The 72089-nt window shown below is 34.2% G+C and overlaps 2 protein-coding genes and 2 pseudogenes across 4 annotated transcripts; 3 read left to right on the forward strand and 1 right to left on the reverse strand.

Moving 5' to 3' along the window:
- Positions 1 to 24408: 24408 nt before the first annotated feature.
- Positions 24409 to 29118, forward strand: LOC112037282 (serine/threonine-protein kinase ZRK1). 2 transcript variants are annotated; one of them, XM_065773798.1, is made up of 3 exons: positions 24409 to 25755; positions 26065 to 26305; positions 28906 to 29118. In XM_065773798.1, the coding sequence occupies exon 1, from the start codon at positions 24638 to 24640 to the stop codon at positions 25556 to 25558; it is 921 nt and encodes a 306-aa protein (XP_065629870.1). In that variant the 5' UTR covers positions 24409 to 24637; the 3' UTR covers positions 25559 to 25755; positions 26065 to 26305; positions 28906 to 29118. The 2 variants fall into 2 exon arrangements, with proteins under 2 accessions (XP_065629870.1, XP_065629869.1); XM_065773797.1 differs by lacking the exon at positions 28906 to 29118 and having other exon boundaries at positions 26065 to 26576.
- Positions 29119 to 30549: 1431 nt separating this feature from the next.
- LOC136067652 (serine/threonine-protein kinase ZRK1-like) lies at positions 30550 to 33401 on the reverse strand (annotated as a pseudogene).
- A 6471-nt stretch (positions 33402 to 39872) lies between these two features.
- Positions 39873 to 46638, forward strand: LOC112031640 (glutathione gamma-glutamylcysteinyltransferase 3). Of its 2 annotated transcripts, none has more exons than XM_024064345.2 (7): positions 39873 to 40353; positions 40449 to 40605; positions 41470 to 41708; positions 43983 to 44146; positions 44980 to 45031; positions 45597 to 45824; positions 46003 to 46638. In XM_024064345.2, exons 1-7 carry the CDS (start codon positions 40273 to 40275, stop codon positions 46549 to 46551), a joined length of 1470 nt encoding a protein of 489 aa, XP_023920113.1. In that variant the 5' UTR covers positions 39873 to 40272; the 3' UTR covers positions 46552 to 46638. The 2 variants fall into 2 exon arrangements, with proteins under 2 accessions (XP_023920113.1, XP_065629871.1); XM_065773799.1 differs by having other exon boundaries at positions 39873 to 40348.
- Positions 46639 to 54975: 8337 nt separating this feature from the next.
- Positions 54976 to 60679, forward strand: LOC112027034 (putative laccase-9; annotated as a pseudogene).
- The last annotated feature ends 11410 nt before the right edge of the window (positions 60680 to 72089 follow it).

The raw sequence follows: 72089 nt of genomic DNA on the forward strand, positions 1-72089 counted from the left end.
TCTCTTTTCTACCTTCTCTCATTCTTTCTAAAAAACTACCAACCCAACCAGCCGATCTTAGAACCACGCTGGCCGGACTTCTTCACCACTCAAAAACTACCAACCCAACCGGCCGATCCACGAACCTCTCATTCTTTCTCAAAAACTACGTCGGCCAGACTTCTTCACCCATCGACCCAGATCACTCGCCATCAATCCAGATCGCTCGCCACGCCGGCTAGACTTTTTCTCGACCCATCTGCCCAGATTGCTCACCATCAACAACAGCAACCACAACAACCACATACAATAATCAGAAAAAGAACTCTCCGACTACCAAGCCCACCAATTTCAGAACTACCAAGCCCACCAGTTCCAATCAAGCACCGATCTATCTCTCTGTTGGTTTGTTTGTGTGTGGGTGTGTTTCTGTGTTGATTTGTCTATGTGGGTGTGTTTCTATGTTGATTTGTCTTTGTGGATGTGTTTGTGTGTGGGTGAGTTTGTGTGCATCTAAGCAAAAAGAAGATGAGCAAGCTGAGTTCGTTGTGCACGGAAAAGAGAGAGAGAAAAATGTGCGAACTAAAATTAATAAAATAATAAATACACATGCTACAGTACACAATTATACACAAACTAGTGTGGGTGTTTTTTTATTTAAATTGTGTAAAATTAATCACTTTTTTTATTTTGCACAATTATGCTTCAACCGATGTAATTGCTCTTATTATAGCGGATGTAATTGCTCTTATTATAGATATTACTGTATTGATCGTAGACCGCACTCTTGTTTAGTCCATGGAGAGCCCCACCGCTGACAAATGCATTGAATTCACGCGTATCGTGTGGTATGCTGTATACTTTTGACTAACTCAAAGTCATATGGGGCCAACGCTTTGACCAAGATTCATTCCAACATCAAGACTTTGTCATCCATGCATGTCCTATTCTCCAATCTCTATGTCGTGAATTAGAGCACTCACATATAATAGGAAAATATCACATTTTCTCCGATTATAAGCCCAAAATTTAACAACTTTAGACTATACAAAATTATGTAAAAATACATGGTTAGTATAGTAATTATATAAATTTTTATTGACATTATTCATTTTATATTTAATTTTTTTATTATTTTTTTACATATCTTGAAAAGAGTGAATGACTGCAGTTGTATGTACAGAAAGAGAAATTATTTAAAAAATTAATATTTTAATAAAAAATAGTGTAAAATAGATAATTTGCCATAAAGTGGTTAAAAAAGTGAGTATCTAAAATATTAAAAAAAAAAGTTATTATACTAAAATAAATATGAGTTTTTGCACAGGCATAAAAAGTGAGGTTTTTATACTTTTTTTTTTTTATAAAAAGTTTTTAAAAATATTTCTTAAATCAATACCCAGAACATTAATTAACTTTTTTTTTTCATATATCAAACTCATAAAATAATTATTGTATATGAGAGTCACTTTCTCTTTAAAAAAAAAAAAAAAATAGTGTTGTGGATACGTACGTGTGTATGTCTCAAAGTTAACACGTATGTCTCAAAGTTAACATTACTAACCGTTTCTTATTTTTCTTCTTAAAAAAAAAAAAAAAAAAATCCACTTCTTATTTTTAGTGGGACAATGGAAAACTAGAAGAATGGTGAGATATATAATATGTACCTGAACCCGAGTGTGACATAGAAGGAAAATGAGAATAAAAAAAATATACAAAATCCTTTTAGGTCAAATTAAAAGGTTATTTCAGCTTTTTGTTATTGTTAGAATCCGCATTAGTTTGAATGGATATTTGCTGTAATCTAAGAATGGTTAATTCTTGATATTTTGATAGCATCTAGGGTTTATCATAGAGATGATTGATGTAAACTCGTTATTTGATTGTGGAAGTTTTTAACGGATTAAAATGATTTTCCCTTGTCGTAGAAGGTTTTTCCATACACAAAATTGATGTCCTAATTGTGGAATTTTATTGGTTTTTATTTTCTTTTGTTTATATTGTTTATTATGCTTGGCTAATTTACTTGGAGTGTCCGTTCAATTTGCTTGCAGAAAGAGGGATGATGAAAATATTTTGTGGCCTTTTGTTTATATTAATTGATTCCTTTTTTTTCTCAACAAGTGATATTGTTGAGAAAAAAAGAATCAATTTACAGTTTGGTGTGAATATTTTTGTATAAATTATATGTAGAAATATTCTAGTACAATGATAAATTTTCAGTTTCGAATTATTCGGTGTCAAAGACTTGAAGAGAGATTTTTTTTTTTTTTTTATATAAAAAAATATATAAAGAATTGTTTGAGCCTATTAAGTTAAATGGAATGAAAGTGAAACCATCAACTAAAACCGGTGATTAATGTGTTTTCCACCATGTGGCCAAAGAAGTTGATACCTATATAATCTTTGGATGAAAAGAGAAATAGTCTTTATGAGAGCAAGATCGAATAATAAAGCCTTGATGGTAAGGACTCTGAATATGGAGTATAATCTTTGGATGAAAAAAGAAATAGTCTTTATGAGAGCAAGATCGAATAATAAAGCCTTGATGGTAAGGACTCTGAATATGGAGTATATGAATAGGCAAAGGGTTGCCAAGCACTTTAGTGATTTCAAAGAGGTGTTACATGAGTAGTCTATTATATTTTTTTTCTCAACAAGTGATATTGTTGAGAAAAAAAGAATCAATTTACAGTTTGGTGTGAATATTTTTGTATAAATTATATGTAGAAATATTCTAGTACAATGATAAATTTTCAGTTTCGAATTATTCGGTGTCAAAGACTTGAAGAGAGATTTTTTTTTTTTTTTTATATAAAAAAATATATAAAGAATTGTTTGAGCCTATTAAGTTAAATGGAATGAAAGTGAAACCATCAACTAAAACCGGTGATTAATGTGTTTTCCACCATGTGGCCAAAGAAGTTGATACCTATATAATCTTTGGATGAAAAGAGAAATAGTCTTTATGAGAGCAAGATCGAATAATAAAGCCTTGATGGTAAGGACTCTGAATATGGAGTATAATCTTTGGATGAAAAAAGAAATAGTCTTTATGAGAGCAAGATCGAATAATAAAGCCTTGATGGTAAGGACTCTGAATATGGAGTATATGAATAGGCAAAGGGTTGCCAAGCACTTTAGTGATTTCAAAGAGGTGTTACATGAGTAGTCTATTATTAAACTTGTGTTGATGATGAGGTAAAAGCATTACTTTTGTTGAGCTTATTGCTAGATAGTTGGAAAAACTTAATTAGTTGTGTATATTACAATTCAGCTCCTAATGGTGTGATAACCATGAGTATAAAAAAAGACTACATGTTCAATGAAGAGGTAAGAAGGAAAGAATTAGGTAATTAGTTGGAATTGCCACGATGTATATAGTGTAATTGATTCACTCATATGGCAGCTTTGAAACAGCTCAAAAAAGAAAAGGGAAGGTTGTTGCCAACCTTATACGTGATTGGGAATCAATTACACTATTTATTTCACCAGTGCAATTCCTACTAGGAGACCAGGATTAGATCACTTTCATCTAGCAAGTAAAGAACACAGATAATGAAAATGTGTGACTAGTGAAAGTAGATTATAAATGTTACACAGTTGCAAGCTTCTTTCAAATGATTCAAGGACCAATTCTGTTTCCAAAGTGTCACTTGCTGGGTAACATGACAAACATACCAACCTCATTTGTTTCAAGCACTCATGGTTAATTTCTTCGACTATGTGGCTCACACCATTACATTCTTAATGATAAGCAACTGCATCCAAGAACATAGCCTGGGTCCTTGGTGCCTATGCACATAATGGGAAAGAATATGAAAAAAGTGAAACTGAAAGAACAAAAGAAATTGATACCATTCAAAAGCAAATGCAAGTGGGGCTCCTTGCCTAGCAAAAGTCTCCACAGACAAGATTATTTTACTTTGTTTATGTCTAGTGTCCGTTTGAAAACAGAGTTTTCTTCTAACATTTTAGCTTAATTATTTATATACAACTTTTTATTTTTAAGCTTCACATGTTTATGTACAATTATACTTTAATCAGCTACTTTTAGTTAATAAGCTTTCAACAAAATGATCTCTAATATATACAAGTACATAATGAAGTGGAATTTTGATAATATAAACTTCAAAGGGGTTACAAAAAGGCTGTGGTAGGCATGCTTTACTGATCAGAATTGAAGCCTTCTGAGAAAGCCAAGTTAATGAAAACGCAATATTTTCATAAGGTTCAGCATTAAATAAATAAATAAAAATTATTTAAAAAAAAAAAGAGCAACCCTATCCATTAATCTAAACATCATTCATGGAGATCAAAATTTAGAACATGTTGACCTCTTGAGTCTTGATAATGACAACTCATTCTTCAATCTCTAACCTTGAACACTTGATTGATGGAGCCCATTGAAAGGTCAATCTCTATCAAATTTTCTTCCTCATTCATCTCATTAATCTCTGCTAGGAGTTCCATTAAGCCTTGCTGCTGGAAAATAGACTCTGGCAAGAGATCTGGCAAATTTGACTGTGCCTTTTGCTTTGGCTCTTCATCTAGGCCACCAGACTTGCTGCCTGGAAGGGAGATTTCAATGAGGCTATCATCATCTTCATCAGAAACTGAACCATCTGAGATTGCTAGATCTTGATCCATATGGTTGGAACACATCAAATTGACCTCAAAATTTTCACCAATTAAGGAATCATTGCTGCTTTCACTGTCTGAAGGAAAAAGAGTATCTGGGGGTGACTCAACTTTGTACTCATGCATCACACCAACTTCATTTTGTTGTGTAACCTCAGGTTGGATAGCTGTTTCTAAAAGTGGCAGTGGTGTCTGAGTCTGACCAACTTCCTTTCCAAGTAGGTGTTTCTGATCACAGATGTGACCCTCATGTTGGACTGGATTCTCATCCAAAATCACATTTTTCTTTCTGAATGTGACAACAAACAAAGTTGATAGAACCAAAATTGGAATAGTAACAAGGGAGGGATAGAACCCAAAACTGAGAAAGTAAGCAAAGGCTGGAACAAGGACTGCAACACATAGCAATGAGGTTCTGGAAAACCACGTTGAGGAACGGATTTGATTCTCAGCTGGTTTTTCCATTTTCATATACCCATCAAAGAAGATGAAAGAGAAGGACCTAACCAAGTAGAAACTTTTAGGGGTGCCAAAAGAGACTTTCCAGAGCTAAAAGACTTTCTGGAGCAAAAAAGTAACAAACTCTAATTTTCTTATAAACTAATATTGTTGCTCATATATCAAGGAATGAGCAACAGAAATGGGAGTGAGTTGAACAATCAATCCCAAGTAGAAAGATGATATGAATATAGAACAAGACCAGCTTACATTTACCTGACTGAGCTTCCAAGGAAAAATGCAAGGTAATGAGCTCTAGTAAGACTTTGGCACTGAAATTACTAGCCCCTTTAGTTTCCCTCCTTGCACAGCCTTTACTTTAAAGACCTAGCAAATATGGTATTTTTTTGTTTTCTCTTACACCAAACAGTCTGGTCTTATCTGCAACTGATTCTCTTGAAAGAAGCAAAACCCTTGTTTTCCATTATCATTTTACAACCTCAAAGTCTAGGAATTCCCAAATCATGTGCAACACATCTTTGCTCCCCACATGGCACGATGAGACCCTTCAAAACAAAACCCATTAGCAGAAACGAGATATCCATATACAGTACTTCAAGGTAAATAAATAAAATAAAATAAAAGGAAAATCCTTACTAGTCACTTTAATCTTTTTCACAACCAAACAAAAAAAGTCAATATACTCAAAAGGGTCACTTCAAAGTCAATTTTCCTTAAAGATTACCTTTTGTGTACAACAAATTTTCCCAGTAAACAAACATCAATTAATCAGTTTTTATTTTTTGATTTTTTTGGGGTTTCACAACACTATTCTAAAGCCGGCCAAATCTCTGTAGAAATGAAAAATTAGTGCTTGACTCGAAATAATAGCACCCTGAAGTTTTGTCAGAACTCAGAAATCCAATTATAAAAGAGAACTGTACTCACTGAACATGACCCATTTTCTACTGTCTGCATTAAAAACCATCAATTGGAGGTACATTTCTATTTCTACTTATCCTCCAAGTTTTTAGTGGAAGCCCATTTCCTTGAAGAGACCTCTCGGCTAGTTTGGTCAGGTTCCATTACTCCTTTGTTCTCACAAGTAAACAGAGCTGATAAAAGGGTCAGATGCAAAGTATCCGCTGCATTAATTTGAAAATTTCATGCATTCGATAATCTATTAACGAGGTGTCATCCAGTTAGTGTGATACAAATATTCCACTAAATTTCATCCCAAAAAGAAAAGAAAAGAAAAGGTTCAAAACATAAAAAACAAAGCAATTCTATGTCGTTTACCGTTTTTTTTTTTTTTTTTTTTTTGCAATTCTATGTCATGTTAAGGATAATGTATATATTTCATGCACTTGATGTATGCATTTTTCTTTTTAAAGTGGCCGAGTTTTGCACAATTATGAAATTCACACACTATATGAGGTAGAATCCATACATCAAATACATAAAATAAATATTGCATGTCAAGGTTCCATCTAAGGTCCAAAATATTTTGGAAAGTGACAAAAGAAAAAGGGGAAGTACATGGGAAAAATGCATAGGAGAAACATATTTTGACAGCAAAAAAGTTCCACTATAAATGTCATCACATAAAATGTCAAATTTACTACTAAAAAATTCTTCATAAAAATATATTTTTTATATAAAGAAAAAGGTGTTTTCCAAAATGTGACCATAACAAAGCACTCATAAGCTTATGTTATGTTATGTTAAGGATCGCATCTGAAATTGAAAAAATTCTTTAGAAGTTTGAATTGTTTGAAGTGAGTAGGCAAAATTATGGAAAAAGACGAAGGGAAAAGGTAAAAACAAAAAAGTAGATGGGCAAAAACGCATAGCAAAAAGAAAAATTGACAGCAAAAAAGAAGTGTCCCGATTAGATTTTTCCACTTTATTTTGTTGAAACATTTCCTCAGCCTAATCATTTTCCCGTGCAAGAAAAGCAATTATGATTATAAAAAAAAGATTTCAAAATATATGCTGTCAAAGTCTTGTTAATCCATGTCAAGGCAACAAGGCATCACTAACAACATGGGTGCTTTTTTTTTGTAAAGACTTGGGTGCATTTTAACTGTGACTCTCTTAACTCAATGACAAAAGCTAGTGGAATGTAACATTACCCTAGTTTAAAGATAAATTAAAAAGGTATGCACTCTAATATTTATGTTCCAATTAATTAAGTTTCCTCTTCATTTATGATAAATTGAGAAGAATATATTTTTGATATTATAAAATAGGCTAAATTACAAATTATAAACCTTAACTTTGAGTGGTTTTAGTCTTTTAGATTCAATTTTTTAAGTTTCATATTTTTTATTCTAGTCTTTTAATTTCTATTCTTTTTTCTTTTTTCTTTTTAGTTACGCAACTTCTATTCATTTTCAATATAGTCTTTTCATCCAATCCGCCCTATTACATCCACTAAAATGACGTTTTTTAAAGTAAAAATCACTAAAACTACCAGCAAATAGAACTTGATAGAATAATTAAATTAAAAAAGATTAAAATCAAAGAACTAAAATGAAAATAAAATAAACTTAAAAAAATGAATTAAAAATATTTCATAATTAGAGAATGTAATTTATAATTTAGTCTATAAAATATTGTCCTAATTTTGGGGGGATAGTGTAAAATACTATTGAATTACCAAAAAATTGTTCATGATGATAACTTAAACGCCTCACATCACTAAGGACAATATAAAGTTAGATGAGGCAGCAGCATTTGTGGACATTTTAATATGTCATTCATAATGTAATAATAGTATTTTTCCTTAAAGTTTTACTCTTGTCATTTCAAGCAAAAAACAGCAGTAATGATCCATTAGATGAATTTTTACCACTCAGAACAATTTGCTTGACTCATGCTGCATTCTCAAGTTTATGATTATAGAATATACAAAAGAGAAATCCTAATAGGGACAAGATAATGGCTTTAATTATTACCATGCATAACAAGTAATAATACTATAGAAATCTAACACACTTTTTTATATATAAGATTAGCTTCTTCTTCTTTTTTCTTTTAATATTTTTTATACTACATATATAAGATTAGCTTGATTCCTGCTCAAGTCAGGTTAAGATATCTTTAAAAAAACAATTGAATCTTTAATGTGTCGGTGGCCACACAATTAAATTACTCGAAACTCACAATCCTTATTTTCCACCGAAGGAATTAAAGTAGTGAGAATCACTAACAGGTCCCACTTTGATATTGACCTCCACTGAGGTATCATTATCAACTTCATCTTTTTTTTCTTTTTTCTTTTTTTGGATACGCAACGTCATCTTCTTAATCTACTCTATTATAATTAGAGTAACATTAATTAGTGCTTACTTCTTAAATATCTTATACTAAAACAGCTCCTGACGATTTAGGGTTTGGCAATTCTATGTGCTCTTTGATTTTGTCACTTGGGACTGATCGTCTTTATTTCTGCGTTATATTCAAAGGGTTGGGAATTTAGGATGTTTACTTGTTTAGAGTTTACCCATTAAAAATTTAAAACTGTACTAAATTGGGTTTAAACGTCATGACATAGATTTGAGGTGAGTTTAGATTGTTAAAAGTCTTGTACATCAACAATTGGTTGTAAATAAAAAAAACATTTGTTTATGTTCTACCAATTATTTTGCCGATAACAAATGTTGGGTAGTCAAGTCCTTTTTTTTTTTTTTTTTCTTTTTTTTGAGGAAGATCAAGTCCAATTAAAATGAGTACTCTTTCTTTTTCTTTTTCTTTTTTGATAAGTAAATGAGTACTCAATACCACAGTTAAAAAGATAAAATATAAACTTTAATTTAATAAATAATAGTGTGTACGCATCAAGGGAAAATGAAGTATCCAAATAGATTATTCAACTAAGGTAATTAAATGGGAATGTTTATCCCACATTGGTTGTGTGTGTCTAATGTCTGTTGTTTATAACTTCAATCTAAAACAACAAAGGTTAGGCCCTTTTGTAGTTGTACTCTGGTTATGTAATTGTGGGGCCCGTGGGCCTGATAGCCTCGGCCCATCGGGTAGCAGGCCCAAGGCCCATGCCGAGGAACACAGACTATTCAAAGCTAAATTGGGGAAAGCCTCTTCTCCCAATCCACGCCAAGGACCTAGAGGCGGACAGCCAGAAGAAAGGCAAATGGATGATCAACAGATGGAAGAAGGAGATAGGAAGATGAAGATTATATAAGAAAAGCAAGCAAAGTAAAAAAGGTGGGGGGGAAAAAAAAGAGAGAAGAAAAGGGTCTCCTCGGCCACGGGCCGAGGAACATCCCCCCATTTGTAAAGAAACTCTTAGTATTTTTTATGAAAGAAAGTTCATGCATGGTGATCGACGGCCAGCGCCTAAACCTTTGACCCACTCTCTACAAATTTATTGTTTGGGCTTGATTGGGCTGAAAACCCATACTTACTCTACTCAGGGTCAATCCAAATTGAGTCCCTACAGTAATGTATTATAAACTCTATTTAAAATATTATTATTACTATTTTCGTGTATTTTAATAAGTATTACTATTTACTAAAAAAAACTAAGGTAATTAAATATTGAAATATAAAATCAACATAAATATTATTTTAAAATTTGATTTTAGTATGCATTGAGATTAGTTTTTGTTGATCTGATGAAAGTGATAGTTGTAACTAAAAATAATGAGAATTTAAAAGGTTATACTTAAACAAATAAGTTAAAAATTGAAAAAAAAAAAAAAATATATATATATATATATATATACATTAAAATCTAATTCAAATGACCATTCATTTTGTTCAAAAAACCTTGAATTGTATCGCATAGACGATATACCGTGTTCAATATGTCTACTCATAGTTAAATTTAGAATTTTGATAAAGAATAATGTCAAGAGTTAAAAAAATTTACAAGATTTTTTTTGTAACTTGTTAAGGATACAAGTTTTCATTGGTTCACCACTTTTACATGATTCCACAATTGAAATTAATTATATTATGCACCAATCACAACAAAGGCACATCATCAACTTTATAAAAAAAATTATAGAAATTTGGCTAAAATTCAATTTAGCACATTGACTTGTACTTCAATTGTCAAAATAGTTCTTAAGGTTTAATTTTTGTCAATTTAGTTACTTACTTTGTTAAAAATAATTAATCTAGTTATTTTGCCCAAATCTATTAGCAAATAAAATCATTTAATATTTTTTCTTATAAATTTAAAATAAAGATATTTATGAAATTCAACATTTAATAAATATTTTTTTTTATGAGTACTTAAAAAAAAAATTAACCTTATCATATAGACCATAAACTACACTTAACATGTCTACTCGTACATAAATCTAAAATTTACTTGTTAAGAACTTTATAAGTTAACTAGTTAGCATCTTCAGATGTTTCTAATAGGGACATTTAATATTCAAAATTTCCTTCTCCAACTATCGAATTAAAAAAAAAAATCTAAATTATGATAAAGATAAACAATTTTTTTTTTTAATTTAGAAAACAATACTATATAATTAAAAAAAGAATGCTATGGATACAATATTTTGCACAACTTGTTAGTTTTGATTGATGCAACATCATTCTCATAGGTCATTTTATTTTAGAATTTTTTACTATACATCAATCACAATAAATTACCTAAACAATTAAAAAAAAAAAATCTAAACATCTTGTGTCGCTGATTTACTTTATGGTTTATATTAACTGGTATCCTTAAGGTAATAATTAATAAATCATTTTAGGAAAAATTTGACATTATTTTTATTAAAAATATAAAACCACATTTTTTCTTTTTTCATAAAAAGTTTTTAAAAATATTTATTAAACTAATGTACTTAAAACATCCGTTAACACTTCCCTTGCTGTATTAAATTAATCACCATGCAGATGTATCAATGCTAGGTGCTCCACATNACAGTTATGAACTTAGTAAAATATTGATGGTCAAATATTATCATTTTCACCAATATCTTATTTTTCAGTCCACAAAAGCAGTCATTCAAAACTGTTATTTTTCAACAAACTAAATCTATCAAAGAGCAACAAGAATGTACTAGCTCAACTCTCAAAAGAACAAAAAGGAAGGGGGATTGCAAAGTGGGTTAACCTCAATCTGGTTCGTTGTCCTATTGAAAATGGAGTGTATATTAATGAATTTTTACTAAAGTCACTGTTTTATCTTCTTTCTATCTTCTTCTTCTTCATTTTTTTTTTTTTTTAATTTTATATAAGTAAATGCTTAAAATCATAATTTTATTAAAGAGATCTTACTCTATGGAAGTTAGCCTTGAACACTATTGGTCTCTAAAGCTTACATAATGAGCATTTTTAGCTCATGACGTTTCAATATATCAAATCAGTTTATCAGTCCCTATAATTTAAAAAATGAGCATCGTTAATCCTCCTCTGTTTATTCTATCAGTCTTCTTATTTATATATATAACAGAACAATAAGGTGATATTTATTTAATGATATAAAAACGTAGTGTTTTTAAAAGATTACAAAGTATCATTTACAAAAGATTACAAACTATCATATAGAAACTCTTATATGTTGGGTTCTTTTATGCAATTTAAACCCATACCTCTATCTCTCTCTTACTATACCTTCATAGGTATTGGAAAGAGTAATATCCACCACCTACAAATTGATGCACCACCAATCTAAAAATAAATAAAAATAAAAATTTATTTATTATGCAATAAATCGAGTACTAAATTTACAATTATTAGCTAACAAAATTAAAGTAGTCTTAACATTTTTAAATTATAGGGACTGATAACACTTATTTGATATATTGAAAAGTCATGAACTAAAAATGCTCATTATGTAAGCTTTAGAGATCAATAGTGTTCAAGGCCAACTTCCATAGAGTAATCATCTCTTTAATAAAATTATGATTTTAAGCATTTACTTATATAAAATTTAAAAAAAAAAAACAAAACAAAAACAAAAACAAAAACACAGATAGAGAGAAGATAATGCAGTGAGTTTAGTAAAAATTCATTAATATACACTCCATTTTCTCTAATTCCTCTTAATTAAAAATGGGTTTACACTAACATGCCACAACCAAAACTGCATGCAACAGTTAGTTTCACTATGAGTGGTTTTTGGTGATGGCATTGTAATTGGATGTGTTAGTGTATAGTTGTTGATGCACAGGGCTTGTGATTTGGGTTTGGATTTGTGGGTTTTGTTGATTTTTATTGGTGGAGTTATGACTTATGAGTTTGGTGTTGCATGAATATTTTGAATTGGGCATGTCTTGTATTGTGTGATTTCTTAGTTTTAGACTGCATTGTGTTAAAATTTTTCTTTTTAACCCATCAGTGTTAAATTGGGTATGTGTGGGCATAAGAGGTTAAAAAAAAAAATGTATTTAATATTTGACTGTCTCAGGAGCTGTCAGCATATTTCAAATTGCAGAAAAGTTTTGTTCTGAAAAGAAATGTAGAGAAGCTGATATACTTTAAGGGGTTTTCTTTAGACATTAGAGTTGAAGAGATTAAATTGTTGTATTAGAAAGATGACCATCTCTAATGTTTCAAAAATGTCTTTTACTTAGCCAATAAAAGAATTTCTTATCTATTGATATAGCTAAATTATGGAACGTGGAAAAAAAAAAATAGGGACCTGAAATCAGAAGTTATATTTTACGTAAAATTTATGAAGGGAATGAGTATTTGCCTAAAGAGTTGTTTTAGTTGTTGTCACGAAAAAGAAATTGAGAATATGTGGCCTACTGATTTGATATCTTCATTCCTGATGTTATTATGTTTATTTGATGGGAATTACTATAAAACTGTTAAATGAGTTTCCATTCTAATGCACATGGGTGAATATAGTTAGCTGAGGATTAAATTGTCAGTGTGAGGGAAACATCATAAAAGCAATGTTTCTTGCTTACATGCATGCGCTGAGCTATAGTTGGCACTATATTACACATAAATGTCAAATCATCTGTTAATATATGGTTTTTTCCAATGCAATTATGCTTGAGTTTCCTATCAAAGTGGAGACTGTTATGTCCCCAGAAGAGTTTATTATTGTTTCAATGGGCCATTTCCACATATTTTTACTAACTCATGTCCTGTAGTTCATTTAGTGGGTTTAGTAGATTGACCATAAATTAGACTTAGTGATCTTTAAGCTTTGTTTGCACATACATCTTACACTAGGATGATTGGAACTCCATGTGTATGAGCTTGGTCCTTTGATGTTTATAACTACCTAATGTTCATAACTCTAATGTATGTTTCTAAATTTGTTTGTTGTGTCTTGGGGTCACACACGATGATTATTATGTGATTAATCATTGACTGGCTAATATTTTCACAAGGACAATTTGTTTCATCCATTCCTGTGCTTTTTCACTTTCACTTTTTCCTAAGCAATTAATGGCATGTTTGGATGGAGGGGGGAAGGAGGGGGAGTGGAGGGAGTAGAGTAGGGTAGTATTGGCTAAAAATAAGCTAATTTTGTGCTAAATCTACTCTACTCTACTCTACTCCCCCTCCTTCCCCCTCAATTCAAACAGACCATAAATGAATTATACATCATTTACAATATACGTATATGTTGTTTCCCTTTTTTTATTTTATTTTTTATTTTTTTATTATTATTTTTTTTAATGTTGATATGGCTATGCAGTCTCTGACTTTCCATCTTTTAGAAGACATAGTAAGAATATGAGTAATTATTCAGTAGAGAATGCTATGAGTAGAGGATTCAACATAGAACATAATGCCTTTCATGTGGCACTTGATAAATTTGGAGTCTTTGTAATCTTTGAATTTCTCTAATTTGAAGTTGAGTTTGATATTTCTTAATTGTTAGAATCTCATTTATCCTGTTTACCAATTGAAGTATTGTTCATTTAGATGGGAGTAATATGCAGCCTTCTCACAGGCCATACCTGAAGAATTGACATGTAACTAATTAGGTGGACCGTTTGTGGTCTGCAAGAGTGGAAGGTGTAACATCTATCACTGTCTCAAGGAAAAATGTCTTTAGTAGTGTCATTACTTGTTACATCATTAGTAATATTATCATATTGGAGAGAGAGAGTGTTTTCATCTTGTTATAATATCCCTTGTAGTTTGTATTCAAAGATTGATTTGGTAGTTTAACCTTATATGTTAGCGTAAAGTGAGTAGATGATGATGAATATGTTCTTTCACTTTTTAGTGACCTGTTTTTTTGACTGATCAATTTTTTTTTTTTTTAAATGGGTTTGTGTGGGTGTCATCAGCTTTAACATCTCTAAATTTTTTAAGGTGTCTCTTATTGTGCTGACATTAATCTATGGCCTTTATATGCATCAGACACTGATGGATTCGTGATTCCAAGCTTGGAAATAGGAGACTTAGATCGGAGTAAAACTGATATTGAAAAGTAGAAGCCTCAAAACCTCCTTCTCCAAAGGTCATCCTACACTATTCATTACCAAAAAAAAGGAAAAAAAAAAAATTTTAAATAGATTATGTATTTAAGTCTGTATTTTAAAATCTATGTTTTGTTCACTTTTGCAGGCCAAAAAAGAAGAGAATATCTACCTAGGTCCAGAAGCACCTCCTTCACAGTCAAAGCAGCAAGAGCCAAATTCTGGTGGTCGTAAGCAGCGGTTCAAGCAAAAATTGAAGGAAGCAGTTGAGAGGACCAGTGGGACAGGTCGGGAGAATAAGTTAGAGAGTCTCAGAGAACTTGCGGGTGGTGGCAAAGCCATCGGCAACATGGCAAAGGGCTCTACGAGGGATTGGCTGGACCCACATTGTCATGAGTCTCAGTTTGAGAAGTGAAATCCCCAGTGAGTGGAATATTTGAGAGCTTTTTAAACTTGGCACACAGATATCTTTGGAGACTGAATTTATAAAAGGTTATATGTATTTTGACAATAAATTTTCAACTAGGCCTTTGAGATTTGTTTTTGCTACGAAAGATTCTTTCAGTAGCATTTCCGATGTTTGGGTTGTATTTGCTGCAGTCGGTGTTTGGCCCTTCTCTTATTTTGGGCTCCTTCCACTTTGAGTTTGGATCACTGTTGGATCTTGAAAAATAAAATGATGATAATAACCTCAAGCGGAATTTTGCTTGTTCTTTAAAACCCCAGGATTATGGCTTGAAAACCTTGAATGAGGTGGCCCATGTGTGGTAATGTCCAAATGTAGTCAGTTAGCAAAGCTGAAGCCAACTATGCTTTGAATTAAATCTTGAGTAAAAACTTAATTGATTGGCACCCTCTTGCCTCTAACTATCAAATTATAAAAAATATAAAAAAAAATATAAAAATAAAATAAAACTTTTACCTAAAGCTTATGCTGACCTTGGAATATTAGAGCAGCTCCAATAGGCTCATTAAAGCTAATTTTTGAGAGCAAACACACAAAAAGACCTCCAACAGCATCTCCAACTCCAAATTTATTTTTAGAGTTGCTACAATAGCTCCCTTGACCTGGAGAGCACTATACCAACTCCAAACGATTTTTTCCTATTAAAAAAAATATCCCATTGAATAAAAGAATGATTCTTTCTCTCTCATCCCTTTCCCTTTCTCTTTTCTCTTCTCTTTATTTCTTCACTCTCTTACTTCTCGTCAGAGAACAAGGTAGCTCTCTCTTAGAGCCTTGAAAAAAGAAAAACCAAAGATAATTTTACTCACAAATTGAGAAAACGAGAAAAAAATATATCAAAATCTTTCTAATTTTTGTAATGCATGCATTCTCTTATTGAGATTAGAATCAAAGGATTTTTTATCCTAGAAAATATTTTGAAGGCAAAGATCTCTCTCCTCCTCTTCTCAATCAAAACACACCACAATCTTATTCTCATAAAACCAATTAAATTAGAACAACAAGGCTAAAAATCTGAACAAAGAAAAAAAATTACAAAGAAGAAGATCTGGCCAAATCCGATCACATGCACAGAGACTAGCAAGTCGAACCATCAGCACACACCTCCACATCTATGAAAACCTTCTCAATCTACCATTGGAACTAGGACAACTTGACGAAACCAGAGCTCCAAGACTTCTAGATTGATGTGAAAGGCTTTGGGAAAATGGTCCTAGATGCTTTGAAATTTTTTTACAATCAATACAATGGTACAGAGGCTGAAGAGGAAGGATCGGCTGGAAACAAAAAAGGAAGGGGGTGGAGAAAAAGAAAGGAAAACATGTGGTGTGTGCCTATGTGGTGGTAGGGATGGCAATTTAGATCCGATCCGCGGATACCCGGCCCAATCCGACCCTAATGGGCCGAATTTTACCCGGCCCGATAAAGAATAGGGTCGGGTATGGGTTTTTTAAAAAAAAAAACCGAAGCGGGTCCGGGTCGGGTCCGGGTTTTATCATAAAAACCCAAAACCCGACCCGGTTATATTACATACAAAATTACTAAATTACCCTCCTATATATATTTAGTTAAAACCCTAAACTTATCATTACTCTCCTCATTTCAGCCTCTCACGCCTCTCAATCTCTCATCTCTTCAGCTCTCTCACTCACTGCCTCTCATCTCTTCATCTCTCAACGATCTCACACCGTCACATGCACGGCCACAACTGTATGTATAACATTATGAGCATCATGAACTCATCAGACGAGCTAGTGGGACTCCCATTTCCGACAGATTTAAGAAGGGAAAGATGTAGTTTTGTCCTCGCCGTTCCTGTTTCTCTCAAGTCTCAATTTCGTTTCGTCCTCGCCGTCACCGATGTCGCACTGTCTCCATTTTTTTTCTTTTTTCTTCTTTTTTTCTTTTTTTTTTTTTCTGGGTTCATTTTGCCTCAATCATGTGAATTTGTGTTTGTGTTTGTGTTTGTGTTTATGATTTCTGAAAGGGAAAAATGAAAATCATAGATCTGAAATTTTTGTTTGGATTGTGATTTTGAAAGGGAAAATGTAGATCTGAAATTTGTGGTTGTGATTTCTATGATTGTGATTGTGATTGCGATTGTGATTGTGTTTGGATTGTGATTTTGAAAGGGAAAGATCTCTGTTATTGTGATTGTGGTTGTGTTTGGATCTGAATTTTTTTTTTTCCTTTTGGTTGGGCCACGAATTGGGCCCAATACTTTAACGGGGCCCGGCTGGGGTGGGTTCAGGGCCTAGGAAAAAAACCCGTTTAGTTAACAGGCTGGGTTTTTCTTTAATAATAACCCGTAAGTTGCATGTGTGATATACGAATAATTTTATGATATTTTATGTAAAACAATTTTGAATAATGTTGTACATAAATTTAAAAAAAAAAAAAAAAAAACTAAATTAGAGTAAAATTCTTAGGCTCACCATCTGTCACTACTACAGCGTATACCTGTTTCAACTCCTTACAATCCCTGTCAAACTCATCTTCATTGTTCACTATAAGGAGTGCTGGCTTCCCCTCCACTTTAGAAGTTTTGGGTCTACTACCTTCCTTAATAGGACCAAGGACAATTTTTCTGCCATTCTTAAAAAACACATACACATTATCCTTACACTTATGAGTAGCATCTACATCATACTGCCAAGGTCTACCCAATATTAAATGACATGCATCCATTTCAACAACATCACAAACTACTTCATTTACATAATATTTACCTATAGAAAAAGTAACACGACATTGTTGAGTAACAAGAGTTTCCGTACCTTTCTTGATCCAACCTATCTTGTACGGGGAGGGATGCTTTTCTGTTTTCAGTCCCAGCTTGGTAACTAAACTCTTCGACGCAATGTTTTCTACACTGCCACTGTCTATGATCAAATCACAGACCCTTTTATTGACGGTGCATCGTGCTCGGAAGATCTCATTCTGCTGGTCACCAAATTCCACCCTTGGTGTGAGTAATAACCTCTGAATCACCAAAGATTGTCCTAATGGCACGCCTTCCTCATCCTCTTGGACCTCATTGGGATCATAGGCATACAGATCTGCATCATTATACACCTCTTCGCCCTCCTGTTCACCTTCTACCTCAACCTCTTCTGCCGCTACCAGATTCACTGCGGCTCGCTTAGGGCAAGTACTAGATCGATGTCCTGGTTCTCCGCACCTGTAGCACTTATTCCCAGTTGGTTTAGCATAGAGGTTGGCATTCGCTACTGGCTGGGCTGCGGAACCTACTACTGCCACTGTGGATTGGTTGACACCACTATTCTCCCTAACCACGGGTTGTGACCGTGGTGTAAACATGGGCTGTTTACCTTTGTTGGCAATGGAACTAGAGGACTCTGAACTGCGGTTGGAAAACTTCGAACCTGTCCTGAGATGCTGAAATTCTATTTTCTTGGATAAGGTTACAGCCTCATTCAAAGTATATAGGGTTTGTAAGGATACCTGATCTAGAATGGAAACTCGTAACCCATGTACAAATCTGGATATCCGTTGATCTTCAGTTTCCTCCAAATCATTGCGATTCGCCAACCTGTCAAACTCCTCCATGTACTCGTTAACTGTCCGAGTACCCTGCCTGCAATCCTGGTACTGTCTGAACAACTCCTGCTGGTAATCGGGTGGTAAGAACCGATCTGCCATTAACCTTTTCATCCTCCTCCATGACCGTATTGGAAGCTTTCGTTCCCAAGTACGGTTTAATTGAACACGATCCCACCAAGCAGATGCTCCTCCCTTCAATTTGTAGGCCACCAAACACACCTGTTTGTCTTCTGCTGTACCCATATAGTCGAAAAACTTTTCAACCTCATTGACCCAATCCAAATACTCTTCAATGGAGACATTACCATTAAAAGATGGTAACTCTATTTTCATCCGATAGTCCCTCTGCTCCTGATAATTTCGACCATTATCCCTTGCGGGACCACGATGATTTCAAAGGACTCTCTCTGCATACTCCTCATCTTCACTGTCTTCTTCGTTGTAGTCTTGCTGCCTGTTCCGGTTTGGACCACGATAGGGAGGGCCACGCACTCGGTTATCACGTCGCTCTTCATCAACGCGATTAGGGTTTCGATTAAGCAAAGTGGCAAGTGCTGCTTGAATCTGGTCCAGAGTTTGTTGGGTAGAATCACGAAATTGTTGATTTTCATCACGAAAATCAAGGAACTCAGCCCTAGTGAGGACTGGGTTATTGACGTCGTCACCGCCGTCATTGTTATGGTGGTCACCGTCTCGCCGGTTAGCCATCAGACCAGGGTAAATCAAGGCTCTGATACCAACTGATGTCGCGGAAGCTGGAAGAGAAGCACACACGATGCTCTCTTGATGAAACAGAAACTAAACTGTTAGTTTCTGATAGTAAACCTCGAATCCACGAGGGATTTTTCCTGAATCCACAAGGAGATAAACTTGGAATCCACCAGAAGAGAAAAATTGACAAAATGTTTGTGTTTATTGATAATAGTCTGATTTGCCTCCGACGGCTACAAAACATATAAATACTGAGTAAAAACGTTTAAAACCCTAATTCGCACTAATTAAGCAATTAGGTGACAAAATTACCGAATTTTACCAAAAATGGCAAAATTGAGTTAAACGCAGAATCATAAACTACTGACCTTAAGGGTCGTCCCAAAACAGACGGGACCTTATTCTGACTTTTAAACTAAAAGTTATTAAGGAAAAACAAATATTACTATAAATAGCAAAAACATTGTTTTCGGGGCCTTAACGAAGGAATTTGCCTAAAATTTGGCGACATTCATGGTAGCATGAATCTGGATCAGAACGCCGTTTCCCTTCAACCTGCCAAATTTCATGCAATTCCGACACTGTTACCTCTGATGGCCCCTACTGGCACCCCCTTTGATTTTGCGTTGTGACTTCCTGCGCCCTTGCTGCTCCAAGAAGGCATGTGCTGTCTGTTCTACATCAGTTATTACTATTAGTCCTTACTTTTTTTTTTAATAAAAAAAATATATTAAAACATTGGGTATGCTAAAAGACATGAAGAATAGTGAAAGGTGTGGTGTAAGCTTAGAAAATTAATGAGATATTAATGAGATGATGACAGTGAAATAAGATAATGTGAACTTTTGGGTTAAAAAAAAAAAAAAAAAAGCTTAATGAAAGAGGTAAAAAAAAGGCTAAATGTAAAATTTGAGTGCCACTTGGCAGGACCTCATGCACTCTCGCATGTGGTCTTTGAGAGAAAGACATTTTGTAACAACTTTTATTCTACAATATTCCTCCAATTTTTTTTTTTTTTTTACTCATTTCTTGAACTGAATAATTATAATGGTTATGTATGTGTGTAATTTATAATTGTTGTTTCACTGCATATTTAAAGCCTTCTCAAGGTAAGATTATTATTTTTTTAAATCATAAAACCAAAAATAATTGCAAAAGAGTAACATGATCATGAAAATCAAATAATTTGTGTTGCGTTCACATATTAAATACTATGAAATAAAAGTATGCCATTTTGGATATACACCACTGTAAGTTTCTTTAAAAAAACTTTCTCTCCTCTCCTTGTGTGTGTGTGTGTGTGTGTTAAAAATACTTAGTATTCTCAAAAGAAAAAATAGTGGGTTAATCCATCATTGGAAAATGAGTGTGAGTAAAAAAGGTATAAAGTCTTTGTTGTGTATCCAAGAGTTAGGCCCTTTTGGATATACACCATTGTAAATTTCTTGAAAAAAAAAAAAAAAAAAACATTCTCCTCTCTCCTCATGTGTGTGTCTGTGTTAAAAATACTTAGTATTTTCAAAAAAAAGAAAAAAAAAAAAAGAAAAGAAAAGAAAAGAAACTCTCATGTCTTCTACTCATTGATAATGCGGCATTAAAACATGGTGTGGGTAAGTGGTGTACACGTGTCTTATAGATAATTTAAAGTCATGGTAGAATATGACTTTACATTACGTACCAAATATTCTTTCTACTTATATACCCAAAACAAAAATTATCTAACCAAATTATCCAAACTTAAATCATATTTAATGCCTTAATTTAAAAAAAAAAATACCCAGTAGGTGTTTCGGCATTTTGATGGTGGTGGAAGGGCAATATGATGGAAGCAACGGCCCCTTAGATTTCTCTTTCTCTCTCTTTCAAATGTTTTGTCAGTCTCAGGTCTTTTATAGTGAAACAATGCATTTTGATTTTGTAGTGAAATAATGCTTTTTATTTAACAATCTCAAACATTTTTGTGTCTCTCTATCTCCTTCAAGGCCTTATCTGGTTAGTTATTACTATTAGTCCTTAATTATTATTTTTTTGTTTTAAAAAAAAATTTAAAATGATGGATATGCTAAAAGGTATGAAAAAGAGAGAAATGTGTGATGTAAGTTTAGGCAATTAATGAGAGACTAATAAGAAAAATTAAAAACATGACCAAAATAGAGGCAAAAAATGTATTTTCAACCCAAAAAAGGGGGGGGGGGGGGGGGAATCTGAAATCTCATAGAAACCGGTGGCACTCTCCCAAGTCAACAATCAGTATGTATTGGCATTGAACGGTTAATGTGAAAAGCAAAAGCTGCACTGTCCTTTTGAAATTCCAAAAAAAAAGAAAAAGAAAAAAAAAGAAGGCAAATAGAGGAATTCAACTGCACTTGCACTTAGTTTCGATGAAATCTCCTGAAATGAATTTACAATAAAAATGCCCTCATTGTCATGTCATTCAGCTGACCCTCCATCCCTCGCTAGCAGAGTTGTAGTATTAGAGTTAGAGCACAAACAAAAGAGAGCAAAGGAAGGACGTTCCACATTCAAGCTATTATGCGCTGGAGTTGGTTCATGCCATATCATCATTTCTTTATTAAAAGAAGAGAGGAAAGAGAGGAAAGAGAGTGCGTTTTACTTTTATCGGAATGGAAGCCTGTTACTCGAGAAGCTGATTGCCTAGAGGATACATATTTAACAGGAAGAAGAAGTGTTTTTTTTTTTTTTTTTTCAGGTCACTTTTGAACCTGCAGTCACGGGCTTGAGAACATAACTTGACGATAATATTTGATTAGATTCTATAAATTTTGCTGAGAACCTTTGGGGTGCTAATTCTATAATTAGCAGTTTTATGGAAGGACATATAATTGTATAATACTGGATTTATGTAGTGATAAAAATCTTGCATTTGCTGGGTAAGCATTTTGAGATATTTAAGGACCAAAAGTACATGTGGTTGTATCTATGGAGCAATAGATGTAACCTTAATAATTTTTCTGCTCCAGTGGCATTCAAGCTATCAAGAAAAAGGACTGATGACACTTTCAAACTGCCTCATATGATTCTCTTTGGAAGGAGAGGGAAGGTAATACATATTCTAAGGACTTTTGTGTGTATGTTTCTGTTTATATATTTTGGTTCTCTTTCCTCCTTCATAGCAGGTAATGAATTTGCACTTTAAGGCCAATAAATTGGACTCTGGTGTTGTGATTCATCCCAGATGTTACCAGTCAGTGACTCAGTATGCAAATCTGTATTCTATGTAAAATCCACTTTTTTCTTTTTACGGGCATTTCAGGTCAAGAACAATATATCCCGGTTTTCTGGTTTTGTATGGCATGACAATGAGGTAATATTTGTGTGTACAAGTAACCATTTTCTAGACTTGGCATTGAATTTTTCATTTATCTTGTTTGGTATGTGGTAGCATGGCAGACTTGATCTCACTAATATTCCATCATTGCAATGTTTTTCATCTTACAGGAAAAGCAAAAGATCAAAATAAAAGAGAAATTTGACAAGTGTCATTAGGAGAAACTAGTGGAAATCTGCGATGTGCTTGAAATACCAGTTTCCAAGGATTCTACAAGGAAGGTTTGTTGATTTCTACTGATGCATGTTAAGCTGGGAATGTACTTGTGGCTAAATAACAAGAGGGAAGGTTTGTTGAAGTATAGTAAATATTAAGTTTCTTTCTTTGGCGTAAGTGTTGTTCATTTAGATGGGAGTAATATGCAGCCTTCTCACAGGCCATACCTGATGAATTGACATGTAACTAATTAGGTGGACCGTTTGTGGTCTGCAAGAGTGGAAGGTGTAACATCTATCACTGTCTCAAGGAACAACGTCTTTAGTAGTGTCATTACTTGTTACATCATTAGTAATTATCATATTGGAGAGAGAGTGTTTTCATCATGTTATGATATCCCTTGTAGTTTGTATTCACAGATTGATTTGGTAGTTTAACCTTACATGTTAATGTATTAGTGAGTAGATGTGATGGTAATTGTGATCATGATGAGTATGTTCTTTCACTTTTCAGTGACCTGTTTTTGTGACTGATTAATTTTAAAAAAAAATGGGTTTGTGTGGGTGTCATTAGCTCTAACATCTCTAAATATTTTAAGGTGTCTCTTATTGTGCTGACATTAATCTATGGCCTTTATATGCATCAGACACTGATGGATTCGTGCTTCCAAGCTTGGAAATAGGAGACTTAGATCGGAGTAAATCTGATGTTTCAGAAGTAGAAGCCTCAAAACCTTCTTCTCCAAAGGTCAGTTGCAAGAATCCTACACTATTCATTACAAAAGAAGAGGAAAAAGATATATATTGTCTGTGGATTATGTATTTAAGTCTTTATTTAAAAATCTGTGTTTTTCCACTTCTGCAGGCCAAAAAAGAAGAGAATATCTACCTAGGTCCACACGGAGCACCTCCTTCACAATCAAAGCAGCAAGAGCCAAATTCTGTGAGATGAGAGGACCAGTGGGACAGGTCGGGAGAATAAGTTAGAGAGTCTCAGAGGACTTGTGGGTGGTGGCAAAGCCACCGGCAACATGGCAAAGGGCTCTACCAGGGATTGGCTAGACCCACATTGTCATGAGTCACAATTTGAGGAGTGGAATCCCTAGTGAGTGGAATATTTGAGAGCTTTTTAAACTTCGCACATAGGGTTATCTTTGGAGACTGAATTTAAAAAAGGTTATGTATTTTGACAATAAATTTTCAACCAGGCCTTTTGAGATTTGCTTTTGCTGCGAAAGATTCTTTCAGTAGCATTTCCAATGTTTGGGTTGTATTTGCTGCAGTTGGTGTTTGGCCCTTCTCTTATTTTGGGCTCCTTCCACTTTGAGTTTGGATCACTGTTGGATCTTGAAAATAAAATGACGATAATAACCTCAAGCGGAATTTTGCTTGTTCTTTAAAACCCCAGGATTATGGATTGAAAACCTTGAATGAGGCGCAAAACATTAGGTGGCCCATGTGTGGTAATGTCCAAATGTAGTTAATTAGCAAAGCTGAAGCCACCTATGCTTTGAATTAAATCTTGAGTAAAAAGCTTAATTGATTGGCACGTAATACTCTCGCCTCTAACTATCAAATTATCAAAAAATAAAATAAAAATAAAATAAAATAAACTTTTACCAAAAGCTTATGCTGATCTTGGAATATTGTACGTGTGAATATACTATGGAAACCGCTGAGGCCCTCCAAAGTCAACACAAGGTATGGATTGGCTTTGAAGGGCTAATGTGAAAAGCAAAAGCTGCACTTTCCTTTTGAAATTCCAAAAATAAACGGCAATAGAGGAATTCAGCCCCACTTTACTTTACTTTACTTCCTCAAATGAATTTACAGTAAAAATGCCTCATTGACATTCAGCTGAGCCTCCATCCCTCGTTAGCGGAGTAGTAGTAGTGAGTTGTAGAGCACAAACAAAAGAGAGCAAGGAAGGACGTTCCACATTCAAGCTATTATGCGCTGGAGTTGGTTCATGCCATATCATCATTTCTTTATTAAAAGAAGAGAGGAAAGAGAGAGAGCGTTTTACTTTTATGAGAATGGAAGCAAGTTACTTGAGAAGCTGATTGCCTCTTGCAATGCCAAGCCTATTCCCATCCGTACCTTCTCCGCTCAGCAGCTCTTCCAAGCAACCAACAACTTTTCTTTTGAAAAGCTGGTAATAGGGTTCTCTATTTGGTACAAGGGTTCTCCTGAAGGACGAATTGTTTTCATTAAGCGTTCTTTTGTTTGCAATACCAAGCCTATTCCCATCCGTACCTTCTCCCCTCAACAACTCCGCCAAGCAGCCAACAATTATCCTGCTCAACATCTGGGAATTTATTGGTACAAGGGTTCTCTGGAAGGACGAATTCTTCTCATTAAGCGTTTTGATTATGCTTTGCCCGAGTTAGCCATCAATGATTTAGTGATTTCTGCAAAAATGAGTGGTCACAGCAATGTATTAAAGCCCATAGGCTGTTGTCTGCACACTCCATCTCCCTTTTTAGTGTTTGAATTTGCCGCCAATGGTTTCCTTTCTGATCGAATTTATGTCTCCCGTGTTACTGAACTACAACATCAGGCGATGGTGTGGGAGAGAAGGTTAAAGATTGCAAGGCAGATTGCTCATGCAATTTCTTATCTCCATACTGCCTTCCCAAGACCTGTCATCCACATGGGTATACGAATGCACAGTATCTTATTAGGTGAAACTGACGTGGACGCTCCTTTAGTTGCAATATTCACAGCCCCCGAGATTGATTCAACAGGCAAGGTAAATGAGAAAGCTGATGTATATGATTTTGGTCGGTTTCTTCTAGAACTTTTAACTGGAGAGGATTCTTTGCAAATATCCCGATTGACAATTGATAAAGGTTCTACTTTAGTAGCATAAATACGTAACTGTGCCCAAGGTAGTTGCATAAGCGAGATTGTGGATCCTGCAATCTTGGCTGAAGATGGGGAAGGAGTTGCTAGTTTAGAGCATCAATTACAAGCTGTGGTGGACCTTGCCTTGACATGTACAGAGGAAGATCCACAAAGAAGGCCAACTATGGTTGATGTCACCAAACAGCTTAGGCGGATTGAGAGGTTCGTTCCATCACTAATTATTTACTCACTTGATTTCATCCAATCATATGTTATAGATAAACAGATTCACATTATTGCACATCCAAACATTTTAGGCATGACAACAAACAAAATTTACTTGATTTTCAAACAAATGGCCATGGATGGAATTTAGAAAAGTTAAAAAAGCTTATTTGATGAAGAGCCATTTAATGCCATTATGAAATCCCCATTGCTGCTAAGAAGCAGTCTTAATAAACTAGTATGCATCTTAAGTAATAAAGGTGAATTCTCTATGATATCAGCTAATGGTATTTCTCAATCACACAGGTTCACACAAACGGGTGAAGTGCTTTTGGGAAATTTGCAGAATTTAAAGCTTCATGAGAGTTTTGAAGATCATGCTTCTGCATCATTGAAAAGGAATGCTTCTAGTGATGAAATCCAAGCAGTGAACATAGCCTCTGAAAGGCCTCTTGAAGTTTAATTGTGATGCAACTGAATGATGACAGAGCTTGTATGGCAGTTTTAACCTGTCATTGGGAAGTTATCATTATGGAAGACCCTTAAGGTATGTATTGATGCTATAAAAACTGGAGGATAGGTTGTTATTGGCAAAGGAGTTTGATAATTGTTCTTTTGTTTGAATAAAAGGAATGCAAACTAAGTAGTTCATGGTCTTAGTAACTAGCTATGTATAGAGGCTTGTTGAGGGAAAAAAAAAACTTTTGTATTGTTTAGTTGGTTTGCAAATTTTCTTTTTCCAAAATATATATAATTTCTCAATTTAGTTTGACAAACATTTTTCTTTTTGCAAAATAGTCTTAAATTTTAATCATTCATGTGAATTTGGGTCGAAAATTCATTAGATAGCTTATTGCTCCACAATTGATCTTCTAACTGGTATAATTGCAGTTAACACCTTCCCTTTGAATGGGACAAATGTTGTTGTGCTTAATCCTTCTCTACTTTTACTGCTCCAGTTCACTGTTATCCTCTTATATTCAAAAGGCACCTTCTGATGGAACTCTGTTGGAGAAATCTAGTTGCATAGGGCTGCTTGAACTTTGTACAGTAGTGGAGAGAAATATCATAGAAAAAACTCTAGGTCACACACTCACACTAACTCATTTAATGTGCAAAAACTCTAATCCAATTGCCTTGGGTATCGATCTATGCTAAGAGCCAAAGACAGATATTTGGCATTGTAAAACATATCCAGATGCCTTATCCCACAATCACAAAGGATAGTCACAATAGGACCAATACAGTTTGCCAAAAAAGAAGTGTTGTTGGTTCAAACCCTAGGCCCCCTGATGATGGAGGATTGACAAATCAAGTGATGTTCGAGAACAAATAAATAAATTTCTAAGCAATTCCTTTCCAAAAAAAATAAATTTCCAGGAAATTGCTTTCCAATTAAGCTTTAGGAGGCCTCTGGAAGGCCTCCTGGAGCTTAATTGTGATGCAATTGAGTGATTACAGAGCTTCTATGCTGTTTAGTTGGCTTGTAAATTTCAATTACGATGCAAGTAAAATGGAATTTTATTAATGAATTATAACGTGTGGTAACAATAATATTCTCAATGTTGAAGACTTCAACTAGCTTTTGCTAATTGATTGATTACAATTGAAATCTGGACTGGTATGCTCATTTAGACAAGCAAAGCATTGTGTCCTTTTGTCCTTTCAATATAATTTACATTTTATGAATAAGAGGAGAGTGGGACTGGTTAGTCATGCAATAGATTCACATTATTGCATGTCCAAGTGTTTTAGGCATGTCAACCGGCATAACTACTTAGTTTATTTCAGAATATTTCCTGATTCACAACGGCTCAAAGGTTGTCATTCAAGAACTGAGTTGATTTCAAAAGGCTTCAAGCAAGATTAGTATACATTATACAATGTATATATCCTTCTGGTAAGCTAGAACTTAGTCTGGCAGATTTATTTCCACCTGACAGTGGTTTTAATTGTTGATGAGAATTTGGGTAGGAAAAAACATATACACTATTGCCCCACAATTGATCATAATAACGGGTATATCTGCATTAACTCATTCCATTTCTCTTGGAAAAATGATATCAATCATCCCTGTATACAGCTCTGAAAGAAAATACATACTGATGTCACAAAAATAATGAACCAAAAATTGTCAACATGAAGATTATTTTTGGTTTTCTGGATTTATGTCAACATCTCAACATGTCAGCGTGAGGGAAGCATCACAAGAGCAATGTTTCTTGCTTACATGCATGCGCTGGGCTATAGTTGGCAGTATATTAGACAAAAATGTCAGATCTTCTGTTAATATATGGTTGTTTGCAATGCTTATTCTGAATTATGCTTGAACTTCCTGTCAAATTGGAGACTTATGTCCTAGCCAGAGTTTATAATTGTTTCAATAACCCATTTCCACATATTTGTTACTAATTCATGTCCCTGTAGTTCATTTAGTGGGTTTAGTAGATTGACCATAAATCTTTCAGCTTTGTTTGCACATACACCTTACATTGGGATGAATGGAACTCCAGGTGTATGAGCTTGGTCTTTTGAAGTTGATAACTACCTGATGTTCATAACACTAATGTATTTTCTGAATTTGTTTCTTGTGTCTTGGGGTCACACGTGATTCTTATGTGATTAATCATTCAAGGGTTATCTTTTCACAAGGACAATTTGTTTCATCCATTGCTGTGCTTTTTAGCCTGCACTTTTTCCTAAGCAATTAAATGAAGTATACATAATTTACTATACATGTATATGTTGTTGCCCTTTTTTTTTATGTTGATATGGCTATAAAGTCTGTCTTTCCATCTTTTACATATTGTAAGAGTAATTATTCAGTAGAGAATACAACAAGTAGAGAATTCAGCGAGTATAGAATATTATGCCTAATGAATCTTTCATGTGGCACTTGATAAATTTGGAGTCTTTGTATTCTTTGAATTGCTCTAATTTGAAGGTGAGTTGATATTTTCTTAATCGTTAAAATATCATTTATCATGTTTACCAATTGAAGTATAGTAAATATTAAGTTTTATTTATCCAAAAAAGAAAGTATCGTAAATATTAAGTTTATTTATTTGGCGTGAGTGTTGTTCATTGAGATGGGAGTAATATGCAGCCTTCTCACAGGCCATACCTGATGAATTGACATGTAATTAGGTGGACTGTTTGTGATCTGTAAGAGTGGAAGGTGTAACATCTATCACTGTCTCAAGGAACAAGCTCTTTAGTTGTGTCATTACTTGTTACATCATCAGTAATTATCATATTGGAGAGAGAGAGAGAGAGAGTGTTTTGATCTTGTTATAATATCCCTTGTAGTTTGTATTCATAGATTGATTTGGTATTTTAACCTTATATGTTAGTGTAATAGAGAGTAGATGTAATGGTAATTGTGATCAGTATGAATGTGTTCTTTCAATTTTCAGTGACCTATTTTTGTGACGGCTCAATTAAAAAAAAAAAAGGGTTTGTGTGGGTCATCAGCCTTAACTTCTCAAAATTGTTTAAGGTATCTCTGATCGTGCTGACCTTAATCTGTGGCCTTTATATACATCAGACATTGATGGATTTGTGATTCCAAGCTTGGAAATAGGAGACTTAGATCAGAGTAAAACTGATATTTCATTTCAGAAGTAGAAGCCTCAAAACCTCCTTCTCCAAAGGTTAGTCGCAAGAATCCTACACTATTTATTACAAAGGATAAGGGGAAAAACACATTGTCTGTAGATTATGGCAATGCCACTGGCAACATGGTAAAGGGTCCACCAGGGATTGGCTAAACCCATATTGTCATGAATCTGAGTTTAAGAAGTGGAATCCCTAGTGAGTGGAATATCTGAGAGCTTTTAAACTAGGTACACAAGGCTTTATTTTTTGGTTAATAGATTTGCGGCTGCTCATATGGTATTTTACCAAATGCTATAACTCACGACTACTTGCCTAAGTCCTTGAAGAATCCAGAGGAAGTACCTGAGCTCTTGGAGAGGATATCGACAAATGGGAGTAGGATGACTGCTGAGTGCTGACCCTTACAACTTGATCTTGAAGTTGTCTATGGATTGGGATAATTAGGAAAGTGTAAGATATACATAGGAGGTGATGGAGAGAAATGGGTTGGGACAAGACCAACGATCTTATAGCATTATGATACATAGGCTTTATGGCAAGGGAAGAATACAAGGTGCTTTGTGCTTCTTCAATGCGATGACATTAAACGGAATGGTGCCAGAACCAAGGAGAAAAATATTGGTATATGACATGAACATTAAGTTCAAGGAGAGCAGGCAAAAAGAGGAAACAGTGTTAAGAAATAAGGATGGATGATTGTTAATGACTAGCATTTGTGGGTCTCATCCTTTCCTCCGTTTGACAAAAGAGGTAATGCTTCCTCTGACTTTGAACTTCACGTGATTTGGTAAATACTTTCATAAGAAAGGAAAAAAATTAATTCCTTAAACATTTTAGACATGCTAAAGTTAGGCATCTAGTGAAAACTATCTTTGGTGAAGCATTATTAAGTAGTTAATACTTGAGAAATGACATAGGCAAGATTATTATATTTTTTACATAGGCAATTTTATTACATGGAGTTTAATTGTCAATTGATCATGAATTTGCATTTGGTAGTAAATTTTACTCTCCGGACATTTTGATAATTTTTGTCTAATATATATTTTTCGGGATTCTAACTGTAATTGAAAATATAACCGCAGTATGGAGTAGGTATTGAATATAAGCGCTCTATGGAGAAAGGTGCCTGATGATTTCCATGTAGATCTGTATACATGTCATTGTCTCATTAAGCTTTTGAAAATGTAAAAGGGTGTAAATGGTTGAAATTTAGATCAATATCATGGCATGGATTCAACTTGAATATCTCAGTATCAAGCTTTATTGTATTCGGATCTGGGTATTAATTGTACTGATCTGGACCCTTACCAACAACTTGTTTTCCTTATTGCTTCTCCAAAAATTACATCAAAAGTAATAAGATAAAGTTATATAGATAAAGGTATACAGAGCCAAGTATGGCATGCGACTAACAGAAAAATGATGATTAAAAAAAATGATTATAGGACAAGCCTCTCAATCCGCATGAGTTCTTTGGTGACATCTACCATAGTTGGTCTTATTTCTAAGTCTGTTTTTCTACATGTGAAGGCAAGGTCTACCACTGCTTGCAATTGTTGCTCTGTAGTACTAGCTCTCCCTTCCCCTGCCAAGATTGTAGGATTCACAATGCAACGACCTTGAGCACCATTTTGCATATATACCACTAATGCAACACTCTTTTTTTGGTTTGGAGAAGTCCACACATTCACCATTATTCAATTGGGTAAAATCATTTGAATTCTTACCTGTTAGAAGTTCTAAAAGTACTCCAAAGCTATAAACATCAGCTTTCCCTTTTACCTTACCTGTAGCAAAATACTCAGGAGACATGTATCTTACACACCAAGACAAGAAATCAACTTGAACGTGAGTCTCACCTTCGGGGACTAATTTAGAAAACTCGAAGTTGGATAATTTGGCAACATCATGTTGGTCTAAGAAGATATTTCGCATATTTATATCCCTGTGGATGATAGGTCTAGAGAATGCAATATGGAGATATGAAATTGCATGACCAATCTCCCTTGCAATCTTTAACCTGCTTGCCCATGTTAACGGCTGATGTTGTTGACTGCCACGAGTGCCCTGAATTTGATTGGCAAGGCTACCATTCACAGCAAATTCATGTACTAAAATGGTAGGTCGAGTCTCAAGGCAACATCCTATAAGCTTTAGTACATTTTTGTGAGCGCTCATCTTTGCAGAAATCACTAGATCATTGATGATGTAGCTGGACAATTTACAGCCTTCTGTAATGTGTACACCGCCTTCAAATTTCCTAATGGAAACAAGTCAGCCGACAAGAGAACCCTTGTACCATTTCCAGTACAACTCATCTTGGACTATAACAAGACGAGCATCATAGTTGTTGGTTGCCTGCTTGAGCTCTTCATCAGAGAAGCTACGAATGGGAATGGACTTGCCATTACAGAAGCCAATCAGCTTTTCTTGGACCATGCTTCCGTTCTCAAAAAATGCTCTCTCTTTTTCCTTTCTATCCTTACTCCTTCTAAAGAAACAATTTTTTTCACCAATTTTGCATTTATCCTTATAATTTCTCCTACCACGTCCCCATCAAACTGCCTTGAAGATTTCGTCCATGGGTGGAGCTTTTTCTTATTAGCCACTTTGAGACAACTGGACTTTTTAGAAGACTGCTACAGGGATCAATGGCCTATGCATTCAACATTTCAGCATGATATCAACTCCAGTTTTGATGTTGGCCATCTTATAAAGTTAGAATAATACTAGAGATATAAACTATTTTACAAACTGTTAATGCGGTGAGTGATTATTGGTAAATGATAGTTTGGATTTTCTCTATTTTGAGATATTTTACACTTTTAAATTATTCACTCGAGAGAGGTTATGATCTATAATAAATGATAGTTGTGGGGGCCTTTTTTTGCTATGTTGGGCCAGGCTGCCCTTTTGTGAATGTAGGCCCAAGTGTTCTGGGTTGCAGGAGTCGAGACCGGACCAACGGGAACTCAACTTGGCCAGCTTGTGCACGAACTATGCCTCGTCTGCCAGGAGAGTGCTTACCGCAGACTGAGTTGTTCCAGAGAAAAGCTTACGACAGGCAGAGCTATTTCAGAGAAAACAAAACTTGCGGCAGGCAGATACAATTGATAAAACAAACTCACGTATTCTGGAATGACCAGATAGTTCTTTTAATAAGAAATGACCAAATTACAATAACATTAACAATCTTTGACAAATAAATAGTAAGGGAAAATGGTAATAAAGATTTAATCGACAGCTTATGTAAATAAATTCAGTTCGGTCCGCAAGAGTAAGGCCAAAGAGGAAGAACGCCTCTTCTCAACGCAATTAACCTCCGAGGAAAGAAAACAGGATTCCTGCTGCGGAAGTTAATGGGTTTAAGGGAGGCGGACCTGAATGGACACTTCCCAAAATAATTATAGAAGAGAACAGGGATTGAAGAGGGAGAGAAGGGAAGGGGCCTATCGGTGCATGCCACTATCACTTGCTCCCTTTTTTTCTCTCTTTCTTTCTTTCTTTTCTAGTCTTTTCTTAGTAATTTCCACAATGGTTTTTTTTTAGTGTTATGCTCCTCTGTTCTTCTAAGTAAGTTACAGAGTATTTTCTTTAAGTTGTGTTGTATTGCTCTCGTACTTGTTGTGTCTCCCCCTTTTTTGCACACGGCAGAGGCGTCCTTTTATAGTGCCTGCTGTGACCGATTTTTTACTATTCTACCCCCAACTGTTTCTTGTCTAGTCTGGGCACACTCGCAGACCCTTACTGCTCTGTCTGCGAGTCCCTCTGTCACAGACACAGACAACGTTTTGTCTGTTAGTCCGCCGCGACACCTTGTCCTACCGCGGTGATGTTTCTCTCTCTCTATCCCTCATGGCATGCACCTATTGATTCTCACTCAGCCTTGCCTCTTTTAGGTGGTATGTCATCCCAGCAGGACGTATTCCCCAAAAGAGTTTGAGCAGGAACCTCAAAACAGGCCTTCCCCGCTCCCCACCCCCAAACCATGCCCTCTTATCTCTGACCCATGACCCCACCATGTCCTGTATTGGCTGGGTACAGGCTGGTGGTGCCTGGGCCTTGTGCGTGGTTTATGTCTGAAGTCTGCTTACTGTCCATGCATCTGCCGCGTATTGGACATTTTGCTTGCATTGTCAGTCGTCCGTTCTTGGCTTTTCCCAAGCTGTTACTCTGATTTCCCTCCCCATAGGGTCTGGACTTTACCGAGTACGGGGCTTTGTATTCTCTTCAGCCCAATTCTTTAATTGTCTTAGCTTTCCACCATGTTACTCGGCCTTTCCTGCCACGGCGATTTTTGTTCCTGTTGGGCCTCTTTTCAGGCCTGCCGTTCCTTTCTTTCCCCCAGTGACTTAATATGGCCACTGGTGTTCTTGCTCGTCGGCTCCAATGTCCCTCTCTTTTTCACTTGGGCTTATCCGACCCATTTATTTTCTTTGGACTTCCTCGGTCCATTTATTAACTTTGCATCCCATGGGCATTTACTGACTCAATTGGGCTTCCTCAGCCCAATTTTCTCATTCTCATCCTTGGGGTTCATGGGCTTGCCATTATCCCCTACTTTCTTTGTTTTCATTACTTCGGGCCTGCCGCGGCCCATTCTCACTTTTCCATACCACATACTGCCCATAGGTGGTGTTTCCTCTCTTTCCAGGCCTTTTAGGCCCACTTACTCCTTCAAGGCCCGTTTATTTATATTTAAGGGCATGTGATTCATTATTTCTGCTGCTTGAGCCTAATGGTCTTTTTCTTAGCTTGCTGCTCGTCCGTTGCCCATTTTTATGGGTTGGGCTACCTTCTGCCTATTTCAAGAAATGACCCTCAACAATAGTTAATTAATTCAAAGTTTGGTGTTCATATTAAAAATAAAAAAAAGAGCGTGTAATTCAATAAAGAGATTTGCAATGTATTAATTCAACATATTTATATATATATATATATATATAATGGGATTTGAGACAAAACAAAATTTTTGAGGACAATACCTTTTTGATTTCGATATTTTGATCGCATTTAAAATTTAGTCTTTAAGTTTTTATAACTTTATTTTGGTTTATATACTTTTTAAACTTGTTGTCATTTTGGTCTTTATTATCATCTCACTTACAAAAAATACCTAAGTAATAAATGAATTACTACTAGTTTAAAATTACTTTTTTTTTTTTAAGTGAGATGCTGTCAGGATCAAAATATTGGTAAGTTTAAAAATATAAGAATCTTAATAAAATTATTGAAAAAATTGAGATCCAAATTAAAAACATGACCAAAATAGAGGCAAAAAAGGAATTTTCAACCCAAAAAAAAAAAAAAAAAAAAGGCAAATCTGGAATATCATAGAAACCGGCGTCGCTCTCCCAAGTCAACAATCGATATGTATTGGCATTGAACGGCTAATGGGAAAAGCAAAAGCTGCATTTTCCTTTTGAAATTCACAGCCANCTCTATTTTTTTTTTTTTAATAAAAAAATTGTACTACATTTATATAAATAAATTATTTTATTTACTTTACTCTTATGCTATGTATAACTTATTAAACCCAAATGCATTCAAATTTCAAGGTATGTTCCTAAAAATAGTAAGTTTATTAATTATTACATAATTTATAATGTATGTGGTTTGTTTTTGTTAAAATAATTTCTTGAGTATGTTTTTAAACAAAATTCAATAACAAGAGTTGGGAATGTTCTTAGGCATAGTAAAATTATTAAGAATTGATATATTTTTTTTAAGGGAAAAAAAAAATACATGGAGAACCTAGGGGGAATTCTAGACTTTTGCCCTTATTTTTTTTAAAAATCTAGCAATATGTCCCTGTTTTGAAATTATTTAGGTCTGTTTCCCTGTTTTGAAACTCGATTTTCTTAAAATCGAGTTTCAATGTAAAACTTGATTGGTTTAAAATCAAGTTATGCCAAATGAAACTTAAAAAATAAATTAATTAATTAAAAATTAAAAAAAAAATTTGTGGAACTCAAGTTCATGGAGCTCGAGTTCCATTCAAGGGACTCAAGTTCCTTTTAAGAAACTTGATTTCATGTAACTCGAGTTCCATAAATTTTTATTTTTATTTTTATTTTATTATTTTTATTTTATTTTTAAGTTTGATCGCCTATACTCGATTTTCTATAAATCAAGTTTTTCATTAAAACTCGATTTTGAGAAAATCGAGTTTCAAAACGGAGACATAGACCTTAATAGTTTCAAAACAGAGACATATTACTAGATTTTTAAAAAAGATAAAGGCAAAACCCCATTTTCTCTGAGAACCTAGAAAGTTCATAACTTCATATCATAGGAAATTTTTAATAATAATAATAATAATAATTAATGAGTAATATATCATCATTGGGACTTGAATCTACACAAAAGTAAAAACGGTAAGTGACAGAGAAAATAGGCATTAAATGTTCAAAAATTATAATAGAAACTAATATACTTAATGGATTTCTCTCTTTAATCTTTATTGTATTAGATTTTGGGAAATGTTAACAAATTCCCTTAGAGTATTAGTTAATAATTCATTTAAAGAAAAATTTTATGGGAAATGGAAAAAAAAAAAAAAGCAATTAATGTTTTGACAACTTTTTTCATTTCCCACAAAAGTGGTGTTAAAACTTTCCTGAAATGAATCGTTAACCAATTCTCTAAAGGCACTCATTAGCATGACCTTTAGATTTTTCATACTACTAAATAAAAGGATCAATTTCTAATATTGTAGATGGTTATATAAGTCAAGGAAGAGTGGCATTTTGGAGGCATAATTAACTAGGGTGGCCTAGTGAATGGGAGTGAACATTTTATCAAATTTAGATTAGGTCAAAATCGATGAAATTTTCTAGAGGATCAAAATATTTTCAAATATAAAAAAGGGGTTGAAAATACTTTTGAACCTAAATAATACCAAAATATCTCGAAACCATCAAATGTTACTCCTTATAATCTCTAAAAACGATCAAAATACCATTGCAATGTCCAAATTGGCAAAAATATCTTTAAAACCTCCAAAATAACCTTGAACCTTTGGAAAATGTTTAGGAACAAAAAATTAGCAAAGTACCCCATAAAACCTCTAAAATGAGCAAAAATAACCTCATAATATTCAGAATGACCAAATATCCTAAAACCTCCAAAATAACTAAATACCATCCAAATCTCTAAAATGGACAAAATACTTGAAACCTTAAAAATATCTAAAATACTTTTGAAACATCTAAAATGGTCAGAAACAAAAGATTTTAATTGTTTTGTATCAGTCAATGATCAATCCCAATCAAGACTAATGTGAGATACCAAAACCTAACTCGTCTAGGGTGGTTGTGTTCTTTAAACCCCTGCGCAAACATCATCATCTAATATCAAAGGATGAAATTAAATGGATGTGCTCACGCGCACACACACGGAGATATATATGGAAAGAATCCGAATGTAGTTTATTTAATTTAAGATTATGCCACAATTCTTTTCTCATTTTTGGGCATGACACTTTAGTGTTAGTTTGGATTGCAATGAAAAGGAAGAAAACTGGGCGTCTGTGTTTTTTCTGTGGGTGCCGTGCACTATTCATAGGACTCGCAAGTATTGATTTCAGCAAATTTTTCTTTAAAATTGGTTCCATAGCACTATTCATACATTTAAAAATATTTTGCTACAGTATTTTTAATTTTCAATAATAAGTAGTATCCAAACAACCTCTTAGTACTCGTTTGGATACTGATGATAAAGGTAGTGTCTACGTTTTGGCGTTCTTTTTTTTTTTTTAAGAAGCGCGTTTCTATGGCTTTTATGCTTTTCCAGTGGGTCCTGTGCACTATTCACAGGACCCACAAACCTAGCAAAACTTTCATTAAAAATGGGTCTCACAGTACTATTCACATATTTAAATAAAAATTATTTTACTACAGTGTTTTTAGTTTTTAGCAAAATAAGTAGTTATCCAAACACACCTTTAGACATCCCAATCATGGACATTCAATTTTTGGTATAGGCGGAAATTAAACCCCAGATCTCTTATGTAACTATCATAGATTTTACCAGTTGAGCTAACTGGAACATCCGCTTTATTATGTTTCTTTATTTTTAACATAGTGTAAGCTATAGTTTTGGGCTTTTTTGAAAAACTAGGTAAGGCCAGTTAAAAAAAGATGGTCATGGATAGGCTCAAGAATAAAAAATAAGTTCAGCTTAAGCTTGTCTATGGGCTTTATAATAAACTTATATGGGCTTGGAAAAATAGTATATTTCACATAAATTGGTAAAAATACTTTCGGCCCAGTTTGGGACGACTTGACCCATCTCTATGTTTCATTTTGGGCCTCCCTCCTCAGACGTCTGTAAGTCTACAGCTTAGCTGCGCGCTCACCTCGTCAGAATCATTCAAACGTCTCTTTGTTTCTGTCGTGCGGTGTGGCTCTCTGTAATGTATAATAATGTTATCTCTCAATGCACCATTACCAAGCCTGAGGTCAAGAAAATCGATTTTGCCGAATTCCCTTTCTCTGTAATCTCACCTCAGCTGCACCACGCACAGACTAACACGCTGCCAAACCAAACTATAGAAGCTAACTATATCTATTTCTTGAAATTTTTATTTTTTGGAATTTGATTTCTTCATATTTTATATATGGGATTAAGACAAGAAAAATATAGGATGGAGGCATGCATTTCAATATGTGTCTACCTTGGTCATTTCACATCATACCCTCTGAGCTTATGCTTGAGAATTAAGTCATGCTCAAATATTTACAATTTTTTGATTAGTTTGAGTTTGAACATTATTTGTGACTTGGTTCGGTCTAAAGTTGAGTTTGTATATTTTATATGTACTGCAAACCAAGCTTGGCCATTGAATACTTTGCTCGGCTTGATTTGATTACAGCCTTGATTTCAAGCATGGACCTTGAGTCAGGAACAACTCTATGCATTTGGGGCATAAGGTGAATATTACATGATGCATTTTATATATTAAAATATTACTTAAATATTTGTTTATTTAAAATATATTCATCTTGCTTTTTTATGTGTGTGGGGCCTGTTACCTAAAAAAGGTATAGTAGTCCTCAGAATTGGGCTCAGGGCCCAAAGGCCCGATCCGAGAACACGCAGTTGTCCGAGGACAGCCTAAAGAAGTTTTATTCACGTCTAATAGGTGATATGAAAGGTATAAACAGGTGTTATATACAGTGGTATAACACACGTCCGAGGACGCCAAAGTCCGAGGTGAAGGTAACCTTCGTACTGACTGAAAGATTCTACCAGGTTGTAGCTGAATTGGAAGTTGGATATAGCTTAAAGAGGCGTCGGAGAAGGTAGAAAATATCTTCTAAAGTCTATCACCTCCTCATTAAATGCTGTCCACCTAACACTCTGGCCGCATTAATGTGGAGGTGATACCTGAATAGTAACTAAGCAGCTTTATGACCACTAAGCTGAAAGTTCCGGTAGGGACTAGATGGGACAGAAAGGAGCCCCCAGGATAAGAACTACACGTGTACAAAGGAAACAAAAGAAGAAACGAAGTATATAATGTAGAAACGAAGAAAACAGGGGGGACTTCTGACCAAAAAAGAAAAAGGAAAAAGAGAGAGAGAAGAACAGACCAATTTAAAGAGGGCCGAGGAGAGTTTTTCCTCATAGAGCGAATCAATAGTATCCCTTATTACTTGATGAGTAGAACCCTTCCTGAAAAACAGTACTAGTTCTTGAGCCCATACTCTATAAATTTATTGTTTGGGCTTATTGGGCTGAAAACCCAACACTCAATTCAAATTGGGTCCCTACAGTGGTATATTGCTAAATATTTTACCAAAAAGTAGTATATATCCATTTTGGCCAATCTCACATTATATTATCTATTTTACACTACGCATTTCATTAAATTATTAATGTTTTTAATTGTTTATCTTTTTTCCTACATAACAATTATCATCCATTTTCTTCTTGCATTCTCGAAATACAGACAAAAAAATAAAAAATTAAATGCAAAATGTACAGCTTTTTTTAGCTTCTATGTACGACTTTTTTTAAACCACACATTTTATTTTTCCCCTTTTTTCTTACTTTTTCAAAATTTTTGAAGTTACAAGTATCACTTTCAGCAAAAAAAGAAAAAAGAAAAAGAAAAAAAGAAACCTAGAAACAAGCTATTGTTATCGAATCAACAATTAGCCTTGCTCATCATCATTAGAGCATTCCCATTGGCAATTGTAAATGAGAAATGTAGGAAAAATTTAGTATCAAGGTATAAAAAGAGTCCAATAGCCAAACTTGTAAAATTTAAGAATTGCAATTTTTTTTGCAATTGTACTACAATGCTATCCTAAATATAAGATGGCATGGTAGCACAATTGTAAAAATTATAATATATTTTAATTCCAAAAAATTACTGTAGCATTGTAGCAGCACAAAAATTATATATTATATATTATTTTAGTATGTAATATATATTATTTTAATAAATAAAATAGTAAAATTAAAATTAAAATGTTAGATATGTTGTAAAATAATATAATATAATAGATAAAATTACTTTTTTAAGGTGATAAAATAGAGGAAGATGAAAGTTACGGATTCGAATGCTCTTGCTGAAAAGAAAAAAAAAATGAAAAAGAAAGTGAAAAAAGTAATGGAACCAGTCCACTACCAAAAGTAGTGCTGGCAATGCATGGCCTGGCCGCCATGAAAGCGCCTAAACGGGGTCAAACTTTTTGAAATATATCACAAACTCTACTCCACCCGCACCTCCACGTCTATTAATTAAATTTTTACACCAAAAACAAAAAAAGAACTCTAGTCTAGTGCTTTAACTTTTTAGTTTTATATAATAAAAAAAAAGAAGAAAAAAAGCGTCATACTCATGCAAGGGAGAATCTGATTCACCAAAGTCCAGAGAAAGAAATGGCGACGCCATTGCCAGGTCTATACCGGAGATCCCTACCCTCTCCTCCGGCAATCGAATTCGCTTCCTCCGAAGGCAAGGTTTGTACTGTTTCTCTGTCTCTGTGTGTGTGGATCTAATTGAATGAAAGAAAGTTAATGGAATGTTGTTGTTGTTGTTGTTGTTGTTGTTGCAGAAGCTTTTCAGTGAGGCGCTAGGAGATGGAACAATGGAAGGGTTTTTCAAGCTCATATCGTATTACCAAACCCAGTCGGAGCCTGCGTATTGCGGCCTCGCCACCCTCTCTATGGTCCTCAATGCCCTCTCCATCGACCCCGGAAGAAAATGGAAAGGTATAATTGACCTCTCTTTTTCTCTCTCAAATTCATAATCCCTAATTTAATTCACTCCAATTACTGTTTCAGCAATGGGTTTTTTAGTGGAAACATATTTATAGAGCTCCAATATTGCAATTAATGTACCTTATTATAACCTATAATAGTTGATTAAAACCAAAATACTCTATTGGTCTTTGAACTTTTAACTCTTGAGCGAGCCATTTTTGGTCCCTCAAGTTTAAAATGATTGTTTTAGTCCCTTACATTAAAATGATCACTTTTTGTCCGGTGTATAAGAACATTTGTAAATTAACTATTTTAAGAAAATTTTAATACCATTTTTACGGCGGTCAAAAATAAAGTTACTTTTTTTTTTTTCCTATAAAAAATTTTAAAAAATATTTCCTAAACTAGCGTCCTTAGGACATCTGTTAACTTTTTCCAAACTTGAAAGTCACTAATTTTAGACCCTAACAAACTTAAAGTGATTGGTTTTAGTCACCATGGAATGATGAAATGTCTATTTTTAGTTTGGCCACATCATCTAATGGACTAAATGCAATCACCATTCATGTGCTAAACTTAGGGGCCAATATATTTAAAGGCTTTTCTTTAGTGTAATAATATAATAGAGACAAAATTTCATAGGCGATATAGTGAGAGAGAGCAGTAAGCGATTAGATATTAAAGACTCTTTAATTATTAAAGGAATTAGTACTCTGTTACTGTACATATTTCACATTCTTTTTGGAAAATTGTTTTCTAGTTGAAAGAAATTCAAGAGTGTGAAAATTGTTGCCATTATTGATGCCTAGTTCATGGCTTCTGCCTGCGGGTCTAGGGTTCTTCATGTTGTGAACTTGGGGGTTTGAATTGCAGGTCCTTGGAGATGGTTTGACGACTCTATGTTGGATTGCTGTGAACCCTTGGCAAAGATCAAAGCTGACGGCATTACCTTTGGCAAAGTTGCATGTTTGGCACATTGCAATGGAGCTAAGGTTGAAGCTTTTCGGACTAGTGAAAGCACCATTGATGACTTCCGCAAGTATGTAATTTGCTGTACTTCTTCAGAGGATTGTCATGTGATCACGTCATACCACCGAGCAGTTTTTAAGCAGGTCTTGTGAGCTTATCTAAATTGCTGTCTGCTAACTAGCAATGCTTCTTTATTGTTACATTCCTTTTCTTCAGGATACTTTCAGAAAAACTCCTATGCCCATGAAAATGATTTACACCTATAGAATAAATGTTTTCTGTAATGGAAAGAACAGTTAAAAGTTAATGGTATTTATAATGTAATGTATAATGGTACTTCAGATATGATGTGTCCTTACTGTTCACTGATTGATATAGAATGATACTATGAAATTTGGTGAATGCTGATGACTTTGTTAGACACATGATTTATAAGGTATATTACCATTGTGACACATGATTTTTTAGGTACATTACAATTCTGTAGTTGCAGCTAAATTAAAAACATTATATTACCTTTCCTTTCATAGTTATTGAATTCAGCTCAACGAGCCATACATCTGAACTACAAAGTTGGATGCAATCACCTAAATGATGCTTCTGACAACACTATTTTTTAATATTTTATTTGCTTTGTTATTTTTTTTTTTTTTTCCTTCTTTTGAGTTAATAGGCAAGACTGATCATTTGCTTTTTAGAACTATGTTACTATTTACCTGTTAGAAATATCAATTATCAAGGCTTGAGCCCATTGTAACTAGTCTAGATTCAATTTACTAAGACTTACTTATAGTGCAAGTAAAATAGGCTAGGGTTAGTCTAGGATTATTATCTTTATAATTATATATATATATATCCCAAATGGGCTCATTATAGCACAAAATTCAAGACAGTAAATATGTAGCTGCTTGGGTTTTTTGTGTGGACATAAGCTGTCAAGTTGAATCATATTTATTTCTATTCTTGCTCTCTCTCCCTCTTAATCCTAACATAAATACTAATATGATATCAAAGCTATGTCCCAACTTCAATTCTAACATGGGATCATAGCCAAGTCTCCTGTTTGGTTCTCCAAAGGTTGGCAACTTGCTCACATGCCTCACCGTAACATTGTCTTCAGCCAATATCTTTCATCAAGCAGTGCCGCTCTCCTTTGGTCATTGGTGACGATTATCATCTTCCAACCACCATTTGTCACTAACTGTAGCTACCACTGGTGTTTGTGTCGCTTATGTCATCCTCAAGCGACAGTTCCTCTACCGATTTTTCCCTAGGCCACCGCTGCAACTGTATGTCGACCATAGTAGCCTTACTCTTGTCACAAGTATAGCTGTCCTTTAGCCTCCATCTGTCGCCAACAGTCATCATTTGCCACTGCAGCAGTTGTCTTGCATGTTCCACTCTACATCGTGCTCAATCCATTATACACTCAATCTGATCCTTCATAACAACCCTTTCCTTCTCAATTTCATATTCCAAACTCAAAGCATCTTCAAGTTTATACATTGAGTTTGAGTAGGGATGTTAGAGATATCAAGGCTCAAGGCCCAAACCTGATGTACCTAGTCTAGATTTAATGTATTAGGACCTACTTGTAGTGCATGCAAAGTAATTTTAATTCAACTTGTAGTGCAAGTAAAGTAACCCCAAAATTAGTTTATGGTTAGCCTAGGGTTAGTTAGTCTCTCCATATATACAGACATCCAAGGGCTTTCCCTCAAAGGCATAGGTCACCAAGCCAAATCACATTAAATTTCTTTGAGCTGCCACCTTTTCTTTCTCTCTCCTCTGCCTCTCACTCTTAATCCCAACATTAATTCTAATATGGTATCAAAGCTATTTCTAAACATCAATACTAGCATTACGAAAACTATTGTAACAATTCGCTTTATTGCCTATACTAGTTTTTATGTGTTGAAACCTTTTTAGTCCATGGAATTAAAAATAAGAAATGAGAGAAAGAAAGAGAGAGTCTCATTATGAACTGAGTGCTGATAGTGTATGAATTTGTTAGTGGCACCTACTTAGGTTGCATTTGGGAAAAGCTGAAAAATACAGCTTTTTTTACTATTTAGCTTATTTTTGCTATTATTCAGCTTATTTTTATTACTATTCATGGGTCTCATTGCACTTGTTGGTACTATTTATGGGTCTCACTGTACTATTTTAACTATCTTTTAGCTTTATTTATAGTACTTTCAGCAAAAAAATCTTTAGTTTTAGCTAAATAAGCTGTTCTCAAACGAACTCTTAGTATTAAAATTTCCTGTGTGACATTTGGTGACAATATTCTAGTTCATGATAGGATTGCTTATATTCTTTTGTGCTTTGAAAATACAAAATTTCTTACCACTGTTGTACATTTGCTTCTTAGAATTTAAGAGAGCATTGAATTTCATTTTATTGTTTGGGTACAGACTGGGACTGGTCACTTTTCACCAATTGGAGGCTATCATGCTGGAAGAGATATGGTTCTCATGTTGGATGTTGCTCGATTTAAATATCCTCCTCATTGGATTCCTCTCAAGCTTCTTTGGGAGGCCATGGATACTATTGATGAAGCTACGGGACAACGTAGGGGGTATGCTCTCCTAGTTTGAACCTCCATATCAAAGTATAAGGCTGAAAATTTGTCATCAAATAAACTGTATATATATTGTGACTTTTGAAACAAAATAGTATTTCTCTAAGATTCTGTAAATTTCTTTAAACTGTATTACTTTGTGTTTTTCTCTTTGATGGATATCATAAGTTACCTGTTCTAATTGTGTGCATTGTTTATTAAAAATATAAATTTATGTGTGAAATATTCGTGTTATGTGTGATATATTAAATGATTAAATTCATCATTTCCTAACAACTTAAGCTTTTGGGACAATAGATAATTTATCAATGCGATATCTTCACTTTCTAATTTCTATACATACAATTTGGTCTTAGTCCTGATGTTTGCTTTGGATTTTCAAGTAGTATAAAAGCTTTAAAAAGGTAACATAAGTAACACATCGGTTATTTTCATTGTTCTCTCAACCATTCTAAATTTGGTCAGAAATTTGTGCTTGCACAGCCTATTTTTAAGTATTATGATTTATGATCTCGTTAGTAGTATTTCTTCTGAAGTGAAGAGCTCTCAGTCGTGAAGTTTAATTTCTTATTCTTATGCTGTACGTGAATGGGGGACAGGCTAGTGGCAAAACCTTTTCGACTTATTTTCTGTATTTTTTAGATAAGCTAATTTGTAGATATTAATTCCTTTGTATTTTCCTTTTTGTTCTTTTTATTGGCTCATTCTTTGTACACCTCCATGTACTAGGGTTCTACTCAAGTTCTGCCTCAGTGCCATTTTGGTTGTGTGTGTTGCATGTTATCTGTTTTGGTAGTATTCTACTTACATTCTGAAATATGCCTTTCCAGGTTTATGATTATTTCACGGCATCACAGAGCACCGTCAATCCTTTATACGCTGGTACTGTACCTGTTGGCTGGTCTGTTTCATATAACCTTGTTATTGTGTTGCCTTACATTAACTTTTAGTACTGGATTCTCCCCCTATGGCTCAAGGTAGTACCAAAAATTGGATAAATTGCATAACTTTTGAAAACTTTTATAACATTTGTGATGTGCTCCCTAAACTACAAATTTAAGCAAATAAGTTGAGGCCCTGTGATAAATAGCCTCTATGACCCATAATTGGTTTTTAATACTAATGGTTTTCAATACATGTATCACATAGCCATGGGGTCCATATTTGAGCAGGGAAAAGCAGCACAGTGTGACAAATAGTGAAAATGCCCTATATTATCTCCTGTTCCCCTTATTTGATATTTTCCTTAAACATATACTTCAGTTTAAGTGAAGGGATATTTAAAGGTGGTGACTTCTGGCAATTGATAATGGCTTTTGTGATAAGTGATTTTGGCTAGAAACATCCCTCTGATACAGTTTTGTTCATTTCTTTGTTGTTTTCTTTTCTGTTTCTGCTTACTACAGATGTTTTGAACTAGCATTGCTTGTGACTGTATTTTGTGCAGAGTTGTAGACATGATAGTTGGAAAAGTGTGGCAAAGTACTTGGTAGAAGATGTTCCCCACCTCTTGAAGTCAGAAGATCTAAAAGATGTTCAAAATGTACTCTCTATGGTATTCAAATCACACCCTGCGGATTTGAGAGACTTCATTAAGTGGGTTGCTGAAGTTCGAACACAAGAGGATGGGAATGGAATTTTAAGTGAAGAGGAAAAAGGAAGGATTGGAATCAAGGTTTTCTACAGCTTCCTTGAATTCCTTGTTTATTTCATTTAATATGTTCCTGTTTTTCTGCTAATTCTTTGAGCTGTTAAAGGGTGAACTATTTAACAGTTTCCTAGGCTTCTTCTTCCCAAAAAGATGAAAATTAAATCAATTTCTGATTTTGAGTTTTTAAGCTTTTTGATTTCAGGAGGAGATATTGAAACAAGTACAAGAGACTGAACTATTCAGACATGTGACAAGATGGTTGTCTTCTGTGAGTTCATTTTGTAAAGACATCACATCTTTGTGTGACAAAGATGGGTTACCTGAAATTGCTGCACGTGTTTGTTGCGAAGGAGCTGAAGTTTTGACTGGGAATGCAGAGAAAATATGCTGCCGGAAAACAAATGTGAAGCTTATGAAGGCTAATGGTGAAAAGCCTGTGACAGTGGTATCTGGGACTGTAATTTCTGATGGCACAGAACAAGGAGTTGATATGCTGGTTCCTTTATGTCAATTCGATCCCACTACTTTGTGTGTTTCTGATCAAGGATATTGCATCGGAATGTATCCATCTACAGCTGATGTTCTCACAGTGCTTTTATTTTCCCTGCCACAACATTCATGGGCTGGCATTAAAGAAGAGAAGCTACTGACAGAAATTAACAGTCTCGTGTCAACTGACAGTCTTCCTCCTTTGCTTAAAGATGAGGTACTACACATATCCTTCATGATTTTCTATTATTTTTTATATTGATATACTCTTTTTGATGGATCCCAGATTTGGGGTTTCACACATTGTTCTTCAATTTTAGAGTTTCAAGCTTCTCTTAGATTTTCCTTATGATACTACTGTACTTATTTGACACTTTGTGTTCATTATCGTGAACATTAAGTTTATTTGATTATAAATCAAATTACATTTTCTTATATTAAAATTTTTTTTTTTTTTTTTTTTATATTGAAATTCGGACCTCTTCCATTTATTTGTTTTAGTTAAGTTATGGACCTAACTAACTAACTAACTAACTAACTATATATATATATATATATATATATATATTTATATATATCACTTTATAACAAACCCTAACTCTATCAATTCTCTCTCAACCTATTCGGCCACCCCTCTCCTCACCCTTACTCTCATTTTCTCTCAATTCTTTTCTCTCAGCCGTCCCTCACCCTTACTCTTAATCACTCACCGACCCACCCTTACCCTTACCCTCACTCTCATCACATGGTGTTGTTGTTTGTCACGGAGAAGCATAGAGGTTAGATCAGAGAGAGATGTGCGAGGTTTAGATCATGGTCATGGAGTTCCAGAGGGAGAGAAAGGTTTAGATCGAAGAAGAGGAGTGGAGGTTAGGCTTGGGCTACGGCCTATAGGTGGGATTGATGGCTAAAACAACCGTCGATTGTGGTGATAGTGATTGAAGATAGAGCCTTGGTGGTCTGAGATAGAGAGAGGCCGAGTAGGAGAAAGAGATAGAGGTTAGAGAGGGAGAGCTTAGGCTGATAGTTCTCCATTTTTTTTTTTTTTTTGGGTTCATTTCCTCTCTCATTGCCAAAGTTGTGAATCTCAAGGTTTTATTTATTTATATTTTAATTTCATTAATGAATGTTTATTATTTACAATTTATTTCATTGTTAAACTTGAGTTTGTGTTTGTGATAGGATTTGTGTTTGTGTTTGTGATTTTGAAAGGGAAAATCATAAATCTGAAATTATTGTATGAGATATCAGGAAAACATGAAATTGATTTTTTTTTTTTTTAATATAAAAAGATTGGGTCATGGATTAGGCCACGGATTAGGGGCTTCAGATTAGGCCCTAAAGTGGCGGGTCAGGGCCCATGGGGCCCTCGGGGTGGGTTTGGGGGTTAGAAAAAAACCTGTTTAGTTAATAGGGCATGTTCAGGTTTCGAGGGTGGGTGGCGGATCGGGTTCGGGCATAAATGGAAAAAAATAAATTATTTTATTTTAGATTTTAGGATTTATTTAAAGTATTTTAGAATAATTTAATTACATTTAATAGGAAAATCCATGTGTCACAATTTTATTAGTCCATCTAGTCACAAGTGACATGCTTATGTGGCATTTAACGAACACGTTAGGACAAAACTAATGGAGGGGCCAACTATCAAAATGGTATGAAATTCACGGTGTAAAATTAAAATTCTGAAATTTCAGGGTATAAAATCAAAATTTTGAAATTCCAGGGTGTAAAATCCAATGAACCCTAAACTTTAAAGGTGTGGTGCAATTTACCCTATATATTTTAATTAGTTTCAATTATATTCTCTATTTAACCCACATCATTAAAAAAAGAAAAGAAAAAAAGAATAGATACATCCATATACATACACAACCATATAATACCTATTAATAATTACCATAATTATATACATAATAATTTCATATAAAAATACAATCATAATAAATACTTATTAATAACTACCATAAATAACAAATCTCATATTTAATATTTAATTTGCAAATAAAATAGTAATAAATTCTTATTAATGACTATCATAATTATCAAATTTCATTTGTATATAATAAATAAATAAGAGAAATGCTATGTCCATAATATTTTTACAATATTTTCATAACAAAATTTTATGTGTCAGGTCATTACTAACTATCAGTGGTGGGCAAAAAGTAATTTTAATAGTGTGTTCAAATTAAAATCAGTAACAAATTATTACTTAGAATTTGTTGTGAAAGTGTAGTAAATATATTATGTAAGTAACACTTTTGATAAATAAACAACAGAGACGTTTGACTTGGATGACCTCATAATATTTCATCATATAAGTTTGTTTTTGAAGTCTTACAATTTTACACGTCAATATATTAATATATATATATATATAAATATAATTGTGTTTACATTATATTTTGTATTTAAACCGTCAATTATAATCTTGACATATCAATTTAATTAAATAGGGTAGTTATAAAATATTATGGGATTATAATAAATGTATATTCCCTCCATCTTTTATGGTGGGATCCACTATTCGAGAAATTATTAGTGTCGGACCGTGTGCCTTACCAATCCATCCAACCACCAATTGGTGAAGGATGAGGGGGCATAAATCTTTTATATCATTCAATTGCAAACCAAGCCCATTGGTATTGGAGCGACTTCTGAAATCCCTCACAATCACTCCCTCATAATGCAGCTCCAACGACTTGAATCTATGACCTTGGCTCTGATACCACTTATCGGATCGTGTGCTTTACCAATCCATCCAACCACCAATTGGTGAAGGATGAGGGGGCACAAATCTTTTATAGCAATCGATCGCAGACCAAACCCATTGGTATTGGAGCGAATTGTGAAATCCCTCTCAATTGGGTCCACTGGAAGGACTACTAACGTGGTCCTCCCTGGCCTCCCAACCAATAAAATGCTGTTATTTATACAAATGTGACATCACTTGGTAATTTTTGTTTTTTATTTCTTGTGCTAATTAGGAAGCTCATTCATACGTTTGTATAAATGACATCATTTCATTAGTTGGGAGGACCACATCAATAGTCCTCCTGGTGTATCTAATAATTTCTCCCACCACTCATGAGGAGGAGAGAGATGAACACATTTTGATAATTAAGGTGGTTATTAATAGGTATATAAATATTTATGATTTTATTTTTATATGGAACTATTAAATATATAATTATAATAATAATAATAAATATATTTTCATTTTGGTTGTGTTTGTATATTTAAATATCTATTTTATTATTTAATGGGAAAGTTACATAATACGTTTGACAGACCCACATGTAATTTAGCAAATAAAAAAGAAGAAGATAGACCCACCTGTATGAGTATGGAAGTGGGGATGCTTCCTACGAGAATAGGACTAATCCTCTAATTTGGTAATGAAATGTGCTGCTTAGAATCTCGTTACAAAGTACTTGGAATATTTTGTGTGTTATTCAATTCCTTACTTTCCGCGTAAAAAGTCATAATTAAGACACTATTCACTATTGACACTGGAACAAAATTACTAAAACACTACGAGAGTTCAATCCAATGGCACCTTTATAATGCATAATATTCTATCTTTACCTAAAAAAGTTATATATTTACTTATAATTTTATAAATTAGTTTTACTTTTAATGATAGTAGATCAATTTCAAACTTGAAGTACGTTTGGTAAACTAAATGGATATTACAATAGAAGTGGTAATATTTATTACTAGTAATAACAAAATTTGTAATGTAACAACTATTATCATTGATATGTTTGGTTGTAAAATTAAAATAAAATTAATTTTTATGTTCAAATGGAAAGAGAGATATTTTTATAATCGGCTAAATGGATATTACAATAGAAGTGGTAATATTTATTACTAGTAATAACAAAATTTGTAATGTAACAACTATTATCATTGATATGTTTGGTTGTAAAATTAAAATAAAATTAATTTTTATGTTCAAATGGAAAGAGAGATGTTTTTATAATTAGGTAAATTTCAAATTATACCCCTAAAGTTTGAGAGTGTTTGAATTTTACACCCTAAAAATTCATAATTTGGATTTTACCCTTTGAAGTTTGGGAGTGTTTGGATTTTACACCTTGACGTTTCAGAATTCAGATTTTACCTTCTAAAGTTTGGGGGTGCTTAGATTTTACACTTTCAAATTTTGAATCACAGGGTATAAAATCCAAATACCCTCAAACTTTAGGAAGAAAAATCCAAAAACCCCTAAAAGTTAGGAGGTAAAATCCAAATTTTGAAACGTTAATGTGTAAAATTCAGACACCCCTAAACTTTAGGAGGTAAAATCCAAGTTCTAAAACTTCAAGATATAAAATCAAACACTTTCAAATTTTAGGGGTGTAATTTGCAATTTACCCTTTATAATTTTATTTTATTTTTATAGTTCAAATGTGCATATGAAAGGTTTATATTTTTAGAAATATATTAATTTTAAAAGTTATTACAACTAGTAATGAATAACTATTACTAAGGATTAACTATTCACAATTTCAGGAATAACTATTGATTTATTGCACAATAATTAGTACTAAGGAATAATTATTCCCAATAATGAAGATGCATCCAAAAAACCGAATAGGCATTCTAGATGTGTGTTAAAAATATTTAATATTCTCAAAGAAAAAGAAAAAGAAAAAGAAAAAGAAAAAAAAGATCTATTATAGCAAATCAAATGTGCCCATAAAATTGAAATTCAAATCTAAGTAATAACAGTTATTAATAATTAATATACATCAGTTTTCTTTCTACTAATTTCAAAACAAAGACAGAAAAAAAAAAAAAAAAAAACACATTTAGTTTCGTGTCAATAGTTAATGAGTAGCCTCCTCTTATATAATGCATAACTGAAGTTGTATTTGACTATAAACTTAAATGACTTAGCGTGAATTTGGTTCAATTTTTTGAAATTGTGCATTTTGAAAAAGTTGTCGATTTAAAAAGTGTAGTATGAAGCGCCTTTTTGTTTTTTAACAGCATGTTTGGTAAAAGTTGTCAAAAAGTGTTTTTTTAGAAAAAAAAAAGAGTATTTGGTAAGCAATTATCAAAATCACGGTTTGAGGTGTAAATTACCAAAAATGAAAAAGAAGAAGAAGAAGGAATTCTTCGTACTTAAAAAAGTAAAAAGAATTCATGCTTGTGGTTTTACCTTCTTAATAATAATAATAATTAATGAATTCATGTTAATAATAAATGACTTTTAATAAAAAAAATTTGTTGCTTCATAATGAGAAGCGCTATATCCACAACATTTTCACAACAAATTTTAAATGATAAATTGTTATTGATTATAATTTGAAGTACCATTGAAATTACTCTTTTGCCCCTAGTAATAATCTATTACTTAAGATTTGTTATGAAAGTGTTGTAAAAATGTTGCGAACATAACATTTCTCTCTTTATAGTATATACAAAATTATTATCTTAAAAGTTAAAACCTAGTAATTTTGGTAGAATGAATCTCTACAAAATAAAATTTTATTAACACTTAAATTTTAAATTTTGTAATTATTATACTAAAAAAATGCTAAAAGTGCCACAATTTTCCAAAGAGAGCACAAGGTTCATGTCTTCCACCTCTCGCTTAACCCAGACCCAGACCCAAAACCTCTTCTCTTTTTCTTTTTTCCTTCTTTTTTTTTTTTTTTCCCTCTTCCACTCAATCACTTTTTCATCATCGTTCTTATTTTTCTTTTCTTTACTTTCCTCTACACACAGGTCCTCTTTCTCTCTCTCTCTCCCCCAAAAAGAAGAGCAGCACCAAGCCACCAAAACATAAGTAATACTCCAGCCTCATAAGTTCCACCATGCCATAGTAACAGATTTCACATTAGCTTTCACTCTCACACATAAACCCCATCATGATATTCATATAATCATCCCGTCTTCCATCTCCAATGATCCCTCCCCTACGCCACCACTTCCAACTATCCCACTTCTTCCAGTGAGTCTCTTTTACTGACTGTGTTTTTTGTTGTTAGAGATTTTGGTAAAATTGAGAATTTAAAAAAAAGCTAAGTGTAATATAGGGACAATACGCAGAATAATTAACAGTAACATGTGGAAAGCAACTGTACGTTTTCGAATTCCACCTCAGATGGTCCAATACCAAAATGCGCTTTTGGTTGATTGCAATTTCAAAAATCCCAATTAGGAAATCTTTATCAAACGCCCAAAAATGAATTAAAAAAAAAAAATCATAATTGCAAAGATGCTTTTTTGCCCTAACAGGTTGAACTAAATGGACACTTAGGGTTTATTTCGATACTGTTTATTTTGCTGAAAACTGAAAATAATGAAGCAAATAATTTTAAAATAAAACTAAACAATGCACACGTGGGTTCCAGCAAAGATGGACAAACTCTTTATGCAACTAAATGTTGAGACATGCACAATGTACAATGGCTGAACTACGTGAATGGACAAACATGTGCACTGTGCACAGTGGCTGAATTGCGCGAATGGATGGACAAATTGCATGAACGCGTGAATGGTTGAATGTGCATAGTGTAAGTAGGTCTCACTTCAAACACAGACGTGAGGGTGAGACGTTTTATCTAAACGTTACCTTAGTTGTGAATTTTTTTTTCAAACCTTAAAATTCATTTCTATGCATTGCTTCGTTTGCTTAGTTGTAATATATTTACAAATGCAAAACATTTTTAGTCAAATACTTTTAAGTGTTTAGTGTAACATGTAAAATTTTTTAGGCAGAAACCACCTAAATTGGTAACTCATCAACCACTGGAGGCTAGAGCTAACTAGTGTCAAAGCGGTCCTATGGCCAGATCAGTGGTTCCGGCAAACTGACAGCTGGCACTGGCCAACAGATCGGTAGTTTTGGCGATCCGACCACCAAATAGGGATGAAGAGAGCCGCTATGTGATTTTGTAAAATATTTTACCAAGTTTTTAAAAGTTAAATGTTACAGCACTTTGCAAAGAATTTTACAATCAATGAAAAATATTTTCAAATTGACCAAACTTTATAGTAAAAAAATACGGTAAAATGTTAAAAATATTTTCCATAAAATAGCAAAACAAATGGGGCCTAAATGACAAACAATTTTGAAGTTGTACTGCCATGTACGTAGTTAGTGTTGATTTACTACGTTACCATATGCATTTGAAAAGAGATAAAATATTCTTATCACAGGAAAAATCATGAAATAAATACATCCAAAGAGAGTTGTTGGATATCAGATACAAACTGAGAATGTCTATCCATATTTGATTCAATAAAATTATTACATTAATTACCATTTATTATCCATTTGATAGGATAGTCAAAGCAAATTATTATTATTATTATTATTTATTATTTATTTTTATTTTTTTAATATTCTTAATTGGATTCACTGGCCTATATACAGGCCTACTTGTCAGGCCTAAGAAAAAGAGTGAAAAAAAAAAAAAAATTTAAAAAACCCTTTTTTTTGGTCGTCTCCCTGGATGCAACAAAAACGTTTTCTTGGTTATTTTTCTCTTTTGTTGAAGAAAATATATTTCTTCTATACACATTATTCTATGTTTAAGAAAGTACAATTTGAGAGCTTTCCCCTCAAGATTTGTACACTTACAAGAGAATACTGTTAGATTGCTATGCTTGTTGTATTCTGGGGATAGCTGTGAAAGTTGTTGGTCTTCAACACTAGGAAATTTTCTAAAAATTACCTATTGTCTTAAGAGAGCAATTTACTCCGTGCAACTCTACCACCTCTTATTGGTAAACTTCAAGAGAGCAATTTACTCTGTGCAACTCTACCACCTCTTATTGGTAAACTTATTTTGTACAAATATCAAGAAGATTAAGGTAATATTTCTTATTTTTATTTAAAAAATTATTAGATATTCTCAGAGTACAATAACTCAATTTTCTTTTAATTTAGAGTCAGCTAAATGTATTTTTGGGCCTAAAAATTTTTAACCATGCATTTTCTTATATTTAAATATTAATTAGTTTTTTACATCATTTTATTTCAAATCTATTTTATACATGGAGAGTGAAAAATTTTACGCTCTTAAATTGCAGTAGTAGATAGAGTGCACATTGCAAAATATTCAAAGAGTTTGTAATTTTTTTAAGAATAACTTTTATTAGTTAAATTTTTTTTGGTGACAATGCATTCTACTAACTTTTATTTATTTAATTTTTCAGAAAGGTAAGAAGACCTAAATTATATTCTATTGGGTAATGGAGGGGGCTTATATAATTTGAAGGCTTAGGCTACTGCCATAGCGGCCTATAGGCTATAATCAAGTTTGTTGTTAAATTTTGTTCAAATAAAAAAGATAAAGACCACTACTGTGCATCATTGGTGTGATGGTCATGTCACAAGTATAAAGTTCTTGTGGAGTGGGGTGGGAGCAAAAGCTGGGTTCAACATATAATTTCCTTTTTGCTAGAAGGGCACATGTAATTAACTAAGGGCTCGTTTGGTAATATTGTTCTAGTAACGTTGTTTAAGTGCTGTGAAAATACGTATTGTGTTGTTTAAATGTTATAGATTTTTAAACACTTTTTAACTTTATAAATTTTTAAAATAATTTTGATGGCAAGACGTTTGGTCTTATAAATAGCTCTTAAAACTGTTGGCGAATGTCAAGCATCTGAAAGTATTTATTTGGTACGAGATTCAGCAAGGTATATGGGATTAAAGAATATGGATTTGGGCCTAGCGTTCCTAGGATATTTGTTTCTAGATGGGCTGTTCCTTTGCATGGCTGCGGAGCACGAGATCACCTTTGATGTAAGTTTCAATGCAAAATATATATATTTGCTCCTCGTTCAAAATGGAATGGATTTGGGTCCAATACTCCAATCCTCTTGTGCATCCGTTGAGATATAGATATGTATCAAACAATTGTTATATGTTCGCGTCTCAACAAGTTCAATGCATAGAGACCAAGTTTGCATGAAATGCATGCAAGCAAAAGTGTCTCATATTCATTGTGTAAAAACAATCTTGATTGTTTACATGTTTTCTATGTCAATTACCCACCGGTAATGAAACTTTTCTTTTCTTTTACTTTTTCTTCCTTCTAATTGTATTTCATTTAAATATAAATATTCATCCTAATTGCAGCTGAGAGAGAAAGTTGTTACAAGTCTGTGTAACAAAAGCGAGAGCTTGCTCCTTGTAAACGAATCATACCCGGGCCCTACACTTCGTGTTCGCAAAGGCGATACAGCCTATATTACTGTCAACAATAATGGTTTATATGGTCTAACCGTTCACTGGTGATGAAGCCTCTCTCTCTCTCTCTCTCTCTCTCTCTCTCTCTCTCATTGACACTTGTTATTGATAATATAATATAATCTTATATTATATATAATTCACTGGTGATGAAGCCTCTCTCTCTCTCTCTCTCTCTCTCTCTCTCTCTCTCTCTCTCTCTCATTGACACTTGTTATTGATAATATAATATAATCTTATATTATATATAAAATTAAAGACATTTGATTTTTGTTTGATCTCATAATATTATGCCGCATAAGTTTTTGTAAACACAATTTAAGATTTTAATTTATATTTCAAACACAATCATAATAAATACCTATTAATAATTACCATAATTATATATATTAAATAATTTCATATAAAAACAAAATCATAATAAATACATATTAATAACTACCATAGTTATCAAGTTTCATATCTAATATTTCTTGTACAAATACAATAATAATAAATATTTATTTACTACTATAATTATCTAATCTCATATAAAGATGTTTGATTTTCGGATACCTCGTGTTATTTTATCATATAAACAATTTTACATGTCAATATTATATTCTAATATATATATATATATATAGATATATATAATTGATTTTAAACTCTTTCCTATATTAAAACTTTTTAGAATCTTGAAATTCACGTTTCTTTAGATAGGGTAGTTATAGATATTATGAGATTATAGTAAATGTATATTTTCTCATTTTGCGTAATAGTGTATTCTATTAATTAAATTAATATTAAGATTTCAGGAGGGAGCTTCACACACACATATACTTTTAGATTAGACTAGATTAAAATTTTTATCTTATATAAAAAAACATTAATGTTAAAGTTCGTGCCAATTAGATATAATTTACTATTTGATTTATAAACTTATTTTTTATGTATAGTTTTAGACTACAAAAAATTAATATTTAAACATTTAATTGATGACATAGTTATTGATCTTTGGTCTACTAGAAATTTTGCAAGCATGAAAGATATATGAAGAAAATATAATCAAATGGTGGATTTGTCAAAATTCAAATCAAATAAAAAGATATTCAGTAGAGTTGTACTCTTAGATTACAGCTAAGTTTGTTGCCAAATTTTGTTATTTGGGAAATATAAAAAGCTGTAAAAAAATCAATAATTTTTTTTTTTAAATTTTTCTATAAAAATTTTTAAAATTAGTTCTTACACCAATACTCTTAGGGTATCTCTTAACTTTTCCCTTAATAGATTTTTTAATAAGACCTATTACTAATGTGATAAAGGGGAGCACTGAATAATTATACTACAAACACAATCATAAAAAAAAAAAAAATCATATTAATGACTACCAAAGGATCAAATTTCATATTTAGACAAAAATTAAATGGATAGAAAATTATATTTTACTAAAATTTTCCACTGACTAGTATATATACATTGATGGTGCAAACGAGTTTATTTATTGGTTTTTAGCACTTTTCTCGATCAATGAGAAATATAACTTTTTAACAACTGGGTTGTTTGGTAGACTTGTTTAAACACATGTTTTCATTTTTTAAATAATATTACATGTATTTCCACACATTTTTTTCACTCACATGTATTTCCACACATGTTTTGAAACAACAAAACACATGTACCAAACACCCCTCTACTAACTCTATTAACAAATTGTTTTCAACCAGTTGACACCTAAGTTAGAACAAAACTAGTTGGGTCACTGCTTGGCTGCCCCAAGAATAAATATCAATTAACAAATTGAAAACTCTAATACATTAATGCGATGTGTTATATCATGTTGTATATGCTAGAGTAGATGCGGAAGTAGAAGCATAGAACAAGAACACTGAGAACACAAATGGTTCAGCCTTGTCGGCCTACATCCATAGAGGAATCCCTTAAGAGTTATATCTTTAATTATTATGTAAGAGTATAGTACAATAATATGTGTTACAATGAATTATAACACATTAATGCGATATGTTATACCATGTTGTATATGTTAGAGTGGATGCGGAAGGAGAAGAGTAGAATAAGAACACTGAGAACACGAGGATTACATGGTTCAGACTTGTCAGCCTACATCCATAAAGGAATCCTTTAAGGGCTATATCTTTAATTATTATGTAAGAGTATAGTACAATAACCTGTGTTATAATGAACTATAACATGAATATATATAGACGACTAAACCCTAGACTATTAGTACAAGTAGGACTGGGATTGGGCCTATTACATTGGCCTAATATGTCTAATATATCTCTAACAAATACAAATAAATACACTTTTTTATAACACATATAAATACACTTGATCCATGTTATTAGGGTAATAATAAGAGATTTATTTCTAAAAACTTACCAACCAAGATTTTCAAACCAATTTAGAGACAGGTAGAAGAAAATAATTTGAAAAGTCAAATGTTGTCCAGGATAAATTTCTTATTATTAACCAAGATTGTCAAACCAAATTAGAGATGGGAAAAAGAAAAGCATTTGAAAAGCCAGAGTGTTGGCGAGTATAAAAAGTTTATGCATACATGCATGTTGGATTAAACCGACATTTGGAAGCTAGAGATCTTCTGTTGCAATTTGCAAGAAAAGAAACAAAAAGAAAGTGATCATGCTTTACTGGGCAACCAATGGCAATCTTCAGCTCACCATATTATAGATAATGATGATATTTAGTGTAATTTTAAATAATGTTACACCACTAAATTTTTTTATTGAATGCAAACTTTAAAAATTCTATTGTTAGATTAAATTTTCATTTTATTTCCTCTTTGGTTGCAAAATTTCAAAATGATCTAAAGATCAATTATGAGACAGAACACCTAGCTATTCGCAAATCAACAATAGGAAGCAAAGATTATGAAAATTGATTGATGTCAACTTTTACTTTTAATTACAGGCATGGAATAAAACAACCAAGAAATCCATGGTTAGATGGTCCTGAATACATTACACAATGTCCCATTCAGCCAGGAAATAGCTTCACTTATAAGGTCATATTTTCTGATGAAGAAGGAACTTTATGGTGACATGCCCATAGTGACTGGACACGTGCCACAGTATATGGGGCCATCGTTGTTGAACCTGCTGAGGGAAAATTATATCCATTTGACAAGCAGCCAGATGGCGAACACATAATTATACTTGGTAAATTTCTTTATTTCGGAAAATTTGGGTTTAATACCACTGCATTGAACATACCAACTTAGAAAAGTAATAATATACTATCTTAACCCTTACTTACTGCATGCAGGGGAATGGTACAATGGATACTTGAGGACAATGCTCGAAGCTGCCATGAGAATCGGGGCTGATGTAGCACCATCAGATGCTTACACTATCAATGGTCAACCTGGATTTTCAAATGATTGTTATATTGGTATGAAAGATGTATATCCATGTATGTAATTCTTTCATGAATTAACCTTGTACTAGACTACTAGTCAGTTCATCATCAGGTTATATATTGCGCCATATTTCTTGCACATGCTAGCTCTTTGGTTTTTTTTTTCCCCCTTGTAGTTGGAGATTGATTTTGAGAAATAATATTAATTAAAAGAGATATACAAGTCGAGATTAATGATTTAATTGTACTTAGTACAAGTGATTGGTGCTCATTTATCCTAGCTATATATAAACATGGCTAGTGGCATATAATTTTGATATATTGATAGTTGGGGTGGAGGGATTTCAATTTAGGATGAATCTGTTGAAAAATCGATAAGGTGCCAACCAGTTGACTAGACTAGTAGAATATAATTAATTTAGACTTTGTTGGACTTATCATAATTTCATGTTGCAGAAAATATAACAATATTTGAGGTTGCTCGTGGCAATACATATCTTCTCCGAATAGTGAGCGCAGTGATGAATGAAGAAATGTTCTTTGGAATTGCTGGACACAATATCACAGTAGTGGGTCAGGATGGTGCATATTTAAAGCCCATACCCACCAGCTACATCATGATTTCCCCTGGACAAACAATGGATGTCTTGGTCACAGCAAACAATTCCATTGATGGGCACACTTCCTATTACATGGTTGCTACGCCTTATTCAGACTCAGGAGGGGCTCCGTTCAATGAAAAAAGCACTTCAGCAGTTCTCAACTTCGGTGGTTTAATATATAATCCTCTCTATCCAGAATTCCTTCCTGATCCTAAAAATACAGACGCCGCAGATGCCTTTACAAAACAAATAAAGGCATTGGCAACTGAAGAGCACCCAATTGATGTCCCACAAGAAATTGATGAAAGATTATTCATTACAATATCTGTGAATCAATTGCCTTGTAATCTACCTGAAGGTGAGAAATGTGGAGGGCCAGGTGGTAACATGCATGCTTCAACCTTAAACAACATAAGTTTCCAGAACCCATCGGTTGATATATTGCAAGCATACTATTGGTATTGTCTTTATACTTTTGGTATTGTTACAAAGAAGAAACAATTACTCAAGCTCATATATACATATATGTATACATACATGAACATGTACAACTTCTCATTTTGCAGGAACTTAACCGCTTCTACTGCTCCCCCTCTTCCTTTTGACACTGATTTTCCGGCTTTCCCTCCTGTTCCTTTTAACTACACGGCAGGTGACAATGCCCAATATCAATTTCCCAGCCTAGGAACGAAGGTAAGGATGATAGAGTATGGTCAAAGAGTGGAAATCGTGTTCCAAGGGACTAATATAGGGAATCCGGAGAACCATCCAATACATCTTCATGGTTATAGCTTCTACGTGGTTGGAAGGGGTTATGGAAACTTCGACACCGACCCCAATTACAAACACGATTACAATTTGGTTGATCCTCCTAGAGTTAACACCATTGGAGTTCCTAAAAATGGCTGGGTTGCCATTAGATTTAAAGCTGATAATCCCGGTAATCTCTCTGTCTCTCTCTCAATCTGTTTGTATGCTTGTAATAAATTTTCATTGACATGGATAAATGATTTATATTTTAGGGGTTTGGTTTATGCACTGTCATTTGGAAAAGCACGCCATCTACGGTATGGCTGGGGTCCTCATTGTGAAGGATGGAGACAACGATCAGGAAAAAATGCTGCCACCTCCTAAAGATGGTATGCCTAAATGTTGATTGTTTTAGAAATTCTTTCTGTTGGATCTGTGTGGTTTAGAAAATGTTTCAGTTCGATCTCAAAATGGCACCTTCAACTATAGTTCGCCTATTTGTTTAGTGTATTTTAGTAAATGTTTCGGTTCGATCTCTAAGTGGCACCTCCAACTGGTTTGCTTGTATGTTCAGTTTGTTTTAGAGAAAATGTTTTGGTTCGATCTCTATGGACTCAGAATGGAAAATTATTTGAATTGGGACTTTTGAGAAGTTTTCATTTATTTGTGTAATTGTACAGTTAATATGCTTTGAAATTTGAATCATATCCTTTGCAATTTGCTTGGTTGGTGTAAGGTTGAATCTAATCAACCATTTAATTGGATTTATTCCGTGACCAATTTGCTTGTAATTTAGCACTTAGAAACCTTGTATTTAGGTGGGAAAATTTTAAAGGTAGTGTGTGAGAAGATGTGAAGAAAAGCTCAACAGTGTGCAAGAAAAACAGAGTCTCGCGGGTGGTTCGCGACTGGCAAGCTGCGAAAGGCAGGCACGTGAGAGGCAAACTGGGAAGCTGAAGGGTCGCGCCAGCTGTCACGCTACAGGACAAAAGTTCCAGTCTGGCTAGGCCGTTACGTCGCGACTTGATTTCGCGACTTGGCCAAGCCGCGAGATCAAGTCGCCAACTTGCCCTGTTTGGCAAAAACTGATGTTTTGCATTCCCTTCTCACCCTACTATATATACACCCTTATACCCATCATATTGAAAGAGCTTCCAGAGAGAATTTTGTAAGAGAAAACCCTAGAGAAAAACAAGATTGATTCATCCCCAATCTTCATCTAAAGAAACTCTACAAATTCCTCTACTCTCTTCCTCTCCATTGTCATACCCTTGAGAGGTCATTTACCAAACCCTTGTCTCACCACACCCACGTCTGTGAGAAGGTCCATTTGGTGCTTTGGGAAGCAGTTTGGAAAGGGACCAATATACATTCCTCGAAAGGAAAAGAGGTGATGACAGAAGAAGAAACTGTGCCTGTTGCAAAAAGAACACGGTCCTCCGCACAGCCATCCACTGAACTCAATAATGAATTATTCAGGTCTCCTCAGCACCAAGATGCCTACTTCAACATCTTTGACCGGGGAACTCCTATAGTGGAACGGGAGGTCAGATTTGACTCTTTGGACACAACCTTTGTCCCTCGATCTTCGAGACCAAAGATTGGGCAGCTCTATTGGAAATTTTGTTGATCCGATGATTGAACTTGTGAAGGAATGTCTCGCCAACACAGTTGATCTTGAGACTGAACTACACTGTCTGGTAAGAGGAACGGAGTTCATCATTAATCCAGACACTATAGCTGAACTTCTCAAATCACACGTCCGCGGATGCTGACCTTACGCCGTATGATGATCGTACTCCAGAGATTCAGGACATTCTTCAAATTCTTGGTCCTGACCATGACATTTCCAGCACAGGGACATTAATTAGTACTTCCAAGTTTTCACCTGAGTTGACTACATTGAAGCTAATTATGTTTTCAAATCTCTACCCGTTGACCAATACGGTGTATATAAATCTTGGAGGGCTCAATTTCTTTGTGATCTCATCACTGGCACCACCATTGACATCTGTGCCCATATTTATCACATCATAAGAAAGACAGCAACCAGAACAGTAGCACGAGGGTGCCTTCCATTCTGTAGTCTTATTATGAACTTCTTTTACGTGAAGGTGTTACTCCTCCCTCGGTGGGAATGTGATTGCTCGTCCTCGACCAATCTCCATGTTCACTCTACAGGCCAGCAAGAGCCACTCATCTAAAGCTCCAAAGAGTGCTCATCCATTTTCTACTACTTCTCTACTTTTGAGCAACCAGGCACTACTCAACCACAATCTGCCCCTCAGCATGACAAGGTGCAAATGCTCTTTGATAATCTCCACAATCGTCTTACGGAAATGGAAAAGACCCTCAGAGATGGGCAGAAAGAGCAGTCGAGAATTGGTTGCCATGCAGGACCAGATTGATGTGGTAGCAGCTCAAGTTGATGGTATCTTCACAAAACTGAAACAGTGACCCTTTGGCCATTCCGTCAAAAAGGGGGAGAATCTTTGGGGCTGCTCTTGAGGGGGAGATTTCTTCATCATTTTTTTGTATATAAACCTTGTTAACTTAAAATACTGTGGTGGTAATTGTATTCCTTCAGCACTTATATAGTATGATGTTATTCAGCTTTAAGCATTGTTTGTTTGTGGTTTGTACCCATTGATGCTTTTGTAAGCTTTGAGGGTTATTTACTTGTTCTTATGCACTGTTTGTAGGCTTGTATGGTTTGTGCCATGTATTTGCAAAACTTTGCATATGCAGCCTTTGTGCTTTGTGTTTTGGTACTTGTTAATGCTTTGCATTACCTTAAGTACAACACTCTTGTGCCCTTGTAGGATTGTTCCTAGATGCATATATGTTTGTATGCATTGGTTGAGTGTTGGACTTGCAAATGATACTCTTCAATTGAGTTTATCATTTTTGCATGTCCGGATGTTCATTCCTTGTGTGAATGAACATAGTAATCACTTTTGCTTAGTGACTACTGGTGTTGATCTTGCCATGAATTACTGCTTTGTGCTTGTGTTCATTTTTGCTTGATCATGCTTATTTTGCTCCATATGCATATTAAGTTTTCTGCATACAATGATATTGCTATGTTATTGTGTTTCAGGAGTTACTTATTCATATGTTCAGAGCTTTACAGAATCTAGAGTTAGGTGTGAGTGAGTTTTTCAACTGTTCCAACTCACGTTTAAGTCTAGAGTCTGTTGTAGGGTTTTGTCACGGAATAGCCAAAGGGGGAGATAGGGTAAAAACATAAAACCCTAAACATTTAATGAAGTAGGGCTGAGTTGGAAATTCTGCAGAAAATTCAACCTGTGCGATTTTCGATCGATCGAGTCTATTCTTCGATCGATCGAGCCAGGCCGAAAGTCCCAAGTACTTCTGCAGCCACTCGATTCCAACTTTACAATATTAAACCAACTTTGAGCAAGTCTAAATAAGACTAAATACAATGTTTTGATCATGGTTTGCCAACATTACAAATTAGAGTTCTAAATACATAAAATCCTAAGACCTTAGAACCTAACAAAAATGATTAGCGCCTTCACTACTTGCTTGGAGAGCTTCAACAGAAGGTTTGAAAGTCCTAACTCCAGCACCCAATCCGTTAAGGATATCACCCCAAACGCACGTGACGTGTGGGTGACAAAGGGTACTCATGCATAAGCATTATAACATGTCCATACATCAATTCTTCCTATGCTTTGTGGATATGATTGGTTATTTGCGTTGTGTTTTTAAGTATCTGTTTACTTTGTGTTTTGTTTGTGTTCTTTGTACTTTCTCACTTTCTTGTTTATGATCATTCTTTTTCTGCTTTCGTGTCAAAAATCCAAAAACACATAAAAAGTTGAAAATCCAAAAAGTTTGATCACTTTGTTGAGTTTTGTCTCAAAGCATGTTTTGCCCTGTACTCTTGTACTAATGGCTTTGTGCATTTAACGAGCTTAGCTTGTCTCTCATTCACTCATATCATTGTGAAAGAAATTCTGAAATCTATGTGATTGTTGTAAATAGATCTTCAACCTTGTCATGAACGATTAGTGAATGGTTTTGTTAATCTTGAGACATGCATAGACTCATGCCTATATATCTTCCCACTTTTTATTTTTATGCTTTTAAAGAGCTCTTTAAATGTAAATCTCAAAATGAAAAGAGATATAGAGCTGCAAAAGCCTGTCGCACATACTAGTATTTGACTAGGAAAAAGGAAAAGCAACCAAAATAAAATGTATGAAAGATGCCCAAAAGCCAAAGGCTAACTCATTAATTGAAATATCAAAAATTTCAGGCATCTATCTCTCAATGAGAGTTTCTTTGCTCAAAATTGGCAAATGATATGTGTATATGGAGCCAAATGAAAAGCTTCAAAAAGTTTTTATCAAGTTCTTGTGGGAGGTCATATATGCATGCTTCTATAATTGAAATAGGTCACGTGATCTAGTGCTAGTTGTGTATACCTTGATTGAATTGATCATTGAAGCTTCACATTGGACTAAGGACCATCTCATTTTTGATATCCACACACAACACACAAGTCTATGTTCAACGAATGTCATATTCATTTGTGTGATTGTATTTGATTAAATGTGTTTTCACATGCTCAATCTTTGTTGATCAAACACAAAAAGATTTTTGAGTGTTTTGCTTTGTTTTTGGAAAGTACTTTGCTTTTACAAAATTGTGAATTTTTTTTCAAAACAGTGTTACCCTGTTTTGGCAACTAAGTCGGGGGTTAGCTCAGTCGCAAGCCCCAGTCGCGAGCTCAATCAAAGATTTTCGCAACTTACTGGCGAGTCAGTACTCTAGTCGCGAAAAAGACTTAGAAAATTTTTGAAAAATTTGAGTTTTGATTTATTCGCGGCTCATTTTGGCAGCTTGTTCGCGGGTGGAAGGTCCAATCGCGAGGGTTACTCAGAGATTTTCGCGGCTCAGCTCGCGACTCCTTCGCGACTAAACCTTCCAGTCGCGAAAAACACTTAGATGATTTTTCTAGAATCTTACCTTCACAGTGTTTCGCAGCTTGATCTGGCGACTTACTGGCGACTTAGTTAAGTCGCGAAAAACGCGTGTTTTGAGATTTTGAAGACAGTTTTTAAAATTGATTTTCAGTTTTCCCTTGATATCTAGTGACTGTTCATTATCCTCTTCAATCTCTCTTTCAAACAGTTCGTTTCTAACTGAAAAATCTCTCATCTCTGCATCATTTCTGCATAAATCTCCAAGACTAAGGTATGGGTTTTCTTTCCCTCATTTCATTCTTACTATGTTTTCCATTACCTTCTTGTGTTGAACCTTGCACATGTGCTATGCGATTTTTTTATGGGTTTGCATTAATTGGTGATTATGTCTGTTTGAGGTTATCTTCCTTTGTTGCTGAGTTTATTTTATAACTTAGTTGTTCTTCAGCATGTGTGTCTCTAGTCTGAGCATTGTTCATTTGATAAAGTTCCTCATTCTCTGTAAACATATGGGTTTGAGATCTATGTGGTACTCTCTGTATGTGGCCGTGAGACATTTGTCTATGGTCTTGTGGTTTTTATAGTTCTTATGCTTAAGTGTGGAGTGTGGTTCATTTTACCCATCTGGTATCTTCTTGTTGATTTGATTCTTGTATTTGTGAGTAAAGTGAAATTTTTCTCACATTCTTAACTGAATCTAATCAAGCTATTGTTGATTCCCTGTGGTATTGCATTTGGTACTTTTCTGTATGGTTGCTATCTTACAGATGTCTCGACAATCCTCGAAAGGAAAAGAGGTGATGACAAAAGAAGAAACTGTGCCTGTTGCAAAAAGAACACGGTCCTCCGCATAGCCATCCATTGAACTCAATAATGAATCATTCAGGTCTCCTCAGCATCAAGATGCCTACTTCAACATCTTTGACCGGGGAACTCCTATAGTGGAACGGGAGGTCAGATTTGACTCTTTGGACACAACCTTTGTCCCTCGAATCTTCGAGACCAAAGATTGGGCAACTCTATTTGGAAATTTTGTTGATCCAATGATTGAACTTGTGAAGGAATGTCTCGCCAACACAGTTGATCTTGAGACTGAACTACACTGTCTGGTAAGAGGAACGGAGTTCATCATTAATCCAGACACTATAGCTGAACTTCTCAAGATCACACGTCCGGCAGATGCTGACCTTACGCCGTATGATGATCGTACTCCAGAGATTCAGGACATTCTTCAAATTCTTGGTCCTGACCATGACATTTCTAGCACAGGGACATTAATTAGTACTTCCAAGTTTTCACCTGAGTTGACTACATTGAAGTTAATTATGTTTTCAAATCTCTACCCGTTGACAAATACGGTGTATATAAATCTTGGGAGGGCTCAATTTCTTTGTGATCTCATCACTGGCACCACCATTGACATCTGTGCCCATATTTATCACATCATAAGAAAGACAGCAACTAGAACAGTAGCACAAGGGTGCCTTCCATTCTGTAGTCTTATTATGAACTTCATTTTACGTGAAGGTATTACTCCTCCCTCGGTTGGGAATGTGATTGCTCGTCCTCGACCAATCTCCATGTTCACTCTACAGGCCAGCAAGAGCCACTCATCTAAAGCTCCAAAGAGTGCTCATCCATTTTCTACTACTTTCTCTACTTTTGAGCAACCAGGCACTACTCAACCACAATCTGCCCCTCAGCATGACAAGGTACAAATGCTCTTTGATAGTCTCCACAATCGTCTTACGGAAATGGAAAAGACCCTCAGAGATGGGCAGAAAGAGCAGTCAGAGAAATTGGTTGCCATGCAGGACCAGATTGATGTGGTAGCAGCTCAAGTTGATGGTATCTTCACAAAACTGAAATGGTGACCCTTTGGCCATTCCAGTCAAAAAGGGGGAGAATCTTTGGGGGCTGCTCTTGAGGGGGAGATTTCTTCATCATTTTTTTGTATATAAAACCTTGTTAACTTAAAATACTGTGGTGGTAATTGTATCCTTCAACACTTATATAGTATGATGTTATTTAGCTTTAAGCATTGTTTGTTTGTGGTTTGTACCCATTGATGCTTTTGTAAGCCTTGAGGGTTATTTACTTGTTCTTATGCACTGGTTTGTAGGCTTGTATGGTTTGTGCCATGTATTTGCAAAAGCTTTGCATATGCAGCCTTTGTGCTTTGTGTTTTGGTACTTGTTAATGCTTTGCATTACCTTAAGTACAACACTCTTGTGCCCTTGTAGGATTGTTCCTAGATGCATATATGTTTGTATGCATTGGTTGAGTGTTGGACTTGCAAATGATACTCGTCAATTGAGTTTATCATTTTTGCATGTCCGGATGTTCATTCCTTGTGTGAATGAACATAGTAATCACTTTTGCTTAGTGACTACTGGTGTTGATCTTGCCATGAATTACTGCTTTTGTGCTTGTGTTCATTTTTGCTTGATCATGCTTATTTTGCTCCATATGCATATTAAGTTTTCTACATACAATGATATTGCTATGTTATTATGTTTCAGGAGTTACTTATTCATATTTTCAGGAGCTTTATAGAATCTAGAGTTAGGTGTGAGTGAGTTTTTCAACTGTTCCTAACTCACGTTTAAGTCTAGAGTCTGTTGTAGGGTTTTGTCACGGAATAGCCAAAGGGGGAGATTGTAAGGTTGAATTTAATCAACCATTTAATTGGCTTTATTCCGTGACCAATTTGCTTGTAATTTAGCACTTAGCAACCCTGTATTTAAGTGGAAAAATTGTAAGGGTAGTGTGTGAGAAGATGTGAAGAAAAGCTCAAGAGTGTGCAAGAAAAACAGAGTCTCGCGGCTAGGACTCGCGGGTGGCTCGCGACTGGCAAGCCGCGAAAAGCAGGCACGTGAGAGGCACACTGGGAAGCTGAAGGGTCGCGCCAGCTGTCACGCTACAGGACAAAAGTTCCAGTCTGGCCAGGCCGTTACGTCGCAACTTGATTTCGCGACTTGGCCAAGCCGCGAGTTCAAGTCGCCAACTTGCCCTGTTTGGCTAAAACTGACGTTTTGCATTCCCTTCTGACCCTACTATATATACACCCTTATACCCATCATATTGAGATAGCTTCCAGAGAGAATTTTGTGAGAGAAAACCCTAGAGAAATACAAGATTGATTCATCCCCAATCTTCATCTAAAGAGACTCTACAAATTCCTCTACTCTCTTCCTCTCCATTGTTATACCCTTAAGAGGTCATTTACCAAACCCTTGTCTCACCACACCCACGTCTGTGAGAAGGTCCATTTGGTGCTTTGGGAAGCAGTTTGGAAAGGAACCAATATACATTGGTTGATGCTATGGTCAAGTAGCGGAATCCGGGAAGCCAAAGAAGAAATAGGTTCGGCGTAACCTCGTTGGAGCAAGAAGCTTGGAGGGCTTAGGTACTTGGGTAGATTAGACTTGGAGGTTCTTCTGTTGTTCATGTATCCCAACTACATTCTTTAGTGGATTATTTGACCGCTTGGAGGGCGGCGGAGAGGTTTTACGCCGAGGACTTCGGTTTCCTCTTCGATAACACATCGTGTGTTGTCCGTGTGTTTGCATCTCTCTTTCCTTTATCTTTGCCTTATATTTACTGTTGTGGATGTGTTTATATTTGGCATAGATTGCTTTATCAATTCCATTAAGCTTGTTATCATATTCCGCACATTAATTGTTTGATAGAAAGCTTAAATTGGTATTTTTGTTTCTGGGGGTCTAAATGCTCAAGAGTGTTTCATACCCATTTTGAACTTTCAAACTTTAAATTTATCATTGAGAATGAATTGTGGGTTCAGTGAATTTGGGTCTAATTTAAAAGTGGTCTTGGTCTTAGGTTCTGTCCAAAAAGAAAAGATTTATACCATACAACAACAGTGGCTACCATTGCTACATAAGATTGGTTTATGAAACTAAAGGGGGCTTTGGAAGTTTTCATAGTTTTTAGTGCTGAAGCTCACTAATTTTTAACGTACTAGACGTTTTGTTGTACATTCATATTGCTAAACTCCTCCGAATAGAGATTGTAGTAATGCATGTCAATGACTACATGATTGAAGTTTCCAGCAAATGAGAGTAGCTCGTTTGGATTAGCATTTCCCAACTGGTTTGAGAGGATCATTAAGCACTTGGTTTGTGCTTTCTAACATCATCATATCTGGATTTGTAATAGCTTTTAAGGTTGTCTAGAGTGACTCCTAGTGCATGACATTTGTTCATTAACTTAGTTGCTGCAAGACTTGGAATGTTGGCATACTTGCACAAAAACAAGGTCTAATTTAGGATTTAGGGAACATTCAAAATTCATTAATTGCTCTTATTGGAGTGGTCTATATTGCACTTGTGGTTTGTCACTCTTAAAGATCATTCTCAAACCATTTTATCAAAAAACTACATCAACAACTTGCTCTGTTGGGTTAAATTGTTGTAATTGGCTGCATATGCTTTTCATTCATAAGAGACGCTTACTTCAAGGGCTTTTCACCCCTGACGGGCGAAGCAGTTTACTTAGCACCCTATTACTATGATTGACAAAGGAACCATAGTGACTAACCATCTGTCTGCAGCATCACAAATTCACAATGTTAATATTTCATAAAGTTCATTAAAATGGATATTAGCTGGTGTCATCTCATCATATACATATAATAAATGCAGAAAAGATGCATTTGTTGGGTTTTCTTTGGTTTTCAATGCAACTAAGCAATTGTAGCAAGTAGTTATGGATAAAGAGGTTGAACATGACCTAGATGCTCTAGGAGGGTGCCTATTTTTTTCTTTCTCTATTCCTAAAAGGATATAAATTCTAGACATCTAAAGTTTTTGATGGCATGATTTGTTTCCAATCTAAATTCCAGACCAAAAAGATTCTAATTTTGTTGGGAAAGTTCTGCCTCCTTTGCCTTCCTTTTTGCAAAATAATTTTGTTGAGAACAATATACTACTATGAAGCTGAAGCTCCAGCTATTTCCAATTGATAATGGTACTCACAAAATGGTGAGAGATTAAAAAAAAACTTCTACTTTTTGATAAGTGAGATTTAAAGTTAAAAAATATATATATATATTTAAAGAGTAGCATAATCCTCACATGAGGCTCTTTTTTTGTGTTTATATTGTTACTTTTTAATTGATTTGGTTGTTTGTAGTCCTTTTGGGCACTTTATATATATATATATATACTGATAATGGTGCTTTGATGAACATTTTCTTTCATTCTTTTAATTTCCTTTAGGTTTGGGAAGTGCTGTAAACTTTGCATTTTCTTTTTCTTTTTTTCTTTTTTTCTTTTTTTAAGCTAAATTGAAGTACTTGCCTACTTGTAGTCAGGAATTTTTTATTGAGGTGTTGGTCTTTCTTTCCTCAAGCAAATGAGTTAGGCTGCTTATATTTTGTACAAATGTAACTTTTGCTTGAAACCACTGATTGACAATTTTCATTCTTAAAAATTTTAACATGCAAGGGATGGGATATAGAAGGAGGATGCTTAGGTCAAGACCATCAGGTGGAATACTCTCATGGAATTGAGCAATCATGATAACTCTTGCAACTACTATTGGCTTGTAAGAAGGAATGGGAGGACTTGCATTTTTTTTATGGTAGTGGTTTATCCTAACAGTTTAGTTTGATTTGCATTTTGCGTGCACCCCATTAAGTTGAAATGTTCCCTTAAACATCACTATCTTAACTTTAAGATAAAGATAGACCTAGCATTATTAGTTACTATTACTATATAATTTTTTTTCAATGGCTTGTTGTAGTAATTGTGGAAATTGTTAACAGATGAATAAAAGCATTTAGAGTGTGCAACAATTTGATATACAAAATCAGATGTTTAGTAAGGATTTGGTTCCAAGAACACTAAAGCCAAGAGTGTGAAGTAGTTGCATGTTTTTTTGCGGCTATTTGCTTTTCTGGCTTAATGTCAATTGGGCAAGAGGTGTTTATGGGATGCTACGCTTCTAAGTACGCATCTAAACAGGTGTTTGGTATAGTAGCAATATGAAGTTGAGACAACTAATAATGAAATTGAAAATTGGGAAATGGTTTGTTGCGCGCTTTCGGTGGAAGTTGAATCTAAATTGGCTCTTCAATGAAAAGTTCATGTAGAATAATTGTTTAAATTATTCTTTATTTTGTTATTATTATTATTGTTGTTGTTGTTGAAAAATTTGATGCAAACTTTGACTGGTGTAAAATATCATTTTGGTCAATTTTGTAAAAAGTTAATTGGCCATTGAAACAAAAGTGTGTAAATATTAACAAAATTATGCTTTTATTTAACAAAATTAATGCATTTCTGACCCTTTAAGAACAACTTTTCACAGTTAGATTTTACACATACTCTTTTGTGATCCTAACACATTATGCCATTAAGAAGAAAAAAAAAAGTGTAAGATGTCATAAAACTATAGATTTACTATTCAAAATGATGTTATACCCTTTTTTTATTGTTTCAATAAAATGTTAATCTATTGCATCCGTTACACGATGATTGCTTTTTATCATTAGAACTAAACTCCTATTTTAAAAGAATAAAAGAAAGATTAAATTTAATAGAACAAAAAGACGGATTAAATTTATTTTCCAATAATTTTCTCTTGCATCGCACGAGTTAGTGACTAGTTAAATTTATTGTTCAACTTGGAAGTATTGGCTACGTGTCAAGCAGTGAACCCAAAACAAAACCAAGGAATAGTGATAACCATTGTGTGTACGGATTACATACCTATGTTGTGTTTTCATCATTCTTAGTTATAATTAAAAATTTTGAAAACATAGTTTTTACAATTGGGTCCTATTAACGGGAGTTTTTATGTAATGGTTAACAAACCATATTAGAAAAATTTTAACACCACTTTCATGAAAAATATAAAAAACTGTCAAAAC

Source organism: Quercus suber, unplaced genomic scaffold (assembly GCF_002906115.3).
Source record: "Quercus suber isolate HL8 unplaced genomic scaffold, Cork oak 2.0 scaffold_80, whole genome shotgun sequence".
NCBI classification, from domain to species: domain Eukaryota; kingdom Viridiplantae; phylum Streptophyta; class Magnoliopsida; order Fagales; family Fagaceae; genus Quercus; species Quercus suber.

Bases quoted from the DNA above. Each gene is read 5' to 3' on its own strand.
- LOC112037282 (XM_065773798.1), top strand. From the start codon at position 24,638: ATGCGCTGGAGTTGGTTCATGCCATATCATCATTTCTTTATTAAAAGA.
- LOC112031640 (XM_024064345.2), top strand. From the start codon at position 40,273: ATGGCGACGCCATTGCCAGGTCTATACCGGAGATCCCTACCCTCTCCT. The intron at 44,147-44,979 runs GTATGCTCTCCT...ATGCCTTTCCAG, and splicing joins GCTACGGGACAACGTAGGGG to GTTTATGATTATTTCACGGC. The intron at 45,825-46,002 runs GTTTTCTACAGC...TTTTGATTTCAG, and splicing joins AAGGAAGGATTGGAATCAAG to GAGGAGATATTGAAACAAGT.